Below are 72,089 nucleotides of genomic sequence, written 5' to 3' on the forward strand. Positions count from 1 at the left end.
TGGAGAAATGGAAGAAGATTTACATACCTTGGAACTTGGGGAGTTGATTGACTGTAAAAACTTGGGAAATGGCCCGTTGAATCGCCGGATGTTTGAGCAAAATTTCTTGTAGCGGCGGATATGGCGGTTCTGAGGAGAGAGAGAGAGAGAGAGAGAGAGAAGAGTAAAGTGGTTGTTAATTATTGGGGGTATTTATAGAGGGAGGTAATAGTGATGTATGATGCAACTGTCACACAATGACTAGGAACAATTCGAATTCCTGATAGTACTCGTACAACACAATGACGTGCCCAATAACGAGGACGCGTCCTGATGTCTAAAGAATAGTAAGCCAAAATTTATTAAACCTCCTAAGGATTAAAATTCCAACTTTATTTTCAATTGCCTATGCAATTTGGGGGGTAGTTTTTATAGCCAAAATTTGGCATCGGGTCATTTCGGGTCAAGGATGGGTCAATTGGAATCAAATTTATGCAAACAAGGAGGAAGAATCGGGTTTTAGGCTGCAATGCATGAAGAGAGGACACGCCCTCCATATATAGGACGCGTCCAAAGAAGAGTAGGCTGCGTAATTGGGATTGTTTGAGGTCAAGGTTATCACATCAAAGGAAGAAGAGGAAATCTCAAGAGTTGAGGATGCGTCCAATCCCCGGGGTCATCTTGCTTAAGGAAATTTAATAAGAGGGATTGTCTGTATGCTGGGATTGCAATACAAGGGAAATGTGTGCATTCTATAAGAGGAGGACGCGTCCTGTCCTTAGGAGGTGCATACTTTTGGATAGTTGGGCTTGTCCTCACCTAGGACTAGGCCACCAAAGATATTTTGAGAAAGAGGCAAACATGGAAAGAGTAATGGAGATTGTTTTACTAACATATTTATTGCAGGTACTCTTTGAAGGATTCCCTCCTTGAGACGGTCAAGAAATGGGATATTGGTGAAAAGCTTAAAGGCCTCCTGGGGTATTCCTGATGATTGAAGGCCTCCTCATGTATTTAACGGGTGTCCTCATTGGGGATGTGGGATTAACTTTGGTGTGTGCTTTGAGAATTTTGTTCTTGTATTTTACGGGTGTCCTCGTTGGAGAAATTTGGAGTCATCCTGCACTTTACACCCAAAAGCTTGGAATCACATGTCCTACTATCTGGTGGGTTGTCCTCATTCAAGGGACAGGGATGCGTCCGGCATTTGGGGTGAACCGTGGCTATACCTGCATTCGTAAATCAAGGGAGATAGTTGTAGCGGAGTGTTATCCTTGCGCAGGGAGATGCACTATCCGTGAAGTCTTACGATTTCCAGCGAGCCTTGGACCTTCATGGTTGGGCCTCATAGTTGGACATTCCTAAAGCTAGCAGAAGATGCATTCTGGAGGGAATTCTACCGGGCCTAGGAATGAGAAGTCTAAGCCCATTAGATTTCTTGTTCCCTAAGAACTACGTCAGGCTTGATCCCTATATAAGAGGTACGTAGGCACATTGAGAGGGGTAAGAAGTTGAGAGCTATAAAGGAGCCACCACTTACCCTAATAAATCTCTGCCACTAATCATCATACAACCACCAAACGCCGCTAGATTTTTCGGTAAAGAACCACCGTCACAGATCTTGATTCAGGCGTGAAACCCCAAACTTTGTTGTTTCCAGATTCCTCCGTCAACAGATAGGAAGAGTACCTCAGGTGGCTGTCAGTATTTTGGTGGTAGATTGGTTACATGACAAAGCAAGAATCAGAATTCAATATCTACATTTACAGCTGAAGCTGAATATATTGTAGCTGGCAGTTGCTGTTCTCAGATTCTTTGGATGAGAAATCAGCTTTTGGACTATGGATTGTCTTACTTAAAAATTTCTATCTATTGTGACAATCAAAGTGGAATTTCTATGACAGGTAATCCAGTGCAACACTCACTCACAAAACATATTAGTATCGGATATCATTTTATCAGGGAGCATGTCATAGAAGGAACAATTGAGCTTCACTTTGTTCCAACTGATTAACAAGAACCATTACCAGAAGCAACTTTTGGAAAGTTAATACATGAGCTTGTAATGATCAACTATGAGAAGAAATGATTTGTCAGATCCTGACTATATCAGTCAAATCCTGACACATCAAATCCTGACACACTAAGTCAATTTCTGACGAGGTATGTCCAATCCTGACATGTCGAATCCTGATGAGGTAATCAAATCCTGATAAAGTTAAAAACTGACTGTGATTATTTTATGATTTTGTTCAATTATTTTTCTTGATTAATACTTGATTTAATTATTAAGTATATTTGAGAGTGATTTTTGTGCATAATTATAGAGTTGTTTGTAATTTTGATTAATGTGGAAGGTTAATTGCTAGTTATTAGGCGCATTAACACATATATGCTCCTTGAAAATCATGCATCATTAACTAGAATTGCACATTATCAGTTACACTAATATTGCCATCCAATTAAAACATGCCATGTGTTTTATTGTCCTACTGTCTTTTACTAATACCATCAGTAACTGATAAACTATTAACATTCATATTACACACAATACACACAATTGCTCATCTTTTTCTCTCTCTGTGAAAATTTTCGAACTTAAGCTTTTTCACCATAAAACCCTAATTTTCAAATGGCCACCACTGATTTTGTCTCTACCTTCACTGCTACCAAATATGTGTTTAATCCCAAGACTTTTCCTACTATAAATTTCAAAGCCCCTTTGCATGAAAATGATATTCCTTATGATTTTAAGATGATTCAAGATTGTCTAGTTCAAAGTGAAATTAGATATGCTTTAACTTCTTCATCTAGAGTTTGTTTTAAGCAGGTTATGCAAATTTGGGATTATCTGCTGTTGATGCTGAAAGGGGAGTAATTTTGTTCACTTATAATAAAAAAGGAGTATGAGATAAATGCTACAGTGATTGAGGAAGCTTTGAATTTTCATGCATTGAATGGAAGAACTTCAATTATGACTCCTACCGCTACTTTATTCGAATGGGTTAGAGAAATTGGTCATAGCACTGAATTTACCAATGCCAGGGAGATTTTCAGGAAAAAGCTCAGGAAGGAGTGGAATTTCTATTTCGATTGCATTAGCAGGGCATTTCTCAATAAGGTATCTAATTTTAATGCTCTTCCATTAGCTTCACTGCATTTAGGATATTCAATGTTATATGGTCATGCTTTTGATTATGGTAATACTATACTCCAATTCCTGATAGCTAGGATTAGTGATAAGGATGGCGGTGTTGGTTATACAAGGTTTTTGTAATTGATTTTTAACTATCTTTTGCTTGATGTTACTTTTGACAATGATGAATTACTGATGATTTTTCAAATTAACTCTAAATTTTAGATTGACTTGGCTAAGAGAAAGGACAGTTTCAGAAGGAGCACTGTTTTACCAAAAGAAATATGGGTGTTTTTATCAAGCAAAATGTCACATAAATACAAATATACAAATCCTGACACTGTGGAACATAGCACATCCAATCCTGTTCCTGAACCAAGTGTTTTACTTTCAAAACCTAAATCTAAACAGTCTCTCATCTCTGATTTCTCTCAATGGGAATCAATTATAAAATCTAAACCACTAGCTGAGACTGATGTGTCTGAGAGACAATCAGGTCCAAGAGTTGGTTCACCATCATCAGTTGATGAAGATGATTCAGGAAGTGACAGTGATGGGCCAATTATTTTTAAAATACTTGCTAGACCATTGGAGGTTACTGGTGCTATTACAGAGGAAGACAGAGTTGAAACTGATGTTGTTAGTTCTTTTCCGAAGAAAAGAAGGTTGATGAAAGCAGCTGACAGGATTCAAGCTCAACAAAAGAAAGACAGGCTTGAAGTTCTAGCTCATATTGCTCTTGATCAGGAAACTGCAAATCTTGACAGCACTTCATCAGTTCCTGATAAATCTCAATCAATTCCTGATGAAGTCATCTCAACTCCTGATCAATCAGTTTCTGACTCACCTCCAACCAAATTCATTGAAGTCACCGCTTCTCCTGCAACAAAAACTTGGGTGCAGCTAAGAGGATGAGAGAGTTAGCAAGGGAAGTTGGACTTGATAAATCTGTAAAAAGACAAGCTGAATCCAAAGCAGTATTTATGAGGAAAAAGTCCAAGCCTCAGTCTCCATAGAAGGGGTATAGTTCACAAGAACCATCTTCTCAAAGTGAAGATGCAACTGTTAATGTCCCAGCTATACAAGAACCACCTACTTAAAGTGTGGGTGCAGGCACTGATAATCAACATATTATTCCTGACATTGCTCAAGGGGGTCATGTTTCTGTGGATACTGATATTCAAGTTACAATACAAAAAAAGGAAGCTCATCAGGAGCATATTGCTAAACTGGATACTGTCATCAATGATCCAATCTTTGAGGGAAGCCCGCAAGAACCTTCAATTCAAAGTATTGAAGAAGCTTCTAAACCTCTAGTCCCACAAGAACCAACAATTCAAAGTACTGTTGCAGACTTAGCATGACATGAGTTCAATTCCCGACAAGCAGTGTATTCCTAACACAAGGTCAATTCTTGATGAAGCTATTCCTGATTCTGCAATTCCTGATGCACTGGTAACTGCTAAAGACAATATTGAAGCCATCTTGGTCACTCTTTTGTCTGTTATACCTATGGAATCACATTATAGAGGTACATTACTTTCTTAATCTACTTTATCTGATAGCATGATTTTAATAGACCTATTTATAATGATATCTCTATTTATATGACTACAGACCACTCTTCTTTGCCCCCTCTTATTTATTGTATTGCTAGTGAGTTGAGCCCTTCTGGTGAGATTGTGAGAAAAGATCAAGAGAAAAACAGAGATATTGAGAGGCAGTCTCCTGTACTGGCAAAAGGAGAGGTAGATAAAAGTGATAAAAGTGAGCTAAATATTACTATTAACAGTAATATATGTGTGACAAGTGATGTGATCACTTTAAAAGAAAAGAGAGATTTAGGTATTCTTAGTTTTTTTATTTTAGGTTCATCACAGGATACCGGGCCTTTTAAATCTAATCCTGATTTGAAGCTTAAAGGCTTAGGTTCCTGACATACTTCCTGATGTTCTTGAAGTCAACAATAGTGATTCTGATGACAGTGATGATAATCCTGATGATGCTGCACTCAAAGCTGCACTGAAAGCATCTAAATTGTCTAGCTTTGGGTCTTCATCTGGTCATGCTCCTTTGGATGGTCTTAGATCACTTGAATGGAATTATACATGAAATTTGCCACATGAAAGTATTTCTTTTGAGGCTGCAAACTCATTTGATAACCATGTTGTTAACTTGGTCTCAAATCCTGACATCAAGAATTCTATTAAGGCCACTACTGTATTGATCAAGGGCATGAATTCTTCTATCCATTCACTAGAGGGATCAAATGCTGATCTGAAAGAGGAAGTTGCAGATCTTTCAGTCTCTATCAAAGGCACAAATGAGAGCAATAGTTTAGTCAAAAGGATGTTCAGCATAGAGTCTAAGCAGGAGTTTATGACAGAGAGATTGGATATCATTGAAGCACAACAACAAGCAATAAATCTCAAATTGGATGTTATTCTCTCTATTCTACAAAGTCTAGATGCCAAAAGGGGGAGATAATAGTACCCAAAACAAAATGTGCACCTGAATCAATTTTGAGGAAAAATGTCAATCCTGATAATGATGGTGATAAACAAGCAAAGAAGACCTCTGATGTTGTTGTAGTTTAGTCTAGAGCTGGTATTCAAACACAAACTCAAACTACCAGTCAACTCATGTCTCCAAGGATGGTGCTAAGATAGTGAAGACCAAAACAATTACTCATTCTCAAATCCTGATGGAAAAGAAATAGCCAGGATCTGCAATTCCTGACAGAGATGAGGTGATAATTGATAACCCTGAAGATGCACATAAATTTTACAAAATTTTTAGAACAAAGTCTGGTGCTAGCATTACTCTTTATCACAAAGATAGAAGAGTGGAAGAAATATTTGAAAGAAGAGCACTCACCCATCTAGCTGATGAATTTCCAGATATGTCACAGGAAGAGATGCTCAGACAACAAGAAGAAATTCTGAATCAGCTACAAGCATCTAATCAAGGATCTTCTAGAGAAAAAAGAAAGACTAAAGGTGGAAAGAGAGGTAGTAGAAAAGTTGCTAAGAAAGATGTTCAAACCATTTTTCCCTCTCAAAGAAGGACAAGGTCTAGTGGTATCAGGATTGAGGAAATTTTTGAGACTCGGGTTCCTAAACTTTTAATTGATCCCCAATTCTCAATCGTGAACCTAGATGGAATACTATCAAGTTGGTAAATGATGATGTTGATGCTGAAAGTGAAGATGCCGATATGCCTGTATTGAGGAGATCAAGACAGCTACAGACTGAAGTTGTTCATGTCAACCTAAATTCAAATCCTGACAACAAAGTATATGTCCCTGACATCAATCCTGACACTACTCATCATGACAGTGCAAATCCTGATCCTGACAGGGAGTCTATTCGTGATAGAGTTGTTAATGAAGAATCAGATATCTTGGATCATTTTGATATTCAAATTCTATCTGCATATATTGACTCCCACAATGTTGAGATTGATGAAGAAGATAGGGGGCAGAAGGAAAAATCAGGATAGTTGTTGATAGAGCTAATCGTGAATTTAAAAACATGCTTAGGAGATCTGGCAGAAATTGATGGAGGAATATTGATAGGAGGGAGTTGAAAAAAAGAGAAGAAAAAAGAGCTCAAATTTTTCCTAAGATCAAGAACAAGTATAAATGGGAGAAAGTTGTTGATCTTAAATGTAATGATGAGATGAATTTTGTTCCTGGAGGTATAAGGGAGGAAGGTTTACCTGATTCTCATAGTATGGGAGATAAAAAATCTTGGTTGGTGCAAGCATATCTCATAAACTGTCTGAACCTTATACAAGAGCAGGGATTGGGCATCATGAGACTCAATTGGTGAACTTAAAGCTGGTAAATTTCACTCTTGCTGATAGTCCTGGTCATGAAGTCACAGTTGATCACTTGGACAGACTTGAAGCAGTGAAAATTATACTTGACAAACATGATGGCTCAGAACCCAAATAAAAGATTCTACTTGTACTGCAAGGTGATCAAGTTAAGCAGTGAAAATTATACTTGACAAACATGATGGCTCAGAACCCAAACAAAAGATTATACTCTTACTACAAGGTGATCAAGTTCAAGTTCTTTCACTTGATGAACTGTTGATCATAATAACCAAGGAACTGAAATATATTCATTACTTGCTAAGAGTTGAAGATGAAGCTTCTAGAGAATGGTCTAACATGATTCTTGCTACTATCAGGAAAAGGATACTTGATAATGGTTCTCATTATTTTGGATCTTATGTTCCCACTTACATGAATTTCAGAATTCAAGAAGTCGACATGAATACAGGAGTAGCTATAATTGAGAACATCCTCACTCAGAGACATATAACCATGAATCCTGACGGTCCAAAATCTTTTTATGTATCACTGGATGAGCTGATGATTGAAAGAAATCCAATCAGAAACTTAAGAGTTGCTATATACCAATTATCTGAAGAAACTGAGTATGAGATGAACTTGAAGATCAGGCTAGAGCAGATATTGTTGAAGAAGATTGATGAGAGAGTAAAAGCCTTTGTTCAAAGGTATTGCAGAGTTTATCAAGAAATTTGACGATATGCTTGTGTAACTAAGTATGCTCTATAATTCCTGTACTCTACATTTTGTGTTTTTGATTTTTGGCACTAGATTATACTATTAGAATTTATGTTTATTCTGCAAAGCATAAATTGGGGGAGATTGTTGGAAATTATCTATGTCCGAAATCAGGATCTGCTTTGGAGTCAGGATTTGACAGAGTCGTCGGGATGAGAAGCTAGTCAGGATCTGTTTGACAGTCAGAATTTGTCAAGCGTCAGGATCTGATGCAGTCAGGATATGCATAAGGATATGATGACTGTCTAGATATGACCGGATAAGTCACAACTACAGGATAAATCAGAATCTACTGATTTATAGGATCATAGTTGTTGATTTAGATATGTATAGAAACTAGATAATTTATACGGTAACATATCTTGTAATTGATAGGGAATGATTGTGTACGTATGTGATATATAAACACATATTAGGATATCACTTTGTGGTGTGCTTAACTCGAGTATTATTCATAACCTAGCAGCTTTTAAAAATATTGTTCTTGAGAGAGTTTTGTTACAGTTTATTAATGATCAATATAAGTTGTTATCTGTTCATTTCTATCATTACTTTACTTCTATGATAAATCGATTTGTTAGTTAATTGTATCCAACCCCCCTAAATAACTAACTTTATCAGGCAACAATAACATAATACATGTGGCGTGTAATATTATTATTGTACGTATATATTTCTAAATTAAGAAAATAAAGAATTAAATTATTATTAAGTTAAACAATAACTATTGTCAACGTTATATTCGTCATGTCTATTTCTTATTAATATTTTTCATAGTGACTAACTAAAACAACATGCCTTTTTTTGTTAATTTTGAGCCATGTACATTCTATATGTCAATAACTAGGTCAAGATTTTGAAAAAAAAAAATTTGCAAAGAAAAAGATATTTTCATGATTAAATATTCTACACTCTCTTTGTAATTTCAAAAATACAAAAAAAACTATTAAATTAGAATAAAAAAATGTGTGTTCAAAACAAAATTTTATAAGATATATTAAACTGAAACATAAAGTTATAACAATTAATATGCTAAATGAAATACTAAATATGTGGACAACTCGGGGATATTTTTAAAAATTATGATGTATATTTTTTTCAATAATATTTTGATATATATGCGTGTGCATAAATATTATATTCAATTTAAAGATTATCACTTTATTAATTACATAATTAAATAAAATACACAAATTTCTAAAAGAATATCGAATGCAGTAAATTTGAGTTAAAATTTAGATCTTCAAAATTATATAATTCTTGAGTTAGTTACAAAATATTATTAGATCAATATACGATAAACCCAATATATATATATATATATATATATATAATTTTGTACTTGAGTTTAGCCTGGCCCAAGGTTATTACAGATAAACGAGTGTTAATTCATAAATTTGCAAAAAAAATAGTATTTATCAAATTGTAATAAAAAAGCATTGAAATATTTTTACATATTTAAAATTATTGAATGCATTTTATCATATAGATACTTATTCAAATTTTATTCTATATATTCTAATAAAACATTTGATTTATGAGAATCAAATGTGATGTTATGAAATTATTGTAAAAATATTAAAAAAAGTAAAAATAAATATTTTTTTAACATTTTCCAATTATAAATTATATATATATCTATACTATATTATAATAGATGAAATATTAAAAGTTTGTTATTCAGTCGGTTGGTACTTGCTGAAATTACTTAGTTACCCTTAATTAATTATTCCATGTCTAATTGGTCAGTCGATTGGTCAATTACAATTCTTGTTGAGACTAGAGTCAACTTCCTATATCAATTTAAATTCTATTTCATATCCAACTCTATATTATTATTGGTTGATATTTAAGTGAGTTTCTTCTACCAATTTTAAATTCTAATTCATATTTAGTTATATATTATTCTAATTGATATTTCGGACTATGTCTAATTGGTAAGTTAGTCGATTAGTCAATTTCAATTCTTATCCAGATTGGAGTCAATTTTTATATCAATTTAAATTCTATTTCATATTCAATTCTATATTATTATTAGTTGATATTAAAGTCAATCTTTTCTACCAATTTTAAATTCTAATTCATATTTAGTTATATATTATTCTATTTGACATTTCATACTAAAATAAATTTAAGAAAACTAAATATAATTAGTTGAATTTATTTGATATAATATGCATCGGGTTAAGAAAAAATAATAAATACTACTCATCTGTCTAAAAAATTATACTATTGAACTAGGATAACAAAATAATGCATATTAGTCATCCAAGATAATTAAAATATAATTCAACCAACTAAAATAAAATTATATATATTAATTATTATGGCTCAAACAAAATTATTTTATTAATCTAGACATAAAAAATTAAAATTAAAATAAATTTAATTAGTTGAATTTGGTCGTAGTAATGGACTTCAGGCTAAAATAAAATATAGTAAACCACTGATACGAAATAAATTAAATTAATATCATATTAAGCATAATTCGTATCTTATTAATATGAACCAAAAATTAGCTTTTAACTAAACATAATTATAATTATTTTTAAAACACACATAAAATGATCAATAAATTATATCATTCATCAGTACTATTGTATTTTTCAAATAACTCTTATAGTTTATCGATTAAGTAATAAACTCTTTAAAATAATATTTTTATTAAAGTTCCAACATAATAGAAATATTGTATTTTATTCTCAAAAAATTATAAAATCATTATAATATTTTTAAAGTTATATGAACATATACGTGTATTCATATAATTATCATGAAATCATATCATTTAAAAGGGTAGAAATAAAAAATTTAATGAACAAATTTAGAAAATTCAATTAAAAATATTTTATTTAAAAAATTATATAAGGAATTTTAAAAAAAATGTGCAGCCGTGCATCGCACGGGTTTTAAACTAGTAGAAAGAATGCCCAAAATACACTATTTTCCGGCTGCAACTGCCCACAATGCCTAATGACGGTACGTTCCACCCAAAATACCCACTGAATACGCATTCAGGACATGCGTATTCCATTTTTTTTAAAAAAAATAAAGGATAGACATTATGTACATGCGTATTCTTTTAAAAAAAATTAATCAATACGCATTCCAAGAATGCATTTCCACTAAAAGACAAAAGTGAATACGCATTCCCGTAATGCGTATCTTTTTTTTAAAAAAAAGTGAATACTCATATCTGATATGCGTGTTCTGTGGGCATTTTGGGCTGACACTCCCGCCTATTTGTATTTTGGGCAATTGTCCCCAAATAGTGGGTATTTTAGTTTTTCACCCATATATATATATATTCAAGAAATTATTTCATATATAAACAGAGTTATTCTAGAAGTCCCAAAAATAATTCCCAACAAAATTCAAAAAAAATGAGGTGTTAATTTGTGTTTGGTTGATTGCTCGTCAATATAATGGACCCCAAATGTATTAATATGAGTTCCACCAATTAATACATGCCAATGTGTATTTTGGGAGTTATTTTGGGGGTTATTTTTTAACTACATCAATACTCATATAAATAGGTCATGGCTAGCATGTGCTTTTACGTTAATTATAAACAGGTCATGGCTCGCATGTGCACGGTCCTGACAATATTTATATATTGTAAACTCTATTTTGTATGATTTTATTAAAATTTTATATAAATAATTAAATACTAAATAATGATTATATAATTATAATTTCATGTTAGGTTTAAATAATGTATATATTATATGATTGATGTCATGTTATTCATAAATAATAATGCAAATGTTTGTTCTTGGTGAGTGAGATTCGAATATGAAAACTCATATATCTTTATAAATAATATATATGTTTGTTGTTAACAGGATTCGAACTGAGAACTTACATGTATCCTCATAAATAATAATATAAATATTTATTATTGACGGGATTCGAACCTGAGAACTTACAAATATCTTTATAAATAATAATATAAATGTTTGTTGTTGACGAGATTCGAACCTAAGAACTTGTGGAGCATATTTTTTTAATATTTGAATCTAACGGCTGTGATTATCTGATGAAGAAGATCCGACGGTCTTGATGGAAAGGGATAACCAAAATAAAGGTTAATCAAACTACAAATTATAACCCATTCGAGTTATTATAGTATAGTATAGATAATTGGCATTACGTCATATTTAAAAAATTATTTAATACAACTATCATATAACATATAGTAATAATAACATTATTATCATTATTATTATTATTATTAAAAATAATAATATAATAATAATATTATTATTATTGTTAATGTTATTATTATTATTATTATTATTATTATTATTTAAGCCTTATATGCTGTATTGTTGTGCTTTAGAATCTACAGAACCAGTTGCACTTGAGCACAAAGAGAACAACACTGATTACAAACAGGAGAAAGTAGTCCTGTACTTTATTGTGTTGATAACTCACATAGTCCTCTTTAAAATTTTCTTGTCTACTGGTGCAGTCAAATTTATTCTACAGAAATTATCGAAAGAAAGAAAATGATTCTATCATCCATATATTGTAACTGCATAACTGAATGTTAGTACATTCAAGCAATGGCATCAGCATATGAAGCAAAGACCTTCTCCACATGGATGGTATCGCCCACTTTCAGTATCACCTCTCCAACTTCATGAAGGGAGTCCTTGCTGCACACCAAACCTTGTCCAAGGTAGACCTGAAAAATTCATTTTACAACTAGTTTCTGGAAAAAGAATCGATTCAAATAAAGGAAATGGGTTGGTTCTACACCTTTCCTTGATGTCTGGTATTTAGTTGCAAGATTTTATCAGAGCGAAACTTCATCAGTGTTTCATTAGGCTCTGTCCCTGGTATTCCATTCTCTTGGTTGACTAAGGGTACCTGAAAACTAAAATAAAGTCCACATTAGCTAAATGGAACTTTGCAGCAAGAATCTGTTATATGAGATGTTAGACATGTTACCAAACGTCGAAATAAAAATCTACCTTCAAACTTAATTTAGAAAAAGATGCTAAACTTAAAACTTGCATATGTTAATATTCTCTTGCCTATAGAAGGATACGTATGCTAATGAAAAATGTGCTTAAACAGCTTGTCCAATGGCCAGAGTCTTTAGGGTATATAGTTTAACCTTGCAGCGGGGGCATAACTGAATGCTTATGAAAGTTAGGTTGTTTATTTTGATCTCCTTCCACAAGTCCTCAGCAAATGGTTCACAGCCATCGATAAATAAACTGTAATATACAAGTGTGATTTATACTTTAGATTACAGCTTATATACGAGACATTAACCCAACCCCAAAATGATGAAACATCATTATTTTAAAAAAGGATTGAATAAGATGTGTACAACAAAGTTAAACCTTTGCCCCTGGGCAAAAAAAGTTAAAAATGACCTGGGTCGGAAACGATTTACGGATAATGGCTCCTCCAGCTGGTTATTAAGTGCATCTAAAGATCCCTGCATATGATACAAACCAACATCAAGCACAACTACATATTTTTTATACAAAGATGAACTAATTTTAATTGTTCAACGAACCTGGGAAAGCATCAGAAATTGATATTGGTCAGTAAACACAAGGTTGTATCCAGGAGTAGGCGCATAATCAGGCAGAGGCCTGGAGTCGGTCTCTGTATCAGCGAAAATTAATCAGTTCAGAAAATGAATGGATGGCGTATGGTTGCGTTTGGAATAATATTTAGTCTAGATGTCCGGTGTCGTTGTGTAGGTAATGAAGATTTTAATTCAGCTTGTATCTAATTATTTCACAACATATATTCCAATAAATTTTGAATTTGAGCTTTTAAACACTGTTATTGTCAAAGTTTGGGTAGCTATGTGAAGATGAAAAGACCAAAAACACTGTGACAAGACTCATTACAAGAGAAACTAGAGCTACTATACATACATACCACTTGTATTTCATTCATTAGGTTATAGTATGGGACTGGGGATCTAATTTCGAGCAGATAATATGTATTAAGCAAAGAAAACTTTGATCAATTGCTCCTCGGTACAGGACACAAAGAAATAGATAGTCAAACTTTTTGTGTGACAAATTTTTTTACTGAAACACACTAAAGATTGAATCAGTGCTACCTTTATTGAATCGAACTAGACGACTGGGCTTTCCAATAAAATTAGAAAACCAATTTGATGCCTCTGCTCCTTCATCCAAGACAGAACCTGTCCACTCCCACACTGTAACTCCATCAGATTTTTCACATGGTTTGCTTAATGATACCTTTAGCTCATCCATTCCAGGTGCCCTAATCACTATGGAGAAGATAAATCACCCTTTAGACAATAGCAAATTTCTAGTACTCAAACTACACATCAATTTCAGATGAACATTCAAGATTAAAGTTCAGATAACCAACTACTGTATAAAGTTATTAACTCTTAGGTCAGCACTCAGTGAATCCTGTTTTCTGCATAAGAATCAAGGCCAACAGGTAAAAAGATACGTAGTTATAGGCAGCTCCTGGTCTAGTAGCCATACAATTCAACCAGAAAGATCATGATAAAAGTTGAAAAAAAAACACAAACTGACTTTTTTCCAGAAAGTATCCTGGAATATAGTTTGCTTTGATTATGCTGAAAAGGTAGAAACAGAATTCAGGAACCAAGATTTAGCACTAATGTCTTATTTCTCCATACAATATATTTTTTCACTTCCATAAATTGGTAAAATGAAGAAGTTATAAAACATACAAAATAGAATAAACATCCAATAATGAAGAGAATGTAGTTTCCATTTGACATTATTACATCAACTTTACCCAGATAAGAGCTCTTGGTCGGCTTCCAACCAACGGAGAATGCCTCACTTGGCAGCTCCACTTCCACTAAAGCAAGCCTAGGTTCTACTCTTTGAGTACATGCCCTGCCCTTTGAATTGATAACCATCCAGTGCCTATCCCACAGAAATCCTGTACGAGCAAAAATAGCCATGATTTCTTGCACATACTCTTTCTTTTTGCGACAAACATCAACGTTGTTTATCCTCTATATCTTTATGAGTAAACAGTGTAAGTGAAGATACACAAAATTACTAGAACATAGAGACATAGAGCTACTGGACAGAAGGCTATATAAATCCAATTAAGTGATTAAACTCAAATTAGCGCAGATGAATACATTATTCTGTTATGCTAATCATCATATCACAGTATAGCAAATTCCACCAGGTTATGTATGCAGCTTTCCAATTTATATTTATTGAAAGGTTCAGTAGCATATTGGTGTAGATATCACAGGCTCCAAATTCTAAGGTGCACAATTAAAATGAATTTCATTGAACTATCTTGAATTCTTTGATTCAATCCCCAAAGGTCAGATTCATGAAAAATCTCGAAGCACAGAAAGAAAAATCCAAATTTTGTATTCTGATCATGCTCCCCAAACTAAACTTTATTTAATGTAATTCTAGTTATTTTTCACTTAAATTTATTAAAAGGAAAAGGAAAAACATCCCCAGCCATACATAAAATCAAGAAACTTTTACTGAATCAGTGATAGAAAAATTTTAGTCAACACCCAAACTTGTTAACTTGTATTCAATAATCAAATCAACAATAATAAAATTACTCAAAGAATTCTTCAAGAAAACAGGAAAAGAGGAGATTGGTACCAGTGGGGACAATGGGTGCTTGAGAAACAGAAATCCCACGGCAGGACTTGATGGGGTATATAAAGATTGACTCTATTCTTGCTGCTGCCATCTTTGTATCTGTAGCACTATATTAAGTTTCAGTTGAAGTACAAGATTTGTAAGAAAAAGAGAGTTCAGTTTTGTTTTAGTTCATGTGAGATGCTAAGTAAAGATGGACAAATGTACCAGCTCTGTTTTGTCATATTTGCATCAGGTTCAGTAAGCTCACACTATCTCACAAATGTTTTTTAGTAAGTTGTTAGGTACATAACGTGTTAGACATTCTCAACTTCATAAAATAAGATCGGGCCAGTGAAAAAAGATTTATTTTTCTAAATTTTTGTTCATTTTTTTTACTTGCTTTTTAAATTCCTTTACAAGTTGGTCCAGCTTCTTCTCGAATTTTATAGAACTCAGTAATATGTAATAAGCATAAAATATAAACTATATCAAATATGTATTTTTATTTATTAATGCTTACTGACTTGTAGAATATGTACATGTAAAATAAAATAGTTCTTCGGTCCCTCTCATTTGTTTACACTTGGGATGTGTTTTCCAATTATTTACATTTCAAAATTTTTCATAAATAATAAAGTTTATATATTTATTTTTTTAAAGAAACAGTTTTTATAATTTTTAAAATAACTATATCCACTATTTCTCTTTATACTATACTCACTTTATACATATAATATTAATCAGTTTCACTACTTTATTCACTTTTTTAACTTTTTCACATTATTTTATTATTTTTATTAAATTATTTGGTAACCCGTGCCAAGCATGGGCCCGAAATTAAAAATAATAGTATCACATTATTAATTGCATAAAACTAAAATTCATAATTCGTGCAAAATACAAATTTAAGTATAATATATAAAATGTTGTTAAAATATGTAGTTAAAATAGTCGAAGTTAAGTGTAACTCTAAAATTTTAACGTATATTTCTACTTATGCATGCACCTAATTATTTATTTATATAAAGCTGACATTTTAACTTACAAATACAATTATTTTAAAGTAAACCGATTCTTGGATGTTCAGTAACAAATAAAAATTTAAAGGGAAATAAAATTTACTCTCTAATTTTTGTCAGTTGAGATTTTATTACATAAAATTTTAAAAATAATTGTATAATTTTCTAATAAGTACCAAGATTTAGGATCTAAACATGATTTCCTTATTAATATAGATAGTTGATAACCGTGTGACACACGGACCCCGAGACACGAATATTTGTAGAGAATTATTCATAATCCGTGCAAAACACGAATTAAAATTAATATATTAATATCAATATTAAATTGGTACTTGCAAAAAATAGTATGTGGTTAAAAAGAATCGAATCAGTTATGAAATTTTCCACTATAATTCTAATTTTGCATTGTTTTACTTGATATTGAAATCTCACATATTAGTTTTATTTTTGTGAAACGAATTATATCTCTATCTTATGAACCAAATATATGTTCTTTAGATATTTTAATATTAATTAATATAATTTGATAATTATCTTATAATTAGCTTTTGCAATATAGTCTATTTAATATTACTTAATTATCGAAAAAAATTACGATTGGATGAACATTAACTAAAAAGAAAATAAAATTTACAAAGAATATAAGTCGATTTGTGTTAAAAACAAAATTTCTTGAGAATATAAGTCAACTTATATCATGTAAGTACCAAATTTGGTACTTTTGTACTTCGGTACTTTTAGCACCAAATTATACATTATTTCGTCCGAAATTAAAAATAATAGTATCACATTATTATTTGCATAAAACTGAAACTCATAATTTGTGCAAAATACAGATCTAAATATAATATATAAAATGCTTTTAAAATATGTAGTTAAAATAATCGAAGGTAAGTGTAACTCTAAAATTTCATCGTATAGTTCTAGTTATGCATGCGCCTAATTATTTATTTATTTAAATCTGACATATTAACTTACTAATACGATTGTTTTAAAGTAAACCGACGCTTGGATGTTTAGCAACAAATAAAAATTTAAGGAAAATAAAATTTACAGAGAGTAAAAGTTAATTTTTGTTAATTGAGATTTTATTACATAAAATTTTAAAAATAGTTGCATAATTTTCTACTGAGTACCAAGATTTGGGACCAAAATATGGTTTCGTTTATTAGTATAGATAGTTGATAACTCGTGCGAAACACTGGACCGAGACTAAAATTATCGGATTAATATTTGTAGAAAATTATTCATAATCCGTGTAAAACATGAATTAAAATTAATATATTAATATCAAATATTAAATTGGTACTTGTAAAAAATAGTTACGTAGTTAAAAAGAATCGAATCAGTTATGAAATTTTTCACTATAATTCTAGTTTTGCATTGTTTTACTTGATATACAAAATCTAACATATTAGTTTTATTTTTATGAAACGAATTGTATCTCTATCATATGAACCAAATATATAATATATGTTCTTTAGACAATTTAATATTAACTAATATAATTTTATAATTATCTTATAATTAGCCTTTTCAATATAATTTATTTAATATTACTTAATTATCGATAAAAATTAATTTACAAATTAAAAGTAAATAGATGTTATTAAACTTAATTTAATATTACTAAATATAATCTAAATACAGGCCACAAATTTGTTACTGTTAAAATATATTTTTTTTTTAATTTAAAGTATATAAACGTTGTGATGGACAATAACAAATACTATCATTAAATCAATAATTATTAGTTTATAAGTTAATAAATGTTACTAAAGTCATTTGCTATTACTAAATTATTTTTAAAATAATACTATAGAAAATAAAGTTTACGGATAATAGAAGTCAATTTGGGTTACTAGTTTACTTTGTAGTTAGTAGTTAGTTTTTTAAAATAAAAGCAAATATATGTTATTTTACTTAATTTAACGTAACTTAATAAATTTTTAATATAATTTATAAATAAATAAAGTTTATAGAGAATATAAGTCAATTCGTGTTAGTAATTTGTCGTTTTTCTAAAATTAAAAATAAATATAAGTTATTTTACTTAATTTAACGTAACTTAATAAATTTTTAATATAATTTACAAATCGTTTAAAAAATATTTTTATTTTATAAATTAAAAAGACGATTGGATAAACACTAACTAAAAAGAAAATAAAATTGACAAAGAATTAAAGTCGAGTTTTGTTTAAAACAAAGTTGATAAAGAATAGAAATCAACGGTAAGTACCAAAATTTGGTACTGTGCTACTTTGATATTTTTAGCATCAAATTATATATTATTTCGCTTATTAATAAAAAATGTATATATATTCAGTGTCTAACCCAAATTATATTACCATTTTTATTAAACTCGTTTACAACTCAAATATAAACATTTGGGAGGGGTGGAGGGGCCGAGAGTAAACTTGGAGATTTTGTAAATAACCTGCAAGATTCTGTACACAACCTGCACAAGCACTGTACACCGCTGAACATGCGAAATCTTCGATTAAAAACTTTAGTCACAATTTATTTAGAATTACATTATGCTCAGTAGACAGCAGTTACATAATAACGATCCTCTTTCATTTTTTTATAAATTGGCGCACTCAAATTATTCCACTGTTCACATATTTTAACGACTAATTTTTCGGGAAAAACTCGATTCACGGGAAAGAAATGAATCAGTCCTAGATGCTAGAGCCTAGAGCTAACCTGTCCCTGTTGTCTGGTATTCAGTTGCAAGATTTTATCAGATCGAAACTATCAAGGCTGTGTTCACTCCATTGGAATGGAATCATTTTGGGCCTGAATGGAAGCAGGAATGAAAAATCAATTGTTTACTTGGGCCCGGAGAATGGAATGAGTCATTCTGAACCCAATTCAATGTTCAACTAAACCTCCAGATCCATTCGTTTCAGTACATACGGGATACTTTCATTCCGATCAAAACCCGACTCTATTGTGTCTTCGGCGATTTCAAATTCTCGCATCTCACTTCGCGGATATCGTCTTAGCTCATCGTCTCCCCTCCATATCATCATCTCCATACCTTTTATCAAGTACGTTTTCAATTTCAAACCTTAGTTTCAATTGAATTTCAATTATTAGCTCGATTCTTTGTATTTTTTTAGATATGTAATATGTCTGTGTATATGTAGTATATATGTATGTATACATATATTTGTGTTAAATCTACTCTCTGCCTCTTGTTTATTTTTTTTTGTATGTATTCATATATATATATATAAACTGATTTTAGCTCTTTAATTGGTATAAGATCCAGGGTACTCAACAAATTACTGAAAGTTCAGCTTTGTTTATACAGATTTTGATGTGCTTCAACACTGGAAGTGTTATTATGTGTTACGTTTATGCAAAATTATGTATCATCTTGATATTTTCATATTTTTAATTAAATGCAACAGCGGATGGCGCGCCTTCCACTAAGTACAGTTCAATATCTTCGAAAGAAAAAGGTTATATTAATATACACAATGTGGATGTGAATGATTGTATCGGTTAATATGATTTTTCAACTAATATATTTAATGAAGAAGAAAACTTTGAGAGAACGATATACTATTTTGAAGTTGGAGAGAAGACAATATATTTATAGGTTAATTCATGAAGGTCCTTCTAGTTGTCTTGAAAACCTTCGAATGGATAAAAGGTCATTTTATAAGTTGTGTTCCATATTAGAGTCTAGAGGTTATGTAAAAGAAAGTAAGCATGTTGATATAGTCGAAAAAGTTGCAATGTTTTTATATATAATAGGAAACCACGCAAAAATGCGAGGTATTCACACTCATTTTCAAAGGTCCAAACAATCAATTAGTAGATTTTTTCATGAGGTATTAAATGGGGTTTTGAGATTGCAAGGAGATTATTTCAAGAAACCTGAACCGATTCAAAGCAATTCAACCGATCATAAGTGGAAGTATTTTAAGGTATACTTGAGTATAGTAATTTTGTATTATTTTCATTTGATGTATGTTGATGATTAATTCATTATTATAATTGGCTTAATAGAATTGTTTGGGAGCCTTGGATGGGACACATATTAAGATGACTATCCCTGTAGAAGAGAGACCAAAATACAGAAATAGGAGAGGTGAAATTACAACAAATGTTCTTGCAGCTTGTTCACCAAATTTACTATTTCAGTATGTGTTGACTGGTTGGGAAGGTTCAGCTGCAGATGGTAGAGTTCTTAGGGATGCCATACATAGACATGGATTGATTGTCCCAAGTGGTAATTAAATACATTTTTGTTATCTGCTTGAATGCATAAAAGACAATTTTAAATGACATAATTTTTGTATTAGTGTGAAGGTACATACTATCTAGTAAATGCCGGATATACTAATGGGAAGGTTTTTTGGCACCCTATAGAAGGCTTAGATATCATTAGAATGATTGGGATGACGAGAGTGAGCCCACCTCCGCTCGTGAATATTTTAATATGAGGTACTCGACAGCTAGGAATGTTATTGAGAGGTGCTTTGGTATATTAAAAAAGAGGTGGTCAATTCTCAGAAGTCCATCATTCTATCCCGTAAAGACACAAAATCGGATTGTCTTGGCATGTTGCATTCTTCACAATTACATAAGAACTGAGTTGTCTTTTGATCAAGCTGAGATTGAGTTTGATGAGGAAGGATATGAGGATGAAAATGAGCCACAAAAATGAACATGAGTTTGTCGGAGAACACATTACAACTATTGGTGCTTCAAATGAGTGGACGACATTTAGAGAGAATCTTGCTAATTCAATGTTTAATCAGTGGGAATTAAATAGTTATGTTTATTTGTGAAAATATTGCCCTATTCTTATATAAATATTAAATATTGCATCAGAAGTTTTGATTATTATTAATGAAAAGGAAAATAATATTAACATTAATATGCATTATTAGAGCTATCATTCATGCATAATATATAATATGCATATATATATTATTTTAGATATTGCAGTGGTAGTATATAATATTTTTGCAAGTGTATAAAAAAGAGAAATCATGTCAAGTTCAACAAATGATGTAATGATGAAAATAGAAGGACATATGCCACAGGGCAATGGAATGGTGATTGGAGGATTGAGTCCACTGAGTGAAACACTATGGAGAGAAAAAATAGATACAGAGTTTATTGGAGATGTGTCTGCGAGATTGGCTTGGAAAGATCTAACTGTTATGGTCACTCTTAGTAATGGTGAGACTCAGAATGTCTTAGATAGTCTTATTGGTTATGCAGAGCCTGGAACTTTTACAGCTCTTATGGGACCTTCTGGTTCTGGGAAATCTAGTCTTCTTGATTCTCTGGCTAGTCACCGTGCGGCTAATGCTTTTCTTTCTGGGAATATCTATCTTAATGGTAGAATACAAATGCTCTCCTATGGCACTGCTGTGAGTATTTTTGTTAAACATTTCTTTATTTTCCTCTCTCTTTTTCGTAGTTGCTGTATTGTTATGTTTTCATCTATATACAATCAACAAGTCAGAGTCTTATGCGTCATTTAACTTTTTTTTAATTGGAATTGAATTTGTTTAGGTTATGATCTTGAGAAAATAGTTGTTTTTGATGTGGTATAGATTATAATTTGTTGTGAGAAAGTTATCAAGAAGTAGGCATATTCTTAGATGAGATAAACATCTACATAGAATTAAGTGTTAGTACTATTTAGCACTTGCTGACTTGCCTGATGATGAGTCAATGATGCAGAATTCTGATGAGTCTAGATGTCGGAAAGGTTCTAAAAAAAGAAAAGTCGATGTTGATCCAATGATCGAAGCAATGTATAATGCTTCGAAACTGATAGCTGCTGAGTTTGTGAGTTCTACTAAAGTAATAGCAGCCGAGTTTGCGAGTTCGACAAGATTGCTTATTGCTGCAGAAAGTCTGAAGTTGGAAAAAAAATAAAAACTAATTGAGGAGTTGTCAAAGATTTCTGATATTGATGTTGTAAAAAAATTTAAGGCTGCAAAGAAAATAGCCGATAGCGAGAATTTGATGGTGTTATTTTTCGGAGCATCAGATGAAGAGAAGAAGAAACTTGTCGATGTTATTCTCTCTGGTGAAATATAATGATAAGTATGGTTGGTTTTAGACAGACTTGGCTCCTTGCTTCTTCTGAAATTACACTTGGTAAACCTGGTCTGTTGATGTTGTTTTAATTTTAAAACATGCAATTGTATGTTTTCACAATATTGCTCTATTTGTAGAATTGGTATTTTTATTTTACTTTTAGTTTGTTTCACTTTTTCTATCTTTTTGCAAAAGTTAGTGTAAAAATTATGAGTTTTTATTATTGGTGCACATTTTTTATTTTACCTTTTAAAATATATTTATTTCATTTTTCAAAAACAAAATAAGTGATTGGTTGAATTTTGTTTTCTTTAAAAAATTGATATATTAATTATAACAAACCTATGTTGATATTAACTCGATTGATATTGTAATGATGAAATTACTATAATTAGTATAAAATCAAAATTATATATAAAAAAATTATAAAAATATTTCATTGTTTAAATCAATGCGATTGGAACGAAAATAATTAAAAAAAAATTAAAATATTTCATCCCATTCCGCCCGAAAAATTTTGAACAAATAGACATAAGAATGGAATGGTCATTCTATTCCATCACTATTACATACCTGCCCCATTCCATTCCTTATTGCATTCCATTCCTACCTCATTTCATTCCTCCCAAGTGAACACAACCTAAGGGTATCTGAACAGTATAATGAAGTCCAGATAAACTAAATGAACCTCTGCAATCTATATTACAGGGAATGATACCAAACATGGGGGGATGAGATGTGAAGCTTAATTTTAGAATAGTATGGTAATGCTAAACCCTTTTTTTCGGCCAAGTAAAATGGATGATATATGCTAAATTCCCTAATACGAATTGAAAATAACTTGTCCAATTGGTAGAATGTTTAGGGTACAGTTTAACCTTGCAGCGGGGGCATAAACGGATGCTTATGAATGTCAGGTTGTTTATTTTGATCTCCTTCCACAAGTCCTCGGCATGGTTTACTGCCATCGATAAGTATGCTATAAAAATCAAGTATAAATTATAATTTATATAATGAGACAAATGACTCAAAACATGATACATAATTATTTAAAAATCGTAATGAATTATGAATAGGATCTACAAGAGAGCTTTGAAAAAAAAGTTAAGCGACCTGGGTCGGAAATGATTCATGGGCAAAGACTCGGCTAGATGGTTATTAAGTGCATCCAGAGATCCCTGCATAGATGCAATATATTTGAAGAATGCTGCATTTATATGTTCAGATTACGTAAACTATAACTGTTTAGCTTAACTAACCCGGGTAATCATTAAATATTGATACTGGTCTGTAACACGAGATTGTATGCAGGAGCAGAAGCATATTTATTGAGCAGAGGCCTGGAGTCGGACTCTGTAGGATCGACAATCAATCAGTTTAGACAACGATCAAATAGTACATTGTTGTATCATAGAATATTATCTAGTCTAAAAATACAGTGCTGCCTTGTAGCGAATGAAGATTCAGCATTTACCTATCCATTTCAAAGCATACATTCCAAGAATGTTGAACTTAAACATATCAGACATTGTTATGAAAGAATGGTTGCTACTTTGAAGAAGACAGGACCAAAAACACTGTGACAAGATTCATTTAGAAGAGAAAACTAGCGCTATGGGCTTTAATTTCAAGCAGAGAATACTTATCAAGCATAGAAAACCTCAGTCAACTATTCTTACAGATAGGAAACACTGAAACAGATACTCAAAGTGGTATATATTTGTACCGAAAGACACCAAAGACTGAGTGCTACCATCATTGAATCGCACTAGACGACTGGGTTTTCCAGTAAAATCAAAGAACCATTTTGATGCATCTGCTCTTTCATCCAAGACCGAACCTGTCCACTCCCGCAATGTAACTCCATCAGATTTTTCGCTTGGTTTGCTTAGTGACACCTTCAGCTCATCCATTCCAGGTGCCCTAATCACTATGGGGACAGATAAACTACATTTAGACAATAACAATTTATATACTTTTCAAACTACAACTAAATTTTTAGGGTTAACATTCAGGATTTCTATTTAGATAATCAACTGATAACTCCCGGTGGCGGGGCTGCTCCTTCGACGTCGTGCCTGAATCCCTCACCGTTGTAGAGGTGTAGCTGTGGTGGGGTTCCTACAAAACAACACCGGAATGAGGGTTTGGGTCCCGCGGCGCCTCCGGTGTGAGAGTAAGAACTCCCTTTTGGGGAAGATGAAGATAGATATGAGTAAAGGTGGTTGTGTGTGTATATTAGTGTGAGAGAGTGATTAACCCCAAAGCCATACCTTCTTAGGGTATTTATAGCCCAAGGATAGGGTTTTGGGGTTGGTACCTTTAAATCATAGCCCTTGGTTCTGGGAGCGGAGGACACCTGGCTGAAGTGGATGCTTTACACGTGTTAGTGTGGGACTGGCTGAGGAATGTTCTGAGGATCCTCTGACACGTGCCCTGATTATTCCCATGATTTATGTGTGGCAGTTGTCCCCATCATGTGCTTAGGCCGGTGTCTCACGTGCTGGGATTTATCAAGGTTGGGCTTGCGGGACTGCGCCAATCAGGACTGGTAGTGTTCAGGATTAGTCCTTCCAGGAGCTGTGTGGAGTTGGGAGTCCCGGACTAATCCTTCCAGGAGCTGTATGGAGTTAGGAGTCTAGGACTAGTCCTTCCAAGAGCTATATAGAGTTAGGAGTCCGGGGCAAGGCCCTGCAGGAGCTATATGTACTATCATCAACTATAAAGTTAAAGGCAGCATTCAGAGAATCATGTTTTCTGCATAAGACCAAAGGTAAAATTATACGTAAATATAGGCACAGTTCATGGTCTAGCCATACAATCCAACTGAAAAGATCATGATAAGAGTTTATGGAGTACTCTGGTTAGGCTACAGCATACCAACATCCAACAGTAAAATAAGTCCATGTTTTGTTTCTCTTGCATGGTGCAAAATACTTCTTTACTTCCAGAAATAGTGAATTGCAGAAGTTACAAAACTTGTTATATAGTATAAACATCAAACATTGTAGTTTTCTACCCAGATATAGTTTCGGATCAACATTATAACATTATCCTTACCTAGATAAGAGCTCTTTGTGGACTTCCAACCAACGGAGAATTCCTCAGTTGGAAGCTCCACTTTCACTAAAGCAAGCCTAGGTTCTACTCTTTCAGTACATGCCCTAACCTTCGAATTGATAACCATCCAATCTCTGTCCCACATAAATCTTGGACAAGCAAAAATAGTTATGACTGGTTGCAAACGTTGGATATAGCATATGATTACTGGTCAGAAGACTATATCAATCAAACTAAGTAATCAAAACTCAAATTTTAGTTCGAAGGTGAACTGAACTAGATTGTTTTACTTATAAAAATTACAAAAATATACAATTTTTGTAATTCTCTATTGCTAACATCCAAAGAACAAGCAACAACGATCAATGAAAGATGCTTTATGATAGGGTATAAGCGACTCGACTAGGATCCAACTTGGATCTAAAGGATATCAGGCTCAACCAATGGACCAAGACCCCCCTCTCCCAGAACAACCAAGTGGAGAGACCAGGCCCGGGCCAACCCATGACCCGGGTCATCTGCCAACCCGATTCTAACCCGGGACCTGGATCACCTGCCTACCAGGATCCAGCCCCTGACCTAGATCATCTGCCTACCTGGATCCGGATCAGGGCCAAGATCACCATGAGGGGGGTCCCTGCAAGCACATGCACATTCCACAACCCACCAAGGAAGGGTACGTGGGAACGTGACGATGACAGCTATCAACAACCAATATACCAGACAAACATGACGCGTATCAGAAGGCCAATAGGACACCCTGAAGGTGGTCCTCCCCTGGACACGTGTAAGCAATCCACCCAAGTCAGGCGTCCTCTGCCCCCAAGATCCAACGGCCCTGAGTCAGAGGTAACAACCCCTAAACTCTATCTTTGGTCTATATATAACCCCAAGGATGAAGGGTTTAGGGGTTAGAAAAATATTCATACTTTTACACAATCACTCTCTCACACTCATATACACACGCAGCAACCTTTCTATCACATACATACATCTTCATCTTCTTCAAAACCCTATTCTTATTCTTACACCGGAGGCGCCGTGGGAGCCAAACCCCCCTTCCGGTGTTGTTTTGCAAATACCCAACCAGCAGCTACACCTCATTTATACCCAGAAGGCCCAGGAACGACGTCGGACGGAGCCGCCCCGCTCACCGGAGTTATCATTTGGCGCTAGAAGGAGGGGGCTCCATCCTTGGGTCTCGGTGCCCCTGAATTCACCTTCATCAGTAAACTCTTAAGAGAGTCCACATCTTAAGCCTGTAAGAACACAAACAACCATACCCTCTCTTGAATATGAATGTTGTTCATTTTATCCACGTTTGTGTGAGCTCATTACTTTAGGCCATTTTTGTGTGAGCCCGCTCTCGTTTGTTAATTTTGATCGTTTAGGGTTTGATAATCTTGATAGTCTTAAAGCCTGGGGTTTGATAGTTTTGATAGTTTTAAAACCCAGATCTGCTTTAGTTTGCATATTGTCTTTGTGTTCTAGAGCCTGTTGTTCTTGTTAAGTAGTATTTCTAGCAAAACCCAGAAAGTTTGTTTCGTATTATTCTGGAATTTTTTTTAATCTTCAAAAAAGCAAACTTAGATCCATATTTTTAGCCTCAAATCTTGGCCAGTTGTTTGTACAATTGTGGTAATGGCAAGAGCAGGAAAAGGTACGGTTGGTAGACCCCCGCCAGTACCCAGGTCCAGGATCAGGACCACTCTTAGGCTCATGAACCTGGGAGAGACCAAGAGACCCTCCAGGAGCAACCATTGACGCAACACACCCCGGTCTTGGAAATGATAGTAACACCCCGGGATGCCAGAAATGTCATAAAGCTCAATCAGTATAAGTACATCAATGTTCCAGTTGCAGAGGTGCATATGGCCAACTTAACAAGCCACGAACTGGCTGAAGCAATCAGGCTCTACAGAGATGAACAAGCCCGGGCTCAGATGGAATATGAGCAAGATGATGAGCAAGAAGAGTCCGAAGATTCTCAGCAATCTAGGAGATCTGTCTTCGACCGAATCGGAACTAAGGCAAAAAAGAATAAAAAAGAACATAGTAAGAAGGAGACAGAAGCAACCAGTAAGAAAAAGTTGGAAGAGATGAGGGAATAGATAAGGAGAGAAGAAGAGGCAAAGCTTGAGCTAAAGATTCAGAAAAGAATGCAGCTGGAAGAGGAGAGGCTCCTGGCTAAAACAAAAGGCAAAAGAACCCGGAGGGACCCTACCCCGAGGTCATTTCTGACGACGAAGAGGAGGGGTAAAAGGACCTGAAAGACATGATTTATGAGCTCCAGAGAAAAATGGAAAAAGATTCTGGATTGGAAATTGGGGAGACCCTCACACCCTTCAGTCACTCCCTAGAAGCCATCCCCCGACAGAAAAATCTCAAATATTACAACTTTGACTCTTTTGACGGATTGGGGGATCCGGAAGAGCACCTCAATTACTTCGAACAGATAGCCCAGATATATTACTACAACGACCTAACCAAGTCCAGATTCTTCGCCTCGACCCTCAAAGGGGGGCTCAAAGGTGGTTCAGCAGGATCCCATCATGAAACATTCACTCCTGGAAAGAGTTCAGGGGGGCCTTCCTTAGAAGATTCAGAGCCAATAAGACACATGAAATGCACATGTGTCACCTGGAAACAATCCTCCAATATGATAACGAAGCACTTTAAACTTATATGTGGAGATTCCAGGAAGCCATCAACAAAGTCTCGAATCTTGATGAGAAAGAGGCTCTAAGAATATTCTGGAGGAACCTGGATCCAGAACACAATGAGAGGTACATTGTAGAGTTGATAAACAAAGAGCTACAAAGTCTGGCCGCTGCCTACTCCATGGCAGCCAGGTTCATAAAGGAAACAGACGTTCTCCGGGCGATGAGAATGACTCGGAATGGAGGATCCAGGAATAAAACTTTTGATGATCGACCGAAAGGGGGTACCATTTGGAGAAGAAGTTCAAACAAAGCCACCAAACCCAGCAGACCAATGTTGTGCAAAACACTCCAATATTTCAAAGACTGGGTCCTAAGATGGAATCTAAAAGGGATCCCGGTCCACCAAGGCAAGCCATAGAGCCTAGGCAAGAGCCAGACTGGACACCACTAAACAGGACCCGGGAAGAAATACTGAAGGAGATCAAGGGAAATCCATTCTATTACCCTCCGAAGCCCATGCAGACTCCCCTAGAGAGCAGGCCTTACAACAGGAAGTGCGACTATCATGAAACCCATGGGCACAAAACTGAAAATTGTCTCTCCCTCAAATACTTCATTGAAGATCAAGTTAAGAAGGGAAACCTAAATCAGTACATCTCCTGGGAGATAAATCAGAAAGAAGAAAGGCAAAGGAAAGGAAAAAATGTAGTAAATGTGGTCCTAGGAGGGTCACACTCTCCCCCTAGGAGCCCAGACTCAGGATATGAAGTATTCTCCATCCAATCCTACCCGGAGATGCTGATCTCATTCAGCAGCAAAGATTATGAAGGGGTCAACCCGAACCACAACGAAGCTCTGGTAGTAACACTTGACATATTTGATAATGAAGTAAGGAGGATGCTGATAGACAATGGATCTACAGTAAACATACTTTTCAAGCATACCGTGGACCGGATGAAGCTTGGGAGAGTACGCTCCAATGAATGCTGAGAAGACCCTCTATATGGGTTCGGGAACAACTTGGTCCCGATCCAGGGAACCTTATACTTGCCAGTGATATTTGGATCAGCCTCGAACCAAGTCATCCATGTGATAAAATTCTACGTGATAAACACTCCCTCATCCTACAACGGCATAATCGGACGATCAGCCCTGACCAGGATCCAAGCAATCACCTCCATATCACACTTGAAAATAAAATTCCCAACACCAACCGGGGTAGGAGAAATCAAGGGAGATTATGAGATCGCGGAAAGATGTTATAGCCAAGCTCTGGTAATGGCGGAAACTCATCAAGATAACAAGAGAAAGGCCGTTGTCCTTCGGAAACAACAAAGTATTAAGAAATATCGCCCCCACTCAAGGGATGATGGAAGAAAAGAAGTCCAGATCATAGAATCCCTCCCAGATCAAAAAGCAACCAAACCAAGCTCAAAAGAGCAAAAAAGAAACCAAGTCACAACAGAGTTTGAATTGAGCCCAGGCCTTGACCAGGTCAATCCTACTGTGCAAGCAACCAACCCTGAAATGAGTGAAGTAGGGGAAAGTAACCAAAAAGAGATGACAGCCCAGAGTCAGATCTATATGAAGAAGAATGCAGATGCCCGGATCCAGCAATTGGTGTCAAATATGGATCACGCAAAGATTGAGGCCGCTGTAGAAACGGAAACAATTCTGACCAGTGCGAGTGACCCTTCAAAGAAAGTAAAGATATGATCCAGACTCGAGACTACCTTCAAAGAAGAACTGGTATCATTACTCCGGGGGTACTATGATATATTTGCCTGGAGCCCGAGAGACATGCCCGGGTTGGATGAATCCATAGCAATGCATAGCTTGGACGTCAACCCCGAAAGGAAGCCAGTTAAGCAAAAGAGAAGAAATTTTGCCCCAGAAAGGCAGAAAGCAATAGATGGAGAAATTGAGAAACTACTAAAAGCTGGGATCATATGTGAAGTCAAGTACCCGGAATGGTTGGCAAATGTTGTGATGGTAAAAAAGGCAAAATGGGAAATGGAAAATGTGTATTGACTACACGAAATTAAACAGTGCATGCCCCAAAGATCCTTACCCCTTGCCAAATATTGATCAATTGATTGACACAACATCCGGGCACGTTATGCTGAGTTTCATGGACGCCTACTCGGGGTACAACCAGATCAAGATGAATCCCAATGATATCCTAAAGACATCCTTCATTACCCACAGGACAGTCTATGCCTATGTAATGTTGCCTTTTGGATTAACTAACACGGGAACGACCTACCAAAGGGCAATGAATAAAATCTTCAAAGACCAGATTGGAAGGAACCTGGAATCCTATATTGACGACATGATTGCAAAGTCCACAAGCATCCCCGGTCACATAGGAGAGCTAAGAGAATGCTTTGACAACTTGAAAAAATACCCACTCAGGCTCAATCCAGAAAAGTACACATTCGGAGTAGGGGCAGGAAAATTTCTTGGATTCATGATAAGCAACCGGGAAATTGAAGCCAACCCAAAAAAGATAAAGGCAATCCAGGAGATGAAACCTCCCAGAACACAAAAAGATGTGCAGAAGCTAGCAGGGTCATTGACAGCACTCAGAAGATTTATCTCAAAGCTAGCTGAGAGATGCCTACCATTCTTTGACCTTTTAAAAGGAGCAACCAACAAGAGAGAAGTTAATTGGAGCCCGGAATGCCAAAGCGCATTTGAAGAAATTAAAAGGTACCTCTCTCAACCCCCTGTGTTAACCAAAGCCCAACCCGGGGAGCCCCTATCCCTTTACCTATCAGCAGGGGCCCTAGCAGTTGGAACAGCCCTGATCAGGGAAGAGAATGGAAAATAACAACCAGTTTATTATGTGAGCCAAGTGCTAAAAGATGCAGAGATCCGATACCCAAGACTGGAAAAGTTTGCTTTTGCCTTGGTCACAGCATCCAGGAAGCTCAGGCACTACTTCCAGGGAAGGGAGATACGGGTGGTAACTAACCAACCCTTAAGGAAGATAATACACAAGCCAGATATCTCAGGAAGATTGGTAAATTGGGCGGTTGAGCTAAGTCAATTCAATTTGAGTTTCATTCCAAGAACAACAATCAAAGCCCAGGCTCTAGCTGATTTCATCATAGAATGCAACTTCCCGGAAGAAGAGCCTATGCCCATAAGCATTGACCCTAAGAGAAATACTGATCAAAATATAGGAGCCTGGGCTCTCAAAGTTGATGGTTCCTCAACAAATGAAAGATCAGGAGTCGGACTCATCCTAAATAGCCCAGAAGGATTCACAATCCAAGCAGAAATCTCCTTAGGCTTTTCAGCAACAAACAACCAAGCGGAATATGAGGCCCTGATAGCAGGATTGAAGCTAGCAAAAATCCTCAGGATCCAGGATCTCAAAATCTACAGCGACTCGCAGATCGTGGTAAAGCAAACAAACGGCGAGTACATAGCCAAGGACCCAGTTCTAGCCAAGTACCAGGCTCTGGTCCAAAGCTACCTCGCCTTGATACCAAAAATACAAGTCATTCAAATCTGCAAAGAGGAGAATTTAGAGGCTGATACACTATCTAAACTTGTTCAAAACTCATCAGACTTAGATTGCTCCATCTACTTCGAAGAGTTATAGAGGCCAAACATAGAATCTGAAGAGGTCATGGAAAAAGACAACAGCCCGAATTGAATGACTCCATTTATCAACTACTTGGAGAAGGGAGAGCTCCCGGAAGATAAAGGGAAGGCTCAAAGGTTAAAAGCTAAGGCAACAAATTTTTTTATTGAAGATGGGATACTCTATCGCCGGACCTTCTCATCTCCAATCCTAAAGTGCATTGGCCCAGGGGAGGCACAATACTGTCTGATGGAAGTTCACGAAGGAATATGCGGGGATCATATGTCCGCAAAGGCCCTAGCTCACAAGATCATAAGACAAGGGTACTACTGGCCAACTATTCACCAGGACGCAATAGATTTTGTGAAAAAATGCAAAGAATGCCAAATCTTCAGCAATGCCACCCGGATGAGCCCAGTCCTACCCTCTTCAGTCTTATCACCAATCCCCTTTGTTGTATGGGGCATTGATATCATGGGACCCTTCCTCAGGGCCAAAGGATACCTCAGGTACTTGCTAGTATCCATCGATTACATGACCAAATGGGTAGAGGTAAAGGCCATGAGAACAATAAACCAGCAAGACTGCATCAAATTCATGGACAACATTTTGATGAGGTTCGGGATCCTGAGAGTACTGGTCTCAGATAATGGGCCACAGTTCGTTGGATCAGAATTCGAATCCTACCTTCAAGAGCGGGGTATCCGACACAGGAAATCATCTGTAGCCTACCCTCAAGGGAATGGCCAAGTAGAAGTAACCAACCGGATCCTACTCTGGGGGATCGAGAAGAGGCTCAGGGAAAATAAAACCAGATGGCCAGAAGAATTTCCTAATGTCCTATGGGCCTATAAAACCAGCCCCCGGACAAGCACAGGAGAAACACCCTTCAAACTGGCCTACGGAACAGAAGTGATGCTACCAATTGAAGTAGGATCCTGATCCCATCAAGCAATAAACTTTAAGGAAATAGAAAATGAGGAGGGGCTCAGAACAAATATTGAGGTAATTGATGAAGTCGGAGACCAGGCTGTTGCAAGGATGGAGAAGTACAAAGAAAAAACTAAAGAGCATTTCAGCAAGAACTCCCGGGTCAAAAACTTCCAAGTTGGAGACTTGGTTCTTCGAGACACGGAAGCTTCAGATCCCACCAACACTGGGAAGCTAATGCCAAGGTGGGAAGGCCCATATAAAGTCAAGGAAGTTCTAAGGCCAGGCACATACAAGCTCATAAATATGGATGAATCTGAGATCCCAAACACTTGGCATGGACTCAGGCTTAGAAAATTTTACCAGTAGAAAAAGCAACCAAAAGCAACCAAAAACTTGTAGCCTATGGCAAGCAACCAATTTATGATCCTATATTTTGTATGAACAAAATTTCAAATCAATGAAAAGAATTTTCCTTTCCCAGAAAGTTATTACTTCTTTAAAATTACTAGTAAGGAAAGCAAAAAACAATCCGGATATAGTCTCACATCCAGATTGGAAGCAAAAAATAAAAGCAACCACTATTCACTTTGAAAATTTCTAAGTAAATAGAGCAATCATCAATCCGGGTATGGTGTCATACCCGGATTAAAAACAACATTACAAGCAAAAAACAACTCGGACATGCATCCAGATCCGGGTTAAAAATAACCATTATGTACTTAGATTGATTCCTAAGTACATAAAGCAAAATAAGCAATCATCAATCCGGATTGGTAGAATACCCGGATTGAAAGAAATATTATAAGCAAAAACAACCCGGATAAGATTCCAAATCCGGGTTGCCACAACCATTATGTACTCAGATTGATTTCTAAGTACATAAAGCAAATAAGCACTCATCAATCCGGAATGATAGCATACCCGGATTGAAAACCAATATAAAAACCAAAACAAACCCATTTGATAATCTAAATCTGGGTCAAAAGTAACCATTATGTACCAGGATTATTTCCTAAGTACAAAAAGCAGAAGCAACTATCAATTCAGTTATGGTACCAAACCTGGATTGATATACCATAAGAAAAGCAATGTCAACCCTGACAAGGCTTCATACCCAGAACCACCCGGCTATAAAGCCAATCCGGGTTGGGGGACATACCCAAAGCAAGCAGAAAATATTTTCTACAATGAAAGGAAAATACAAGGAAAAGAAAGTCAAATTTAAAGCATAATCCGGATCAATGCCTGACCCGGAACAAATCTAAATATTACAGTCAAGTTCAGAAAATCAAAGTATGATAATTGGAAATCCTAGAAAAAGGGAAATTACAGGGGTCGGGCCCGAGAAGCTTAGCGAAGCTGGTCCGGATCTAGAGGAAATTAGGGATGGGCCCGTTATATGGTTCCGGTTCACCCTTGCCCTCTTCGACAACAGATTTCGCAGCAAGGAACTCCTGAATGAAACTCTCTCAGTTGGCCAGAGGGTCGGATTTTATGTGCCTCTCTGCAACAAGCCAAGATCTACGGACCTCAGGGACTCCTGCCTGAGCCACCTCGAAGTCATAAACGTCACTAGCCTTGAACTCAACGATTATGGCTTCCTTGTTCAAATCTTCCTTAGCAGCAAGCTCGGCCTTCAGCCTCTCCACCTCTTTAGTAAGACCCTCATCCGGGTCCTGCTCCTCCTTCAGGTTCTCGTTCAATCCTGATTCAACCGTCCGGAAGCTCTCCCGGGCCTCTTCCAACTCACCGTTTAAACCATCAGCCCGTAACTTCTCGATGTTAGTCTGGTTGTTGGCCTACCGGATCTCCGTAAAAGCAACATTTGAGCAGATGGATATGGCGCTCCCAAGCTGGAAAAAGACAAGGTAGAAACTGAGTATAGAAACAAAGTTAGGGGGCACAATCCGGGACTAAAAATATAGCAATTCAGTAATTACCTGCCCCCATTGCCCGTTTATCCTCTTCAAGGCAGTAGCCATGTTGTACCTCTCAACCTCCTTCCAATCATCCTCGGAGGGGATGCTGGACATAAACCCGGCAAGGTCGATCAGATACTTGGTGCCTACCTTCACAGCATTCCCGTCTGGACCTTTTCCCTCCGAGTCGCAGATGACCCGGTTGGAGACCACAGCTTTGCCCCGGGGAGGCTTGGTTGGGACGGACTTCCTTTTCTTCCTTGGAGGATCGTCACCACCCGAGATCTCCTGGACCTCAGGCTCAGACTCATGGCCCGGATCCGGGATGTTCTGGGGAACAGAAGATTCAGCTCCCCCCTCAATATCGGCAGACCCTGATCCGGGGCCCGGGGCCCCCTTACTTGTCTTAAAGGCCAATCCGAGGGTATTGAATGCCGCAGCATAAGCAAAAGAAGACATGATTCTGAGGAAGTTACGGTTGAAGTGAGGCAAACATGCAGAAGTAAAATAAAAGGAGGTCAAATCCTGGAACAAGGGATCCGGATTAAAGGCAAATATCTTATATAAACAGATTACGAGTAAAAAAGCAAACGGGACCTTGATCCGGATCATCAAGCGAAGCAAGAGACCCGGATCAAAAGCCAACATCCTATCTAAATGAGTCATAAGTAAAAAGCAAACAGAACCTTTATCCGGATCAGCAAACGGAGCAAGGGATCCGGATCAAGGGCCAGCATAGGTTGAAGAAAAACTTACAGCCAAGATTAAAAAGCAACTTATGGTTCATAAACGTGTCCCGAGTCGGCTGGAACTCAAGGGAGTTGCAGAAACACCTAATCTGGGACAAATCCCGGCCTTCAAGCACAGCCGGGCTGAACTTAGTCTGAACGCCCTCAATTGTAAAATAGGGGAGATAAGCCAAGTAATATCCCTTCAACAAAATAATCTCCCCGTTCCAGAATTTCAAAGAGGACTGGTGCATGATATGATTGGCTCTACCTGGGCCATAACCACACTCCGCGGCCCGGAACCTAATCTCGTAAAAAGGCTTCTGACTGGATTTAGAAAGATAGAAAATCTGGTGGAAGAGCTTCAGAGTAGGCAAGAACCCGGACTTGTTGCAGCAAGCGATAAACCAGGTCTTCGACTTTATCCCATTCGATGTGATCTGCATCGAGGATATCTTGTACACATGCTTGCAGAGGTGTTTGATGAACATATGGCACCGGGGGCTCCACCCGGATCTAAGATGTTCCATCCAGACCGGAACAAAGTCGTCTTACAGGCGGTGAAAGATCCTTTCATGAGGTTCCGGCCACCTCCACTCGATATCAGGGGTCAACTGGAAAGCAGCCCGGACCGCTTCATCCATCTCAGCCGGATCCGCCTCAGAGAACGAATCTTTCAGCTGGTAATAATCCCGGCTTATGGGAAACTCGGCAAACATCCTCTCGAGAGCTTCCTGGTTATACACCCCGGGGTGACCGTTAGGCTGTCAATCATACCTCACCCTGCTATAATATACTTCATTTTCAATCTCTGCGGGCTTCTCAATAAAATGGTATTTTACGTCTATCCAGTAACCTTCTGGAGTGAAGGGAACCGAATTCCCCGAAATCTTCTTATACCTAAACTTCGAAATTAGTTCAGTAGAAGGGGAGGCTTTCTTGCCCATCTCTACCCGGATATGTGTCTTCTCGGCCAAATCAGAATCACTCTCCTCACCACTAAAACCAGGGTAACAGTTTAAAGCTCTCCTGGAAAGCCTCTTGATCCGGACCATATACCTATTAAAATGAAGGTGCGTAAGTCTGGAATCCTACCATTTTTTAAGTTTCTGCTAAGCGGTCCGGATCAAGGACGTTATGTTAACTTTACCATAACCTAACGATCCGGACCGCTAATGCAACTCCAACACGGAAAAATATCAACGATCCGGATCATGTTAACTACAAGCCAAAAAACTTAACAGCAATAGACCTGGATCTTGATAACAAACACCCGGATCCGGATCCAAAGCAGCCATACACTTTGAAAACCACATACAATTCTAACCAAACAGGTGCCTCGGATCCGAGTCCTACACGCCCTACCCGGGTCCAAAATAAAACCCCAACCCACAAACAGTTACATCAAGAATCAAAAACTAAAAAATGAAATTTTTGACTATACATACATACTTAACCAAGAACAAGCCCAAAAACCTAGAAAAATCGAACCCAAAAACACGATTTCTTTTGCAAAAACATAGCCAAAAACAAGCAAAAATACACAGATTGATAACTCCGGTGAGCGGGACGGCTCCGTCCGATACCGTTCCTGGACCTTCTGGGTATAAATGAGGTGTAGCTGCGGGCTGCGTATCTGCAAAACAACACCGGAAGGGGGGTTTGGCTCCCACGGCGCCTCCGGTGTAAGAATAAGAATAGGGTTTTGGAGAAGATGAAGATGTATGTTTGTGATAGAAAGGTTGTTGCGTGTGTATATGAGTGTGAGAGGGTGATTGTGTAAAAGTGTGAATGTTTTTCTAACCCCTAAACCCTTCATCCTTGGGGGTATATATAGCCCAAATGTAGGGTTTAGGGGTTATTACCTCTGACTCAGGGCCGTTGGATCTTGGGGGCAGAGGACGCCTGGCTTGGGTGGATTGCTTACACGTGTCCAGGGGAAGACCACCTTCAGGGTGTCTTAACGGCCTTCTGACACGCTCCGTGTTTGTCTGGTATGTTGGTTGTTGATAGTTGTCATCGTCACGTGCCCATGTACCCTTCCTTGGCGGGTTGTGCAATGTGCATGTGCTTGCAGGGACCCCCCTCATAGTGATCTTGGACCTGATCCAGATCCAGGTAGGCAGATGATCCAGGTCATGGGCTGGATCCTGGTAGGCAGGTGATCCAGGTCCCGGGTTAGAACCTGGTTGGCAGATGACCCGGGTCATGCAAATGGCCCGGGCCTGGTCTCTCCACTTGGTTGTTCTGGGAGAGGGGGGTCTTGGTCCATCGGTTGAGCCTGATACCCTTTAGATCCAGGTTAGATCCTAGCTAGGTCGCTTATACCCTATCACAGATCTACACACAAACAGTCATACCAACCACAAAAAAGACTAAAACATTAATTTGTACTATGGATTCGAAGATAGAGACACAAAATTGAAGCATGCAAAATTGACAAAATTGGGAACAACTCGAAGATAAAGCACAAGGAATCGAAGAAGGAAAGAGTAAACTTACAAATTGCAAGCAAACAAGGAGAGACGGCGGCGCAGCGACGGAAATCCCTAACCACCGATGCAGCGCTTCGAGAAACCTTGAGAAAAAGAAAAAGAGAGAAAAACTGTTGGTTTTCTTTGATGTGAATAAAAAAATGTACAAGGAGCCGGCTTTTATAGGAGATGGGGGGGGAGAACCACCCTTGCTACGTGGCAATGCCTTACTGGGCCTAGCAGCAGTTACAAAATATATATATATATATATATATGTAAATATATATGTGTGTTTACACACATATAAATGCACATTTAAACCCCATAATCATTATGGGGCGGTTTTCCAGGAGGGTAACTGTCAAAAATTCAAAAACATTGGGGGAAAGATGAAAAACGGTACATATTCCGCAATCTACGAAGAACCTGAGCTCTACCACCCGGATCATGGACACCTACCCGGACACGAGGAAACCGGGTCTTGAAGAAATTAAAGGAGCGGAATTTTAACCACCTTAATCCGGATTGGTATCTACTATACCAGATCCGGATTGGGGGACAACCAGGGAACATAAATTTTTCCTAAAACGTCAAATTTCTTCTACCTTAATCTGGATTGCTATCTACGACACCAGATCCAGATTGGGGGGCAACCAGAGAGCAGAAATTTTTCCTAAAGCGACAAATTTCTTCTACCTTAATCCGGATTGCTATCTACGACACCCGATCCGGATTGGGGGGCAACCAGGGAGAATTTTTTTTTCTAAATCATCGACTCTTCTACCTTAATCCGGATTAGTATCTACTACACCAGATCCGGATTAGGGGACAACCATGACGCAAAAAATTTTCTCCTAAAGCAACAACTACGTGACAATACTCTACTCTCTCATCCAGAAAATCTACATAAGAAAGTGGGGGGCAAATGCGGCACTACAAGAAAAGTGAAATTTAGCTACCGATAATTTATCTACTAATATATATTGGTTGGTAAAAATTAGTTTTAACTACTAATACATAAATATTAAAGCTATGTGCAGGAAAAATTAAAATTTGTTTGAATCATGATTCATTAGCGAATTATAATTTCATAGATTGTAACAAGCGAGTTGACTTTCTATGATCCAAAATTGTCTGAATTTGTTATGACATTTGTTTGTTGAATAAAAAGTTATTTATAAATCAAAAATGATCACATCCGTCAAATTAAATATATGTACAATACTGAAAAGCAATTCTTTTATTTTATACAAACAGGGAAGTTTTTTAGCAGCATTTTTTTCTTTAAAGGTGACGTGGCAAGTTATTCCTTACCAAACTATGTCCTCTCCCTTGACTTTTATCCTTCTCCTGTGTAAGCGCCTCAACTTCGATCAGCGAAAATTTTGAAAATGTATATTTATTTTATTAGGAGTACCAATTTAAGTTACAAGAGGACAAATCGATCCAACCCTATTTGAATTATTAATTATTACAGTGAGAACTATACCCGATAATTTTTCAGAAACCACCAACACGACAAGAAAATTTAGTATTTGTATTTTTATTTTGAGTATACGACATGAAAAATATACGAACACGAAATATAAGACCAAGATGTAATTTTGTATTTATCTTTTGGGTACACGACACAACACAAGTTACACAAAATAAATATATTTATAATTATTAATATTTATTATATATATGTATAGTTATAATAAATAATTTATATATATGTAAATTATTACCCAAAAAAAAAATTTATCAGTGATTGAAAGAAATAGTTTTATTACTATTTATAGGTTAATTTATAAAAGATAATTATGTTTTAATTAAAAGGTAAATTTTATCTCACAACGGTAATATACACATTATTTTTAGTTTGGTATATGGATCAGATCCAACTAATTATATTCATATTTATTTTATATCAATTTGTTCAATCTCCGATCAATTGTAAAAAAAATTGTATCAATGGTAAAAAAATGTTGTTAACCAGCATAAAAGTACATATTATTTTATTTTAGATGGTTTAATTATTTTCTTATTTTAATTTTATTTTTTCATCAATCAATTGTATAATTTTTTAGTGTGGATGAATAACATATATTGATTGATTTTAGTCAGAAATATCAGTTACAATAATATAGAATTAAATATGAATTAGAATTTAAAATTGGTTCAAGACGTTAACATTGATATCAATAATAATGATATAAAATTTGATATGAAATATAATATAAATTGATAGAGCAAGTTGATTTCGTTATCAATTAGAATTAGAATTGACCGATTAACCAATTAGAATTAAAATAATTAACTAAATGTCTAAGGATAATTAAATAATTTTAGCAAGTGCCGACCGACCGACTATTAAACTTTTAATGTTTCGTCTATTATAATATAATATAGATAATAAATCTATAATATACAAGAATATAAGAACCGCAATGAGATATAATTTGGTATTAATATTTTTGGTTGTTTTGGTTATCCTCATTTATGACTGTTAGATTCAAATATTAAAAGAATATACGATACTGAAACTCCCATGTTCGAATCTCGCCAACATCAAATATTTACATTATTATTTATACACTAACCAAGATTTAAATTCGAACTCTGCCAAAAATAAATATTTATATTATTATTTATACACTATATAAGATACAAGTTCGATTTCTACCAACAACAAATATATATATTATTATTTATAAATATAATAATAATATAGTGATCAAAAAGAAATTTATTATAATTTAAAATAATATAAAATATTAATAAAGACTTGTGAATGACACGAGTTATAAAGTTAGTACTCCCTCCGTCCCTAAAAACGTTTTCTCTTTGTGATGGACACGTTTGCCAATGCACACTTTTGATTGTTAATATCTTTAATACCGTATTAGTATTAAATATAAAAATTTTATTATATTAAAATACTCATAAATACGAATCCAACAAAATCACTCATGACTATATTTGATATTATAGATTAGACGTATATTAGTAGTCAATCGCTTATCATGAATAGTAGCGAAAGTCAAAATGGGAAAAATAATATGGGACAGAGGGAGTATAATATAATAGTTCAACATAAACTTGTTTTAATAAGAATTGCGGACGGAAACTCTTGAGTCTTGATACATAAATATCGCAATTCCCAAGGTAATTAGAACGGAGGCAAAAACTTTTTGGGGAGAATTTCTTTTTTGGAGATCACATATTTTTATAGAAAACTGCTACAATCACGTTATCTGACGACTCCTACTCCTACTCCTACTTGTCATTATCAATTTGTTCAAGTAAATAACATGTCACTATTCTATTCTTTCCTAAAAATTTTCTGTTCATCTTCATACACAAAATAGTACTCCGTCCTATGGCTTGCTCAACATAATTGGAGGAGGTAATTTACTTATTTTCCTGTTTTGTCAAATGTTTAATTGATCTTTTACATGTATTAAATGCTTTAGTGTATTATATATGAAAATGCCTACCAAGTGTTTGGTTCAAGTACTCATCCAAAAATTATGTTCAATCTGTTTAACCCATGCAGATAGAACACATTAACAACAGTATCTGGATAGGTAAGTAATCTCAACAATCATAAATACATGATATGCATAATCTTTTTATGTCTAGTTATATGGGCATTGGTCTCTATTTTATTTTTATGATTGAAGTTAACGTTATATACCTCAATTTTATTGTTGTTATTAAACATACGTAACTTATAAATGTTGGTACTTTTATCTTTAAAGATGTTAACTTGATTTACATGTTTGTTTTGTAGTTAAGGAGGAATGATGCCATTTTGTCTTCTAAATCACTTGTTGGTAGCTTGTTATCTTTCTCCATGAATGCTATGCTATGCTATTGGCCTGTATAATAATTTGATATGGAGAATAGATGTACGCAAATTCCCAGAAAGATGAAGGTTGGAAGACTTATGCAGACAGTGAAGAACAATATTTTCCTTCGGCGAACTCAACAAACTCTCACCTGTATTAAATAGATTGATATTTTTTTATAGAATTTTATGATCAATTTATAATTTATACTACTGTACAGATTTGTAAGAGCCTTGTGTAAGTAAACCAGGACCAGCTTTGGTTCCTTTGTATGACATTTTAATTATAGTAATAATTATATATTTTACATTTAATTTATTCAATCAATAAACTATGCAGTGCGTGACTGTACGTCCAAAAAACTATCGATACAATGCCATCCATTTACGAGTATACCCACTACAATTGCCACGTGGGCCCATGTAAAGTTGCTAAGTGGACCAATCACAGTATATCAAGTGTACCAATTATTGATTTCCATGTGGATAGTTGATGAGGTGCCATGTGGACCTCTTATGAGGCTACACATGGACCAATTGTAAGGTGCCACATGGATTGCTAACTAGGTGCCATGTGGATTGCTTATTTGATGTCACGTAGGATAGCAAGCCACGTGGAATATCGACACGTCATTCGATGACTCAGTTTTAATTAATTGATAAATGGGGCCCACATGATCCTTTACTTACCAATATACCATTTGATAGATTAATACTCTTTCTCCACCAATTTTTACCTACCAATCGCTACCAATTTTGTATTTATGGGTAAATTGTCTTTATCTACCAATAAAGTACTTTTAGCTACCATTAAAATTGGTAGATAACTGTCAAATTTCTTGTAGTCGATCCAACCTGGATCTAAAAGGTATCAGGCTCAACCGATAGATCAAGACTCCCCCTCCCAGAACAACCAAGTGGAGAGACCAGGCCCGGGTCATCTGGCAACCCGGTTCTGATCAGGGACCTAGATCACCTGCCTACTAGGATCCAGCCCATAACCTGGATCATCTGCCTATCTGGATCCTGATCAGGGCCAAGATCACCATGAGAGGGTTTCTGCAAGCACATGCACATTCCACAACCTGCCAAGGAAGGGTACGTGAGCACGTGACGATGACAGCTATCAACAACCAACATACTAGACAAACACGTATGACGCGTGTCAGAAGGCCGTTAGGACACCCTGAAGGTGGTCCTCCCCTGGACACGTGTAAGCAATCCACCCAAGCCAGGAGTCCTCTGCCCCCAAGATCCAACGACCCTGAGTCAGAGGTAACAACTCTTAAACCCTATCTTTGGGCTATATATATACCCAAGGATGAAGAATTTAGGGGTTAGAAAAACATTCACACTTTTACACAATCACTCTCTTACACTCATATACACACGCAGCAACCTTTCTATCACATACATACATCTTCATCTTCTCCAAAACCCTATTCTTATTTTTACACTGGAGGCGTCGTGAGAGCCAAACCCCTCTTCCGGTGTTGTTTTGCAGATACCCAACCAGCAGTTACACCTCATTTATACCCAGAAGGTTCAGGAACGACGTCGGACGGAGTCGCCCCGCTCACCGGAATTATCAGTTTATAATAAGTAGAACTACAAAAATTTGTGATACATAAGTAGCCTGTTTTCCGACTTGTGTTGTAAAGCAGGAGTGGCCCCTCTTCAAACAAAAAAACACGTGTTACTCTTCTTCATGGATAATAAACGTGGACAGGTATACTGCAACGATGGAAAGAACCCTTTACATATAAATATATAATGGGAGCAGAAAAAGATTGGACTGTGAAAAGGATGATACCAGTACTGGTGACAATGGGTGCTTGAGAAATAGAAATCCCACGGCATGATTTGATGGGGTATATAAAGATTGATTCTATTCTTGCTGCTGCTGCTATTTTTGTATCTGTAGCACAAAATTAATCTCCAGTTGATGTACAAGATTTAGAGAGGAAGAGAGTAGAGAGCTATGTTTTGTTTTAGCTAATAATATGATGTTTTAAAGTTGGAAAATTTATCAACTCATCCGTGTCATTGTTGTCCAAGTTTAGTAAGTTTAGAGCAACTAGGGCAGTAGGTATCTCGGCATATTGTTTTTGAAAATATGATAAGTTTTATCTCCGTCTTTTACAAGATTTAACTTTGGCTAAAAAATCATATCAGGATAAAATATGATATCGGATACCAGCATTTATATAGCCATTCAGATTATATCTCATATTTTTTCTCTAAAGTGATCCTACCCGAATATGATCCGCGGTCCCTATTTGGTTTAAAATCAGACATGAATTATAATTTTAACTCATTACATTTCTAATTAAATATCAATTTTATAATTTCTTAATACCTTATGTACATGTAATTTATTATAAAATATGATTAATCTATCCTTAAAATGAAAAAATTATAATCGTATACAGGTAATACATCACATATTTAAGTTTTCAATTTGTTATTATTTGATATATTTATAACATTATATCTATTTTAGAATAAATAATTATTATATAATATAAATTAAAAATATTTTGTATTATTAATGGATCATATTTGACTCAGATCCGAAGGATCACAAACTATCCGGTTAAACTCATATCCGGTTTGAATCCAGACATTTATAAATACCCGGGATCGTCTTGTATCCGAATAAAATGATACCGAACCCAAATTTGGAAACTATGAAAATAAAATGATCCGAAACTTGAGTAAAGGGGTACCCGGTATTATTTACACCCCTAAGAGTAACTCTAATAGGATCCTTGTGTGTTTCTTAAAAATAATATAAGTTAATAATATCCTCGCTATTTAAGATATTATAAGGTAGTATAACTCCAACAACAATCTTTATTTTAGTTCCTTACTATTATTATAATAATAAATTTAAAACATATTCATATTTTTTAAAGAATAGAGAGAAAAATGAGTGCGAAAATGAGTGTGAAAAAAAAGGTAAATGAATATTTAATTAATAAAAGTAAGATATGGAATGATTAAATATCCCTTATTTTTAAGTAAATAAAGGAGGATCTTAATTTTTTAGGAAATTATTAGGATATTGTTGGAGTTGTTCTAATTTTAATTAAATCCTTATAATTTTATATAATGATCCTTAGCTGTTGGAGTTATTTTAAGCATTGCACAAGAAAATAGATCATAGATGACTCATGCTGCAATGCATTGTCTATCTTCATTATTCATTGCATATGAATCATGACTAGTGATGTGCAAAAAGATTCGTGCTATATTGCAAACCTCAACTCACAATCTATATAATGAGTAAACTGAGATAGTCTTCTTTATAAATGGGTCAAATCTTTTAAATAATGAGAGAAATTTAATTAATCTGTAAAATGTAAATTACTGAAATATAAAATTAGTAATAATCAGAGATAAATAATGCAGAACACTGAAATTTTTTCATTTGATTCGACCCCGGCTTATATTCAAATCCCCATGCCAACTTACATATAATTGTATTATATCAAATTCAATAAAAAAGTTACATTTTTTTTTAATTTCAAGCACATAATTACGAAAAAACCCTTTTTCTCTATCACACTACTACTGCCGGCTAACCGGCTAACCGAATAGCTACCTTTCGCTAATCTTTTAATAATCAAAATCTTACTACAATCCAACACAAGTTGATAAATACACGCAATGTATGATAACAAAAATTTACAACTCTTGTTTGACCGGATATTTAAGATATAGAAACAAAAGATGTTTTCGGAAAGAATAGTTGTGTAAGCATTAGTCTTGAATCTGAAAATAAAAGTTATATTTATAAGCACAAGTCTAACGAATTTGATTTTCAAAACAAAGATAAGATAAGATTTGTTAAATTGTTTGTTTGAAATCGTTTGAATAATTCTTTCTAAAATAATTCATTACAGTTAAACCTCGATTAAGTAATATCCGATAAAGTAATAAACTCGCTTAAGTAATAATTTTCATCGGTCCCAACTTGGGCCAATGTTGTAAAGTAATATTCTCGCTAAAAGCATAAGATAATAAAAAATTCGAAAGTCATTAAGGGCCCAAGTAATATGTAAAGTAATAATTCCATAATTATATATATATATATATATACTGTATAATGTATATGATTACAAAATTTAATTCTTATTAAAATATGAATCTATTGTAGCTTGTTTCTTCTTTCCACCAAAGCCAAAATTAATCTCGTCCTTGACTTTATGTAAAGCAAAAATAACTCCTGGTATGTTTTGCTCGTGTTGTAACAAGTAATTGTTCAAAGTGGTGAGTGCTTGAAATGCTTCCTTTGATGACACGCTTGGGATGACATTGCTATCGTCGGGTTCAGGATCAGTCCCTTCATCAGTGCTCATTACCGACTCAATGATTTCTTCATCCGTAGGTGATTCCATAACCGCATCATTCTCGTTTGGATAGTTTAAGAGATGCTCGACATCCATCACATTCCTATATCGTAAATTAGAGATAACTTCATTTAATCTTTCGACACCTTCATTTATTTCTCCAAGTTCTTGTTCATCATTTTCTTCTGAACGAATCTTGCAATGCCGAAAACAATTTGCAATTGTGGTTGTTTTCACATCAATATTCCAAGCCATGTTAGCAAAACTAATAGCATTCAAGATATTAACTTTTTGGATATAAGTAATCATAATAAAAGTAATTTTAGATCAAATACATTGCATGTGATTAATTCTAGTTTTTATACGTACATTATATATTATACTGTACCACGTAAACATAAAAATTCGGTAAAGTAATAAAATATTACTTTATCGATAAAGTAATAAAATATTATTATATCGATAAAGTAATAAATTCGGTAAAGTAATATTTTTTCCCGGTCCCAAGGGTATTACTTTAAAGAGGTTTAACTATAGTTAGTTGTAAAAGATAAACCTTAAAAGAGAAGATTTGAATAATTTAAGATAAGTTTATTGAGATATAGTTTGTTTAGGAAAAAACTTGTTTACCCGTCAAATAAAATTAAGATAATATTTTTTCGAATATAATTTTTTGGGTACTTCAGTTTAATTTATGAGTTTATCGGTGTAATTAGCAAAAATAATTTAAAATTTCAATCACCAAAATAAAAATCGGAATTAAACAATTTTTTTATCGAAAATTAATAAAATAGTTTTAATGAATTCTATATTAGAATCAAATTTATTCAAAATAATTGTGCAATAAAATCAAAGTCGAGATCAATTTATTTTTTAAAGTAGTAAATGTTAATTTTTTTTATAAAATTTGTATACTGTTAAAATTCTACACCTGGAAATTAAATCAAATCTTATATTTGTGAAACAAAAATTTAAAATATTTATGAGATTAGGGTAGTATCTTTTTTGATAGAAAACTAATTCTTTTCGGTAGTTTATATAATATAAGATGGTTTTTCCGAGAACAATAAATAAAGGGAATTTAAAAAAAATATCCAAGTCTATCCGGAGATAATAAACAAAGTACCGTATTTTTTAATGGAGATGACTCTCACTCACCCCCACTAGATACCAGATACCGAGTTTGATGCAGCGTATCGACTTTTTAAAATTTTTGGGCTATTGTACTGTTTCGAGTAGCATATCATATGGTCTAATAATGGCTATGTCTAATACGTGACTTAGAGATGCGTATGAGGCCTAATACGGTAGATGAAATTGCACATCATCCTGATATTATAAGCGTAACTATGTTTGGTATTTCAGGCCAAAATTTAGAAAATGGTAGGGAGAGTCGTGAAAATTGAAAATGTAGTGACAAGCGCGTCTCTCTGCCTCTTACGGGCAAAATTATCCATATTCTGTAAAAATCGGAAATCGGACAAGATTAACATAGTCACTGATTTAGGTTTAATTAAAAATCAGGGATTAATCGAAATAAAAATTAGATGTATTATAATATTAAATTATTTTATTATGATTATATTATTTATTTATTAAAAATATATATTTATTATATCATAATTTATATAATTATTCATATTAAAATGAATGTAGTATATTTAATTTTAATAAATAATAATATATACAACGATAAAGAAAAATTTGTAAGAATTATTTGGATTTCAATAATCGAATCGGGAGGTACTTTAGAGGAAATAATCGAGAATTAATTAATAAAAGCGGAGATTTTTAGAATAATGCCCACACTTATTTATTTTAAGTAAAACAAAAGAACACGATTGTATAACTAAAACGGTTAAGAGTTTATGATATGTCATTCCATCCCCATACACCCCAAAATTTATGGGAAAAGATACTTTTTAGCCGTATTTGTCAAAAAGAATTATTTTAAATAAAAATTACTTTTAAAATATTTTCATATAAGTAGACCCGCTTCGGCGATTCCTATATATTTCAATTTTCAACCCGTATATGTATTGAACGAACAAGGGAAGCAATTCTGTCATCTCTCTCGCCAAATTAACTGGTACATAATTTCTCTCTCTCTCTCGATTCACGCATGCACACAATGCGTTGTGATTTTATAAAATTCTCAGATTAACCAACACTCGTCGATTCAATTTCCAAACCCTAGAATGTATTAAATCCCCCTTTTAATTTCGGTAAGATTTTTATTAATTTGATCCGTATTATATTTTCTTATTAATGATTGGATATCAATGCTGCAGTATTATCATTGTGTAGTGATAGTTTGTTTGTATATTGAGATGAGTTTTGCAATGCTTAGGTTCTGAAAAAATGAGTTAAATTCGAGATAAGCTTTTATCAAGCTCGATATTAAGTTCGAACAAGCTGCTAATGAGATAAATTCACCGGTAATGAGACGTGTTTTCGTGTTTTGCTCGTGACTTTTAAGGAATGATAGAAATATAGGATTTTGTTAATTTGGGACTTTTAAGGAATGATAGAAATATAGGATTTTGTTAATTTGGGGAAAATTACAACTACAAATTTAAATAATCGTGTACATTGAGCTTTGATTTGACCCCTTATATGTTTATGAGCTACATGAACATACAATAATTTAACAATTGATTCTTGATGTGATGATTAAAAAGAGTAAGTTGGTTTACTGCAATTGAATTTGGGAAAAAAAATATATCAAGAAGTGTGTAATTGGTATTGGTGTAAATTGTAATATAATTTGAATGTGACGGTACTAATTGTACAAGAATGAGATAACAACTTTAAGATTGATTTTATAGAGTCTGAACTTGATTTTATGAACAATAAGTGAATTTAAAAAGAAAAAAGTTTATCATGGAGTGTATTGTTTTAATATAAGCTGAATATTCTGTTTTACCTGTATATTCGTATGCCAGGAATTGTTATTGATGTATGTACATTTACTGTTCGTTGGAATATTGTGATCCGGGTACCTGAATATTTTGCTAAAATTATAGTGTGCTCTTTTCAAAGGTTCTCTTTTGATTTGGAAGTGAAGACGGGTGTGTTGATTTTATTGTAGGTTCTAAGTTTTGTATTTAACATTTACTTCTGAGTTCTATATGTTGCTTAATTGAACCAAAAATTTCTGTTTAATTTAAATTTGTTGCCTTCATTTCAAGTTACTTGATAATGACGACTGCTGATATTGTTCTAAAGTAGATGGCCGAATCAGCATTAAGAAAAATAAGTTCCTACAGTTCCATGATCTTAAGTTTAGGTGAATTTTCATGTAAAGCTTTGCCATGAAAGATGATCAAAATTGATGTTCACACGCTTGTAGTCATTTAGATTACATAGGATCACCTGATATAACCTTTTTTTTTGACCCTTCCGTTTTTTTCTAGTTCATTTGCATATTATATTTTTTTCCGCTTTCCATCAATATCTTGCAAAATATTCAACCTTCTTTTATGTTTGCGGTAAAAATGTACCTTGTATATATTATTTATTTACTTCAATGAAAATACACTCTGCTGGGTATATATTTTTTTATTATCCAATTTATACCATTGTAAGGTGGAATTTGACCTGTTCTTAACATGTCCTTGATTATTTTTATATGTAGTGAAGGCTACTGGCGTAGATAGCGGATACTACATTTCATCGTAAATAATTCGGCCTTTAAATCTTGCACACAATGTCTGTAACTGCCGGTGTTAGTGATACTGTGATTGCTATTAGAGATAAGCTTAGAGGGAGAATTGGACAAACAAAAGTCAAAAGATATTGGCCTGGTAAAGCTCCTGAATGGGCAGATGATCCTGATGAAGATGAGGATATGCGAATGACCAGGGCTGTTGCCTTGGAGAAGGCTTTTCCTAGTCATGAAGATGCTGATATTGCAAAGAGAGATGACCCCAGGCTTCGCCGTTTGGCAGAGAGCAAGATAGATAATCGTGAAGAAGTAAGAGCTGATCACAGGCGTATCAGACAAGCTGAAATTATTTCGACCATAGAAGAGGAGAATAGAAGGCAAGAAGGGTTGGATTTAGAGGAAGAGGATGAGGATGCTTTAGAGGAAAGAAGGAAAAGGATCAGGGAGAAGTTACTTCAGAGGCAGCAAGAAGAAGCAGCGCTTCTTCCGGAAGAGGAGGAGGATGAAATAGATGAAGAGGAGGAAGAAGAATCTGAATATGAGACTGATTCAGATGAAGAACAACCAGGTATTGCGATGGTGAAGCCTGTCTTTGTTCCAAAGTCGGAGAGGGATACCATAGCTGAACGTGAGAGGCTTGAAGCAGAAGATCGCGCACTTGAAGATTTATTGAAAAAGAGATTGGAAGAGAGAAAGATTGAGACCAAGCAATTAGTTGTTGAGGAGATACGGAAGGATGAACAAATTCAGAAGAATATGGAACTGGATGCCGATATTGCAGATGTTGACACTGATGATGACCTGAATGAGGCAGAGGAATATGAAGCATGGAAGGCCCGTGAGATTGCTAGGATCAAGAGGGATAGAGATGACCGAGAAGCAATGTTGAAAGAGAAGGAAGAAATTGAGAGGGTGAGAAATATGACAGAAGAAGAAAGAAGGGATTGGGAGAGGAAAAATCCAAAGCCTGCTGCCCCATCTAAGCAGAAATGGAGGTTTATGCAGAAATACTACCATAAGGGTGCCTTCTACCAGACAGATTCTGATGATCGTTCATCAACTGCTGGCTCAGATAATTTATTTTATCGTGATTTCTCTGCTCCCACCGGAGAGGATAAGATGGACAAGACGATATTACCTAAAGTTATGCAGGTTAAGCATTTTGGGCGTAGTGGAAGGACGAAATGGACTCATCTTGTCAACGAGGACACCACTGATTGGAATAACCCGTATGTTCATCACTATTATCTTAAACTTCTGTTTCAGTCATCCCGCCTAGACATATAGCCTTTGCACTTTGCTGTTTAAGATTGGTCCGAGTCCTTCAATTGATGTCTAATTATTACAGTGCTGCCTGCTTTTTTGCCTTTAAGTAATGTATTTTTTGTTAGTTAATCTTTATATGCCTATATTTGCTTTTGTATAAGGATGTCAGACTAGTTGAGGCCTTTTGTTGAGATATGAATGCATTTGATAAGTATTCATATCATAATTTTATAACTTGTTGACAGTTTAGTGTTTATGACTTCTTCCCATTTCTACCCGAACCTTTGTCTAGTACTATATTACAAGATAAAAGGCAATGGGTCTGCTATTTTGGTGTGGAAGTGGTAATTGTTTCTAGTCATTTAGCATAATAGTAAGAATAAGATATTGTTGCGAGTCTAAAACTTGCACTAGATAGAAAGATCGAAGACTGTTCTTTGTTTAGTAAAGACGAAACTTCTGATTTCAGTACGGAAAATGCACTAATGCTGTTCACTGGTTCTTCGTGAATAAATGTTCCGATGGTTGCTTAAATAAGACAAGAAATTTGTTTTCAGGATCATACCCAGAGTCTTGAGTAGATAATGATTTTGAATGCACATTACATCTTTAAATTCTTAAAATTATTCTTATTGCGTTTGTGTCTAGATACTAATTATGGTAGTACTACAGGTGGACTTATAATGATCCTCTTAGAGCCAAATATAATGCAAAAATGGCTGGAATGGATGCTCCAATTGCTAAACCTAAAGGCAGCAGGAAGATAAAGGATTGGGAGTCACGATGAGCTCTTTTCCTCGTCATACAAGGATGCTGATCAACACAGTAGAAGAAGGATTTTAATGCTTTTAAATTGCAATAGACATGGTACTAGTGCTTTAGTAGATTTATGTTCACTTTCGTGTTTGTACTCGGCAACTGTTACCTTCATGATGCTCCTGCAATAACATGTAATGTTTTATCACGAGTACTAGAAAGTATTGATGAATTTTATTTACCACGACAGAGCGAGTAAAAGAGATGCGATGTTTCAAGAGCAATTCAATGCTACAGGATGGATTCATAACAGGGGTAAATAAGTCAAACCGTTCATGAGATACTCGAGCTCGATTTGTAAAATATTTGAATCGGCTCGGCAATAATTGAGTCGTGCTCGAACTCTAGCTTTTTGAATTTTTTACCGAGCCGAACTCAAGTTTCAAATTACTCCGTTCATAAAATTTGCAAGCATTATCAAGCCTCTCTTAATTTTATTTTTCTTTAGAAATATATTTTTATATAAATATTCAGTATTTTATTTATATTTTATATATTAAATTGAATCGAACTCGGACCGAACTGAACATATATTGAGTTTTTATAAATATTTGGTTAAATTGGGTTAGGCTTTCAAGCCGAACTCGAGCCTATCGAATTTTTTACGAGTCAAATTTCGAATTTGAAATTAAAGAGGGTCAAGCTCGAGTTCGAGATTAAACTTTTTTAATCGAGTTCGAGCTTAGTCTGACGGTGTTCGACTCAGTCGGCTCGACTAAGCACGAGAACATGTGATAGGTTTGATGAAGAAAATTTGGGCAAAACTAACAAAGCTTAATGTTCCTTTACGGTGGTCATTTGTTAAACTTATATTAAATGTTATCTGTATGTCTCATTGTATGTTTAATAGTGGAGATGAAGGTTATGGTATTGAAGAATGTCTAACAAAAAAAATATAGATTGTTTTTACTGTGTGTGATATAAGAGGATTTAAGTAAAATATTTTAATAGTCTTTTGGCGCCAGTTTAGTCAAAATAGTCAAACCTAATTTTAGCGCCAAAATATGTTACACGTCCTGTGTGTATTTCAATTCTGTTGAATCTGTTCAAGCTATTATAAAGCTTGATGAATCTATGTAAAAGACTATCTTGAACATTAATATCAGTTACTCTTTACTTCTCTATGTAATCTCTCTCTCTCTCCATCTCTCTATTTTTCTTTCTCTTAGTTATGTCTCTCTTTAAATCTCCGGAGATTCTGTTGATTCATATACTACAATTTATTTGTTGAAGACATTGTGGTGATATCAACAAAGATGTATCAATGGTATCATAGCTGTTTCGATATCTAATTCGTTACGCTGTATTCAATCACGGCGGTATCAGTTGCTAATCTGACTTTACAAACCAGAAAATCTTATGGTGTAGCGCTAACAATGGAAGATCAGGTGAAGGAACATTTCAAAGTGATTGATAAACGTTTCGAAGAACATTCTAAATGACATGATAACAAATTTGATGAGCTTATTCGGATGATTCGTGAAATAAAGGATGCGAACGCTACCTGTTCGACAGAAGTTCTGAAAGGAGAAATTACAGAAAATGGAGGTAATATTTTTCCTAAACCTTTAGGTTTTACTCCTAAACTTGAATTTCCTAAATTTGATGGTATTGGTGCAAGAACTTTTGTAAAGAAATGTGTAGCATACTTTAATCTCTGCAAGATTCCTGAAAATCAGAAGGTTGACTTAGCTTCATTGTATATGAATGATAAGGCTAAAGTTTGGGTCTCGAATTATTTTCCTATGCCAAGGAATGTTGAGTGGAGTGAATTTGTGATAGATCTAAGTGCTCGGTTTAAAGATGAAAACTCATAACGTTGTAGAACAATTCAATATGTTACAACAATTCGGATCAACTTAAAGTTACATCGATGAATTTGATAATCTGAGATCCCTCATGGAACAAAATAATCATATATTTTCTATTGATTATTTTCTAGAGAGTTTTATTGGTGGTTTGAAATCTGCTGTGAAACCATTTGTCAATGCTTTTAAACCAACAGCTGTAACCGAAGCCATAAGGTATGCTAGATTACATGAAGAATCTATTGTGGCTACTCAGAAGTATAGTAAATTCTCCGGGGTTGGTACTAATTCTGGAACTTATCCTTCTAAAACAATTTCATCAACCGTGTTTGCTTCCATTGCCAATAAACCACCTCTTCCACCTACTCTACAAACCAAACATGCATCAGCTGGATACAAAAAACAGGTGATAAAACCTTTCTAGTTTATTCCAGCTGAAGTTAGGGCCTAGAAATTGGTCAAGGGTTTGTGCTATTATCGTGATCAATAGTATGAGAGGGGTCACAAGTGTAAATTTAGAGAACCTTAGTTATTCACTGTTGAAATACCTAGTGCTGAAGTTGAGGAAAATTGGGATATTGAAGAAGAGAGTGAAGAAGAAGTGGAGGAGTGTCTGATAAAAGACAGTGATCCTTGCATATCTGTCAGTGCTTTGAAAGGGAGTCAGACTTTTTCTAAAATGAGGGTGATGGCTCTAGTACTGAATAAACTTTTTCATATATTGGTCGATTATGGAAGCACTCATAATTTTCTTGATATTTCCATGAATAAGAAACTGAAATGTAAAATTTCTGCTATAAATTCACAAGAAATAACTGTTGCTAATGGAAATTCTATAACCTATCAACATGTAATTAAAGGTTTTGCTCGGAGGATGGGAGGTTATAACTTTACTTCTGAAGTTATGCTCATTGATTTAGGGAGTTGTAATATGGGACTGGGGGTTTAGTGGTTGAGTACTTAGGGAACAGATTAAGTGGGACTTTAAGAAATTATTGATGGAATTTAACTTGAATAACCAGTTAATCAAATTGAAGGGTGTTGCACCTCGGAGATTGAAGGTTGTGTTAGGAGAACCCCCTAAGAGATTGCTCAAGAATGTTGCTTAGCTGTGCTTTATGCAGATTCAGTAGTTTTCGAAAGCAATCTTAAGTGAGCCTGTAATACAACCACCATCTCCTCAACATGATTTATCTGTAGACAGAATTGGATACCTTGAAAGATTAGCACAATGACGTTTTTATGAATCCCAAAGAGTTACCTCCTTCAAGAGGTGTATTTGATCACATGATTCATCTGTTAGAAGGTTCAAATCCTATTAATATAAGACCATATGGTATCCCTTAAAATAAAGGGATGTGATTGAGCATATTAGAGATGAGAAGTTAGAAAAATGGATTATTCAGAATAGTGCAAGTTATTTTGCATCTCCAGTGGTCTTGGTTGGGAAAAAAGATGGTCCATAGAAGTTTTGTATAGACTATAGGGAACCTAACAAGAAAATAATTAAGGATAAGTTACCTATACCAATAGTGGATGGGCTAATTGATGAACTTTCAGGGTCAACTATTTTCAGCAAGCTTGATTTAAGGGCTGGTTATAACCAACTGAGAATGTGTGAACATGATGTGTTCAAAACAGCTTTCAAGACACATTCTGGACACTAGAAATTCTTGGTAATGCCTTTTGGCCTTACCGATGCTCCTGCTTCATTTTAAGGATGGATGAATGTAATCTTTAAACCACTACTGAGAAGCTGTGTTCCTGTTATTTTGATGATATTCTGATTTATAGTAAGACTATTTCTGATCATTGGATTCATCTTAAGTAAATGTTTGATTTAATGAGAGTACTCTCATTATTTGAGAAGGACGGCAAGTGTAGTTTCATGATGGAAAAAGTGAAATATTTAGGGCATTTCATTTCTGCCAAGGGTGTTGAAACTGATGCTAACAGAATTAGTGTATTACTAGTTGGCCAATTCCTAAGAATGTGAAGGAACTTAGAAGCTTTTTGGGCTTTGCTGGTTACTTTAGAAAATTTATTAAGAACTTTGCTTGGATTTCTAGAAAGCTAACTGTCCAACTCAGGAAATGGGCTTTTTATTGGAATGACAAGTCACATGGGGCCATTTGATTGATTAAAAGCAGCCTTGATATCAGTACCCGTGCTTGCTTTACAAGATTTTAACAAACTATTTATGGTAGAGACTGATGCATCCAAGACAGGAGTATGGGCTGTTTTAATGCAAGATAATCACCCTTTAGCATTCATAAGCAAGTGTTTGGGTCCCAGATGCAAGCTTTGTCTGTTTATGAAAAAGAACTCCTTGATATTTTATATGTTGTCCAAAAGTGGGAACAATATTTGATAGGGAACCACTTCATCATTAAGACAGATCAGAAAAGCCCGAAGTGGCTATTGAAATAGAGAATTTCTACACTTTTCTAACAATTCTGGTTATCAAAACTCATGGGATTTGATTATGAAATTCAGTATAAAGGAGGGTAAGGAGAATGTGGTGGAAGATGCATTATCAAGACTGCAAGGTTCTAAAATTTTATATATGGCCATTTCTGTACCTAATTCAGATTTGGAGGGTTCTTTTAAGGACAAATATAGGTCTGATAATAAGCTTCAGGACATTGTATCACAACTATAGAAGGGACAGGTTCATAATAAATTCACCTTGTAGAATGGTTTTCTCAGAAAGAAAGGAAAAATTTGTGGAGGATAAGATGTGAACAATTTGTGGAGGATCAGATGTGTAGAAGTTCTCCTAAGGACTGGCCATCTTGGTTGACTCTAGCAGAGTGGTGGTTTAATATACATTTTTCCACCTCTGCTAATATTACTCCATATGAAATTGTATATAACCAGGAACCACCATTGCACTTGCCCTATTTGGCTATAGAATGTTTCATTTAATTCTGTTGATAAGAGTATGCAAATAAGAGAAGCTATAATTACAGAGCTCAGGCGTCAGCTATTGAAAGCTCAACATAGAGTGAAGCATTTAGCTGATAAGCACAGATTGTCAAAGGGGAATGGGTATGGCTCAAGTTACAACCTTACAGGCGATTTTATGTTCAAAATAGAAGCAATCAGAAGCTGGATAATAGGTATTTTGGTCCATTCAAGATACTTGAGTGCACTGGAGCTGTTGCCTATAAGCTACAATTACCTACAGGGTCCAAGGTTTATAATAATTTTCATATTTCTCAATTAAAGCCTATTCTGGACCTGTTCCTTTGTTGTCTACTATACCTGAGTGGATGTGTAATATTCTGCCATAAATCTTCTTCAACCTGTAGCTATTCTAGACAAAAGAATGGTGAAATTTCAAGATGCTTCTCAGGTTCAATATTTGGTCCAATGGGAGGAAACTCCACCTCATGAAAGTACTTGGGAAGGTGGCCTCTAATTTTGTTAACAGGTTTTCAGATTTTAAATTGCTACATCATACTTAAGGATAAATCTGTGAAAATGGGGGACCATATGATATAGGAGGATTTAAATAACATATTTTAATAGTCTTTTGGCGCCACTTCAGTCAAAATGGTTAGTCTTAGTTTTAGCGCCAACAATCTGTTACAAGTCATGTGTGTGTATTTCAATTCTGTTGAATCTATTCAAGCTATTATAAAGCTTTATGGATCTTTGTAAAACACTGTCTTGAACATTAAAATCAATTACTCTCTGCTTCTCTCTCTCTCTAATATCTCTCTTTCTCTCCCTCTCTTGATCTCCGTCTCCATCTCTTTATCTCTCTTTCTCTTACTTCTGCCTCTCTCTATATCTCTGTAAATTCTCTTGATTCATATATTATAATTTATTTCAGGGAGACATTCTGGTGATATCAACAAAGCTGTATCAGTTTGGGCCCATCCTTTTTCTGCGGAAAAGTACTGTTATTAATGGAGGGAATATACGGTAATTCATGGCACAAACACTACACCAAAAACAGCCTTTTGTAACAAAAAAACAGTTACAATAGGGCTCCTCAAACGTTACCTTAGGCCAAAAACAGCCTAAGGAAACATAAAATTTATGTTAGTTTTTTCACCAATACCTTAGGGTACCTAAGCAAACATAAAATCCTTCTACTGTAACATGGGTTTTTTCTGCTACCCTAGACCCCTAAGGTAACATAAATCAATCCTAATGTAACCAAAAATATATGTTACCTTAGAGTGGCACAAAATTTTTAAAAATATGGGCCTCACTCTATGGTTACGTGGCATGATGATGTGGCATGATGACGTGGCATGGGGTCCATCAGTGGTGACTTAGCATGTGGGACCCACAAGGGTGACGTGGCATGTGGTTCCCACAGTGGTGACGTGGCATGTGGGTCCCACAGACGTGGCATGTGGGACCCATTTTACTGGTATTTTTTAGTAGCTATTGTAACACTTTAGTACCTAATGTAACATTTGTATTTAAGCTACTGAAACATTTACATTGCCTATGGTAACATTTTATGAAGCTAATGTAATACTTTGACAAATAAAAAATTGAAAATGTGCTGTTGGTATTTAAGCAATCCCAAATTCAATAAAACATCCATAAAAACCAAGCCATCCAACAACCAGCTACCAAAATATCCAGCCATCTAACAACCATCCTACCAAAACATCCACCATCGAACATCCAACAAAAGTTAATCTACTTAAACTACTAGAACGACAACCATAATATTGTCAAGTCAAATTAGAATACGACTTAATAGATAGCGTTATACGCTTATAAACTTGAAAAAAACTGGTACTAGAAGCTACTGCGGCCAGTTATTGGTGTACCATCATCATTGTCACTTGCAGCAATCACGCAAAAGTCCTGGATATCAATTTTGATGTCTAGGTTGGCTTCCGCAAGTCTTTTAAGAACAACATGCCATGTTTTGCTATACCTTTTGCTCGATACTTTCTTCGACATTCTTTACTTTCTCCTGGAATTCAGACTCAACTTTTTTTACTTTCTCCTAAAATTCAGAAGCAAGGCCTTCCTTTATCTTTGCGGTCAACTCTTTGACATACGTTCCTGTTTGCACCTTATTTGACTTAACGCATCTCCTTTTGAGCCAATTCGGCCAGTATCTTGCACCAAGTTCATCACAAGCAACATCTTCGATACCGAGTTTTTTGTTAATATTTTCCTATAAAACAAATATATAAAAGAAAACTGGTCATCAAAAACTAGATAACAAAACATACAATAAATCTGCAGTAAACTATGAAATAAAATACATACAATTTTTTTTTGATTATTTCTGGATTGGTCTTGTACACACGTCCTTGAACTCGCTCCCGAGTTTTAATAAAAACCTCTGCATCACAAGGTTCACACTCAGCTGCCGCCTTCTTTTTCTAGAAAAAAAGAATGAACAAGACAAAATGAGCAACATTGTTGTACTACTTAGGACATATACAGTAAAATACTAAAATTGAGCAATAAGAAACCTCTGCATCACATGGTTCACAGTCAGGCTCATCTACCACCTTGTTTTTCTACCAAAAAGAATGAACAAGATAAAATTAGCAAAATTATGGCACTATTTAGACACATATAGTGAAATCGAACAAGACAATCAAGTAAATAGAGAAATAATATAAATTACTCACATATCATCTTATTTCGATGTTGTGCAAAACTTTTCGGACCAAGAGTATGAGTCTTAACACACGCCTTACGGCTTGCTGCATTTTTCTTTGCTCTTTCCCACAAAAATATTGAAAAATTATATTATCACGATACCGAGACAGCCGAAATGCTTAAAACCACACAAGTATACCTGAACACTCTCATCATTCCAATATTTCAGGAGCATTTTAAAAGTCTCCAGTAGAATGTCACCTGGTCTATTTGCACACCTTAATTCATCATTTTTAAAGGGTGTAAAATGACCCGCCTCAATTCGACTCTTGTACGTCTTCCAACATGAATGAATTGTCTCGATCACCCAATTTTCCAACTCATCAAGAATTATATATCGGGCCTATGAGAATAAATTAATAAAATAGCTAGTCCTCACTAATTAGTTTTTTAAAAATTATCCTCATAATTATAAATGATAATTAATAAGATGTCTCTAATTATGTTCTTCGAAGATAGATGATGTATATGCTTCTTCTTTCATCTGTCTTTAGCATTCAATAAAGGTGATACAAGCCAATTACCCGACATACTTGAATTTTACCATTTCAGTTCAAAATTAACAAATCAATTAACTAAAAGGCAGTTTGCAGTAGTTGTTTGCTAATATCAATTAACATTCTTTCTTTGAGCATTATCATAACCGCAATGTTACTTCGAGTATGCGAGTGTGTTCAATAAAGAAAAGTACAGAGGCACCTGCGATACTAAGGATTGTATCATTGTAGACCAAACAGACATGATAGAAAATTAATAGAAAATTTAACATGACTACTAAGAGAACATTTAACATTTAACAAGGTACGTTAACAACCAAGTAAAGATAAACAATAATATATGGTCATAAATACCTTGACGTAATTCCACAAAGTCTGCCTCAACTGTATCGGGACATGATGCCAAGTAACATAAGTTAGCGACGCGCATCACTTAGCAAGCATTTCAATGAAGCTACTTAATTCTAATAATACTTTATTATTTTCTGCAATGGGTCAGTAATCTTCATTCATCTCGATGACAATTCTCTGCTCCAAGCTTCTCGTATGAACTATGTCCTTCCTAGTTTTTCCTCTCATCCTTTGAGGAATTACAACTGCATTTTTTAAAATTTGGTTATAATAACAGGAAGGCAGGACAAAATTTAAAATTTAAAATGAAAAGAAAGAAAATAGGCTAACCTTGCTCATCGCCTTCCTCAAATTCAATATCAAGCATTATATTCCCCTCGACAACATTCTTACTTGCACTTACAACTACTTTTTCCTTTTCAACTATTTCTTGTTGAGCTTTTTCCTTTTCAGCCTATTCCTTTTGGCGTTTCCGCATAGCCCAAAAAGTAGCCATTGAACCTTTGCTGTCATCTGCTTGCGGTAAGTCAACTATAGGAGCTGGAGATGTTACAGGTATAGATCGACATGTGTCCTCCTTCTCGCTTGCGTCCTGAGTTGTAGGCTTGGCTGCTGAATTGGCTCGGGAACGTGTTGTTGGTCCACGTCCCATTAGCATCTTTTTCTTGTTTATCTTCTTTTTACCCTACAAAATATAAGTTATTAGGTACCACTAATCTTGATTAAAAAATTAAAAAGGGTCGCAACTGCCTGCATGACCAAAATCCTAAAAGAAGGGTCAAACTACTAACTTGACAAATCAAATGCTATGTACATTTTGGTTTTTTAAAATATTAGTATTTGAATATTGTGTTCTTCTTACTATCATTTTAGGTTTTTTGTTAAATGATATCACATTTAAATTTTATTTTTAAATAAGATTTTAGATTTTAACAGACCTAACAGAAACTCAAAAAATAAAGAACTATGGCTACGACAAACCTTCGATGGAGTCACTGATGCATCACCTTCACTAACATCTTGTCCTGCATCCTTTCTTGGATCATAATCCTCACTTCCCTCTCGGGATTTCTCATTTCCCTTGCATTTTAATCCCGCTGATAGTGTAGGCAACTTGAGAGCATATAGAACCTAATTATTCATCTTCACTCTTACTGCCCTCACTCTGCATAGAAAAATTAAAAAGCCTGTCACACATATTTATTTGGAGAAGTATTATTTTATATGTCATTGAGAATTTACTATAGGAACATATCTAACCTGAACCTCATTTTCCCCATTATTTCTTGTACATGTGGTTTCCGTAAATCCAATTTCCTTTTGGTAGCTAGGCTTACAAGTCACAGGTCTCTCATTGCATTCTCCCAATTTATTAAGTCGTGGTGACTTCCGAATAGCTTCTAGTGGCCATTTTTGATCTAAAACCAACTTCTTCACTTTTTTGTTATGCTGCTATTGTAGCTGTAGTTGATGACTCGTCGTGAATTGGCGGTTTGGCGGTTTTTTAGCTACAAAAAATGAGGTAGTTACACAAGAGTTTAAAGTAAAAGTGCATATAATGTAAACTACTGTATAATGTACAGTGTAGACAAGGTTATATAGTTACAAAAAAGACACTACACCAAAAACTGAATCAGACAACACCTGTTACACAATGGTGGCCAAAAAAACTGTTGTCCCAAAAAATCAGACAACGGTTAATTGGTAGTTGACCGAAAAGCCTTGTATCATTCTGTTTCACACAATGGTGATTCAACTTATTCGTAATTATTGTCTAAATGGTGCCCCTGTGCTCCAATGAGATAATGGTTGTATTCATCCTCATTGTGTGACATCTATTGGTACAAGTGTTGTTTAGGTCACAATAAACCGGTGTGCTTTATATGGTTTTACACAATGGGTTTTAAGGACTGTTGTGCAACTTAGACAACGGTTTTCTGGTACCAATGTGTTATTTATTTGAGACAATGGTGCAGAAAAACCAATGTTAGAAACAAAGCATAACAGACAATAGTTTATCACCTCTGTTGAGTAAAAGAGTTTCAGACAATGGTGTCTTACTCGTTGTCTGAATCACCTGCATTAGAAAATATGTTACAACAACTTTCATGAAAAACCGTTGTCTAATTTTCAAAGGGTTTTAAAAAAATTGCCTAAAACATAAAACAATCTTTAGACAAAAAGCAAACCAAAAGCTTTAAGAAAATTGTCAAAGAAATGCTTCCAAAAAGTTGTCAAACCAGATGTACAAAAAACTTCTCAACCTAACTGAAAGGTACAAATTACATATAACAATTCTTGGATAAAAATCAAACCAAATTCTTCAAGAACAATGCCAAAGCAAATCTTACAATAAATTGTCCAACCAAATTTGATTAAGTATAAATTATAAGCAAAGGGTATAACATAGGCACTTATAGGCAACATCTGATCAGTTGATATAATTATGAAAGCTAAATCATCTCTTCTTCCTCCCACATGTAACTGCTATTTTCTTCCTCGACTTCATCAACAGTTGGGAACATGGTGACATCTACCTCATTCTCAAGTTCAATTTCTACGGATCCCTCATTTTCATCGTCACTTTGATCATCGAACTTGTCTGGTAATTTTAATACAATTGACCAGAATTTTTCAAGAGGGTCGTCAATGTAACAAACTTGCTTGACATGTTTACCTAACACAAAAGGGTCGTTCAGAAAACCTAACTTGTGTAAATTAACAACTGTATATCCTAAATCATCTATCTTAACCCCTTTGTTCATATCTACCCAATTGCACCGAAAGATATGGACTCAAAAATGGTTATAGTCCAACTCCCAAATACTTGTGATTACTCCATAAAATGTATGTGAAATATGCTCAATGTTCTTATCCTTACCCTGCACGAACATTATATCAGCATGAAGACAAACACCACTGCATTGAACTTTTCGCGTCTCATCACGATCTTTTATGTTGTACGTAACACCATTGATTTTGTAGCCACTGAATGTAGGGACATACTTGTTAGGCCCTTCTGCAAGCCACATTACCTCCTTAGATACCATACTTTTTACATCAAGCAATTCTGACGAAATCTGTTCAAAAAATAAAAATACTAAAGCAATTAGACATTTACTTGATTTCTTTATATTAGAAAAAAATAATTGTCTAGCTATTACCTTCTTTTGAAACCAATTAGGGAATGTTTCATTTTGCTTGTTCTTTAGCCATTCTTCATCATTTTCATGTAATGGATATCTTGCCACCAAGAAGGCCATATGTTCACTATGAGTAAATCAATGTCAGCTTTTGTTGAAAAAAATTATAAAATCATGGAACAAAAAACATATGTATTTATTACTGAAAAATAAGAAATCTAAATCAAAAAAATTACTTGAAATATGGGGTCAATTTATTACTGTTTTGAAGAAGACACAAATGTGCTTGGTGCAAATCCTTGATGCTCGGCTTTATCATTGTTGCACCAGATAAGTGTCTGTATTTCTCCTTGTTCTTATCCCTACCTGGTAACCCAACTGTTGGTTCTTCAAAATTAACTAACCACTGAACCGCCTCTTCTGCAATATAGGCCTCAGCGATGCAGCCTTCCGGATGAGCCCTGTTTCGAACATATCCCTTGAACGGCTTCATATATCTCTCAAAAGGATACATCCAACGTAGGAAGATAGGACCACAAAGCTCAACTTCTCTTACAAGATGAACTGAGAGATAGATCATTACATCAAACAAGGAAGGGGGGAAGTGCTTTTCTAGCTGACATAAGGTCTCCACCAATTGAGACTGCATTTTTTCTATTTTATCGACCTCAATGACTTTACTACAAATTGCCTTGAAAAAAAGGCAAAACCTGATAATAGTGCACCTGGCCTGTTTTTGAAGTATTGACCGAAGTGCGATGAGGAGCAAGTGATGCAACATTGTATGACAGTCGTGGGATTTCATTCCAACAAGTCGCAGAGTGTCCATTGATACTATACCCTTAAGGTTCAAACAAAAACCACCAGGTAACTTCATGCCAATCAAGTACGAGCAAACAATCTTTTTTTCTTTATGTAATAAGTTCCAAGATGCCATCGGTAACTTCTCTTTTTTTCCAGGATTTTTTGGTCTCAACTCCATTCTTATTCCCATTTCAGCCATATCAATACGAACATATTCTCTATCTTTTGTCTTCCTGGGAATATTTAGGAATGTACCGGTTAAAGCCTCGCATATATTTTTTTCTATATGCATCACATCGAGGGTATGACGAACTGGCAAAAACTTCCAGTACTCAAGCTGAAAAAATATAGACATCTTTTTCCAAATTGGTCGAGGTTCCCCTTTTTTCCATCGAGGTTGGTTTTGTGTCTTACCATAAATATGGTCCGCTAGTGGTAGTACCCTTTCTAACACCTCCTCTCCAGTTAAAGGAATAGGAGCTGACAACTTCTCCACGGTGTTATCAAAGGCTGATTTTTGCCTTCGATATGGATGATTTCTGGGTAGCCATCTACGATGTCTCATAACGTCCGTCTTTTTGTAAGTAGCCAACCTGGTAGATTTTGTTTTATCAACACACACGACACAAACATTATATCCTTTAATGATGTTACCCGACAAGTTTCCCAAGGCCGGATAATCACTAATTGTCCATAACAAAATTCCTCTTAGTATGAAAGACTCTTTCTTATATGTATCATAAACTTGTTTCCCATGCCACAATTTCTGCAAATCTTCTATAAGTGGTTGAAGGTATACATCAATATCATTTCAGGGCTAATTTGGTCCGGATATCAATAGACTTAGCATAATGTACTTTCTCTTCATACAGAGCCAAAGTGGGAGGTTGTAAATTAAAAGCAACACAAGCCATGTTGAGTGATCACTTCCTGGTCCATGGAAAGGATTAAATCCATCAGAGGATAAAGCTAACCGAAGGTTCCTAGCCTCTGCAGCAAACTCAGGCCACCTTTGATCGACATCCTTCCATGTCTTTGAGTCAGCCGGATGTCTAATTTTACCATCATTTTGTCGCTCGGTTTTATGCCAAGTCATGTCCTTTGCAATCTGAGTTGTATTGAACAATTTCTCAACCTTGGTATTAATGGAAAGTACCATAGAACCTTAGCAGGGATCCCTTCTACTTCTTCTCCTTTCTTGTTTAACTTCCATCTAGATGCCCCACATATTCGGAAAATCATCTCATCTTCGTCCCTCTCACTGTGGTATAAGAGACAATCATTCGGACACGCATGTATTTTTTCATAATCCATGCCTAAAGTACATAAAGTTTTCTTGGCTTCACCAAAAGATGAAGGCATACCGTTGCCTTTCGGAAGCATTGATGCAAGCAAAAGAAGGACATCGGAAAAGCATTTATCCGAAATACCATGTTTTGCTTTTAAATTATACAACTTGACTAAATCTCTCATTTTTGTAAAACTCTCGCATCCAGGATAAAGTGGTTCATTTTCACCCTGAACATGATTCATAAAATCAGAAGAATCTAATGAAATATCCTCATCATCGACAATATTCTGCCCCATTCTCATGTTTGTAGGATCAACAGATGATTCTGAAGTGTCATGTTCAGAAACTACATGACTCTGTACATAATTTGACTCTCCATGACATATCCAACACATATAGGTTTGATTAATACCATATTGATAAAGATGATCCTTAACAGTCCGAGCATTCCAAGATTTACTATGAGCGCATCTTAAGCATGGACAACTAATTTTATTTTCTTTAAACCCATTCGAAAATGCAAAATTTAACAATTCATCCACTCCAAGTTTAAATTCTTGTGTTCTTCTATCTGCTTTCAACCAAGATCTATCCATTTTTACTCAACCAAGTTTAAACCCATTCTTTTGCTCAAATTCCACAAATATATATTCCATAAAACTCGATATGAACCCTAATTAAAATTCCCCAAATAGATATGAACCCTAATTTCATGTTCTCCAAATTGATATAAACACCAAATCCCCAAATTGATATGAGTTCAGTAGAAACTTACCTGAGTTCAGCAAAGTGAAGTTCCCCTGGATTACTTCAGACATCAAAGAACTGAGACAAATATATGGTTAAGAAATGGTGTATGAAGGAGACAAAAAAAGAGGCGTAATAAAACATAGATACTTCAGACAGACAATGATCACGTATAATAATGCTAGTCAAAGTACTTTATTTCTAGTCAAAAAACTAAAAATGAACATCCTAGTACAACGGTTTTGATTAATAAAGGGTGTATGCATTTCAGCACACAATAAAATTCTTAAAAACCGTTGTCTTAAACTTTGTATTCGCTTAAATTATTTGCTTTATCAAAATTATTTACACTTTCCCCCTCTTTCACCAGTGTTCCCAGTTATATTTGTTTTGAAAAAAGTTGAAATTTTCTTAAAGTAAAAGAATTTGGTTTCTTGGTTTATTTAAAATTCAGGACAATGGTTTCAACAATATTGCATTGTAAGAAAACGTAAACACAATGGTTTGTAGAATAGTTTATTTAAAATCTTGGACAACGGTTTCAATAATTTACCATTGTAGTAACACCTACAAATAAGTGCTTTTTCAATAAACCATTGTCGTATTATATCAACTTTTTGATAAACACAAGGACTATAAATGATTTTGTAGGCTTAGAAGACATGTAACAAGAGGAACAATTGACATGTTAAAACTTACATTATTAAATATATATTTAAATATCACTAATTGTTTATGAAATAAATTACAAGTGTCTTCTTTTATTTTGTTACATTGTAATCATATACTATATGTGCATTCAATGGTTACTTTCGAACTATATAGTCGATAACTCCATATAAAAGATTTGGGATTTGTTAAGTTTTTAAATAGACACTATATCCGTTACAAAAGAGAAACGAGTCATTTTAATGTCGATAAATTCGAATATTTCGCCTTCAACCTTAATTCTTGTTTGATCTAGGGTTATAGGGTTTAAGGTTTGGTGGCATAATTTTTTCTTACATAAGACAACGGTTTTTGCAATTTCCCATTGTAAGAACATGTAAAAACAAGCCTTTTATACATAAATCAGTGTCTCATTACATCCATAATTGTTAGATTATTGTGTCATCCTTATCATGTCGTGTACTCAAAATCCAAACACAAATACTAAATTTTTGTGTTGTGTTAAAAATTGTCGGGTGTAGCTTATATAAACAGCTTTTTAGATACACTTAATTTATACATGACCTCATTTACTTACTAATTTATTGCCTTTTTCTAATTTTTGGAAAATTACTAGGGAATATTTCATAACATACCAGGAATCTTGAGTATCATGCCCAAAGGTAATTTTCCAAAAATTAGAAAAAGGTAATGTATTAGTAAGTAAACGAGGTCATGTATAAATTAAGTGTATCTAAAAAGCTATTTATATAAGCTACACCCGACATTTTTTAACACAACACGAAAATTTAGTATTTGTGTTTGGATTTTGAGTACACGACATGATAAGGGCGACATAATAAGGAACACGACATGAGATACACAACTGAGAAAATTCAAAATTCAAAATTATGAATTAATTAATAACGAAATTATTTATAAAAAAATTCAAAATGTTATTTCAAAATTTTCCGAATCGTAGATTAAGGATAGATTTAATAGTAACCGTTGTTTAAAAAATATTTAATATTCTCTTCATTTCAATTAATTTCTAAAAATTATGAATAATTCATTCATCAATCAATTAAAATACACCGTTGGATTGGTAAAACACTAATAATCCAAGCCGTTGGTTTATTCCCTAAAATTATTTCACTTCCCCCTCTTTTCATTTTCATTCCCCCCCTTTGTTCCCCCCTTTGTGATTTCTCTTTTCTTACCCGATAACACTTTATTCCCCTCTTTTATTTCTCTTCCATTTTCTTTTCTCAATTTCTAATTGAAGCAAATCTAAGAAAGGTACTTGCATGTTTTAATCTGTTCAGTTCTTGCTTGTTGTTGGATGTTACTTGATTAAGCTTGTTCTCTTCAGTTCTTGTTTGCTCTTGCTTGTTCTTGATTGGTTATGTTCAGTTCTTGCTTGTTCTTGATTTGTAATGTTTTTACTTGTTTGTTTTGATTCTTATGCTCTTCTGCTATGATTCTTTTATATTTTGGTGTAATTCTTGTGAAACCCTCGTATGTTATGTAGTTCTTGTTGGATTTTTATAAAACTCTCATATGACTTATTTCTTTAGTATTTTTTTAATTGTTGTTACTTGCTACTGATTTAAATGGTTCACTTTGATGATGTCTTGGTTAGTTATTGGATTTTGTTTCTCATAAAACCCACATTATTAGCGATTTTTTGGTGGTTAGATTTTGTTTCTCATGAAACCCATATTATTGGGGATTTTTTGGTGGTTGGATTTTATTTCTCATAAAACCCATATAATTTCTTAGCTTGGCAAATACTTCCTTATAATGGTTTGTGGTACACAGATTATGGCTCCTCCAAAAGAAGAAGACACAAGCTTCTCATAAAAAAACAAAGTCTTCTCCAAACAGAACAGCGATGAGAGTTGTGAAGGCTATAAGAAAAACACAATCATTGAAAAGAGTTAACCCCTCTTGTTCTTCTCCCATATCTGTCAAGAAGAATCCGATATCTGAAAATTTAAAGAAGAAGTTGTCAAAGAAGAAAAAGCAAGTGGATTCTAAGAAAAATCCAGAAATATCGGAAGGACTAAACTATTGAAACGTGGTTGTGTCACGATGCACAGAATTCTGAGATGAAAGATAATGAATCAGAAGCTTACTATGACCTTCAATGTAAAAGGGGAGCCGTATGGTGATGAAGCTGGAGAGATGTAGTCGTACATTGGAGTTTTGGCAAGGACCAAAGTCCCCATTTGGCATGATAGTTGGAAGCAAGTTCCTGAGCAGACAAAGAATAAAATTTGGGACTGTGTACAGGTATAGTAAATTGTCTACACACACATGCCTATATTTCTCTTTGATATTGGTTTTTTTCTTTTCTTTCTATAGATTTTGTTCATTCGTTAACTTGCATATATGAATTTTTTTGTTTCTTATGTACGTAGATGGCCTTTATTGTACCTCCGACAGCAAGGAAACTGGTATGGGAATCCGCTTGTCAAAAGTGGAGAGAGTTCAAATCCCGGCTCACTACAGAGTACATCCTTCCACACCAGAATCAACCAGAAAAGCTCACTTTTCCTCCGACTGACTACACGTTCATAGAAAAGTCACACTGGGAGATGTTTGTTGCTGATCGTCTCAGAGATGATTTTAAGTTAAACTTTTTATTATTTTTATTTATTTATCAATTTCAATAATTGGATAGGTATTTAGCGTGATGTTTTAACCTTGTTGGTGATTTTTTCTACAGAAAATTCATGAAGAACAGGTGAAAAGAAGCCGGATGAATGAGTATCATCATCTAATGTCTCAAAAAGGTTATGCCAACCTAGAAATGGAATGGGTTAGTGATGACAACCAAAATCTACTTAGTCTTTTTATATACTTTGTGTGGTCAATATGAATTTGTATCTTTGAATCATTAATAAAACATGTCATACATGCAGTTGAAAAAACATCCAGAAGAACCGATAGATCGATCGGATGCCTGGGTCCTTGCAAGGAAAGACAAAGATGGCAATTTTAAAAATGAGAATGTTAAAGAAAAAGCTGAGAACATAGTAAGTTATTCATTTATATTTCAACTGAGAATATTCATCATAGTTCCAATTTGATTTATAACTTCTTCTATACTGTGGTCTTTTTAGGAGTTGCTCAAGAAGAAGGTTAAAGAAGGGGAATTGGTAGAAGAAGGTAGAAATGATGTGTTAACCATGGCGCTCAGTAAGCCTGAGCATGGAGGCAGAGTACGTGGGCAGGGGAGGCACGTGAAACAGTCTATCTATATTGATCTGCCGAGACAGAAAAAATCAAGGACTATTGATGAGAGGATACGTGAGGGGGTTAAAAACTTTATGGCTGAGGAGACTCCGAAAATTATAAAACAGAGAGATGCATTCTGGACTGCTGAAATTGATTCCCAACAAGGAAGCTGCTCAGATTTAAAGGGCGTGCCTCAGTTCGTAACGAGAATGATAGGAATGATATTGTGAGGAAAAAGCTGAACATGGAATCTGGGGATGAAGGTTCAGATCATGGTGATGAGGAGAATGTAGAATTTTTTTCTAAGGACAATGTTGGATATGAAAATATTGAAGAGGAGAATGAGCATAATGTTTTTTTCAAAGGTGAGGAGGCCTTTATGGTTGACGCTGATAATGAGTTTGTTGAAATTAAGAATCATCCTAAAGGGTTGAAGTTGGATGGTTATCCGGTGTTTGTCAACTGGCAATAGGATCAGTAAGCAACATCGTAGCATATGGCCGGGTTGATGAAATCTCTCTTGCTGAAGGATGTGAGCCGACTCTTCACAGAATGTGTCTTTCGAAGGAAAATGCAAGAGTGTCCATTTCTTATGCAATTCAAGAGGATGCTAAGATCCCATTCCCCGTAGGAGATGAAATTGTAACAGTGAAACAAACAATAGTTTCTTTTATTGCATGGCCAAGCATCTCGTGGTGGGGAACACAAGCAATACCCAAGTTTTGTCTACTCCAAAGGTAAGATTGATGATAGTGTGTGTGTAATGATATATTTTGTTATGTTTTTACTGTGTTGACGTGCATGTTTTTATTTACCGAATGTCAAAAGTGTGGTGGCGAAGAAAGTTGGTTCCAAGAAAACAAAGAAGCATGTAGTGATAGGAAACTGATGATGTGGAGGATGAGCTTCATGTAGAGATGGGTGTAAATTATCCATCATCTTTAAAACGGTTGTGGATGTGGGCAATTGATGCTTTAAGCTATGGCAGAACCGTAAGTTTTCAGTTAAATGAACAAGCATTTGCTGTCACAAAGAAGTAGGCGATCTTTCTGCAAGATATACATTCCCTATGTGGTAGAGGTGAAATATCCGGATCGATCATTACCATATTCATTCAGTAAGTTTCCACGTACATTAGCTTTTTCAATTTGTTGTTAATTATCTTGAATTAAAAATGAGTGCATTCTTATTTAATGTTCTCTAAATAAAATGAAATTAGATTCCAACTATTGTTTAATTTGTTTACAGCTTCTTGTATGAGTTTTTGAGAAAGAATAAAATGACGAATATGATTGCATTTGTGGATCCGGGTATGGTTGGAGCCATTGGTTGTGGCAATGCAGGGGAGAGGTCACGTGCGCTTGCCAACCGCTTTATGAATGCTAAGGAAGGACAATGCTTTCTTATTCCTTTAATGACGTGTAAGCATTTCTCACTTTATAAGTACACTTCATATTTTATGATCTCATTAAGATGTTTAAGTACTTGTAATTTAATTTTCATTTTTTTTATATTTCTAGTGAATTTTAGAAATTTGTAGAATATATTTGTATGGCTGGAACTTTAAATTTGGTAACTTGTAAATTAATTTGGTAACTTGTAAATTGTTAAATATATAATAATTTCTTCAAGTTACCTTTGGTTATTTTTGAGGTAACATCTAACTGCATAATTGAATTCTCAATGACACATCTTCTCGTGCTTTGGTAGAGATCACTGGTCATTGACCGTTGTGTTCCAACGACGGAGGTAGTATACCACATGGATCCTCTTAAGCGTCGTATTGAAGCGATGAATGGATAGAAGTGTTGACAAGTGAGTCAATATTTTAATTGCTTTAGGTAATTTACGCAAAATGTTTTTGTTGACTTGTACTACTTTCGAACAGTTCGAATAAAGATGTACAAAGAGAGGCTGAATAAGGTTGCCAGGAAGAAAATTTGTTGGGAGAATATGGCGGTAATAATATTTTTTTTATAATTTATCATATATGCAAGTAAAATATGTGATTAATTTTATTTTCTATTTTTTTCAGGGAGTTCCTTTGCAGACAGGGGTTCGGGACTGTGGCCTTTTTGTCATGGATATATGAAAGAATTTGTTATGACAAAGAGCTTCAATTTGTAACTAAGGTATGATTTTTATTGTTTTTAATTTTAAATTA

General features: G+C 35.0%; 4 protein-coding genes, 1 long non-coding RNA gene and 1 pseudogene across 8 annotated transcripts; 3 read left to right on the top strand and 3 right to left on the bottom strand.

Annotated features, from left to right (window-relative positions):
• Positions 1-12,099: 12,099 nt before the first annotated feature.
• On the bottom strand, positions 12,100-15,606 carry LOC141673115 (uncharacterized). The gene is made up of 8 exons (XM_074479849.1): positions 15,346-15,606; positions 14,495-14,644; positions 13,812-13,988; positions 13,251-13,342; positions 13,105-13,169; positions 12,840-12,942; positions 12,479-12,589; positions 12,100-12,404 (listed from the first exon to the last, which is right to left on the bottom strand). The coding sequence occupies exons 1-8, from the start codon at positions 15,434-15,436 to the stop codon at positions 12,276-12,278; spliced, it is 918 nt and encodes a 305-aa protein (XP_074335950.1). The 5' UTR covers positions 15,437-15,606; the 3' UTR covers positions 12,100-12,275.
• Positions 15,607-21,405: 5,799 nt separating this feature from the next.
• LOC141670982 (ABC transporter G family member 11-like) lies at positions 21,406-22,419 on the top strand. The gene is made up of 2 exons (XM_074477047.1): positions 21,406-21,748; positions 22,065-22,419. The coding sequence occupies exons 1-2, from the start codon at positions 21,407-21,409 to the stop codon at positions 22,260-22,262; spliced, it is 540 nt and encodes a 179-aa protein (XP_074333148.1). The 5' UTR covers position 21,406; the 3' UTR covers positions 22,263-22,419.
• Positions 22,420-23,067: 648 nt separating this feature from the next.
• LOC141673393 (uncharacterized) lies at positions 23,068-46,244 on the bottom strand (annotated as a pseudogene).
• Positions 40,914-41,949, top strand: LOC141672506 (uncharacterized). Its single transcript, XR_012555571.1, has 2 exons — positions 40,914-41,190; positions 41,578-41,949. It is a non-coding gene; the product is annotated as an uncharacterized LOC141672506 (long non-coding RNA).
• Positions 46,245-47,969: 1,725 nt separating the features above from the next.
• On the top strand, positions 47,970-51,927 carry LOC141672486 (uncharacterized). 4 transcript variants are annotated; one of them, XM_074479100.1, is made up of 3 exons: positions 47,970-48,078; positions 49,632-50,885; positions 51,595-51,927. In XM_074479100.1, the coding sequence occupies exons 2-3, from the start codon at positions 49,699-49,701 to the stop codon at positions 51,707-51,709; spliced, it is 1,302 nt and encodes a 433-aa protein (XP_074335201.1). In that variant the 5' UTR covers positions 47,970-48,078; positions 49,632-49,698; the 3' UTR covers positions 51,710-51,927. The 4 variants fall into 4 exon arrangements, with proteins under 4 accessions (XP_074335201.1, XP_074335200.1, XP_074335202.1 ...); XM_074479099.1 differs by having other exon boundaries at positions 47,990-48,078; positions 49,627-50,885; XM_074479101.1 differs by having other exon boundaries at positions 48,074-48,214; positions 49,627-50,885.
• An 8,576-nt stretch (positions 51,928-60,503) lies between these two features.
• LOC141673394 (uncharacterized) lies at positions 60,504-65,883 on the bottom strand. Its single transcript, XM_074480138.1, has 8 exons — positions 65,153-65,883; positions 63,429-64,589; positions 63,214-63,319; positions 62,931-63,129; positions 62,587-62,816; positions 62,072-62,126; positions 61,031-61,146; positions 60,504-60,734 (listed from the first exon to the last, which is right to left on the bottom strand). The coding sequence occupies exons 1-8, from the start codon at positions 65,881-65,883 to the stop codon at positions 60,504-60,506; spliced, it is 2,829 nt and encodes a 942-aa protein (XP_074336239.1).
• Positions 65,884-72,089: the final 6,206 nt, after the last annotated feature.

This window comes from Apium graveolens, chromosome 7 (genome assembly GCF_009905375.1).
Source record: "Apium graveolens cultivar Ventura chromosome 7, ASM990537v1, whole genome shotgun sequence".
NCBI lineage: Eukaryota > Viridiplantae > Streptophyta > Magnoliopsida > Apiales > Apiaceae > Apium > Apium graveolens.

What these genes read in the sequence shown, in the direction of transcription:
- LOC141673115 (XM_074479849.1), bottom strand. Translation starts at nt 15,436, where the DNA reads ATGGCAGCAGCAAGAATAGAGTCAATCTTTATATACCCCATCAAGTCC. An exon ending in GACCAAGAGCTCTTATCTGG is followed by an intron (nt 13,989 to 14,494) that starts GTAAAGTTGATG and finishes TCTTCTCCATAG; the next exon opens with TGATTAGGGCACCTGGAATG. An exon ending in TCTAGTTCGATTCAATAAAG is followed by an intron (nt 13,343 to 13,811) that starts GTAGCACTGATT and finishes TCGCTGATACAG; the next exon opens with AGACCGACTCCAGGCCTCTG.
- LOC141670982 (XM_074477047.1), top strand. Translation starts at nt 21,407, where the DNA reads ATGCCACAGGGCAATGGAATGGTGATTGGAGGATTGAGTCCACTGAGT. An exon ending in TGCTCTCCTATGGCACTGCT is followed by an intron (nt 21,749 to 22,064) that starts GTGAGTATTTTT and finishes TCAATGATGCAG; the next exon opens with AATTCTGATGAGTCTAGATG.
- LOC141672486 (XM_074479100.1), top strand. Translation starts at nt 49,699, where the DNA reads ATGTCTGTAACTGCCGGTGTTAGTGATACTGTGATTGCTATTAGAGAT. An exon ending in ACCACTGATTGGAATAACCC is followed by an intron (nt 50,886 to 51,594) that starts GTATGTTCATCA and finishes GTAGTACTACAG; the next exon opens with GTGGACTTATAATGATCCTC.
- LOC141673394 (XM_074480138.1), bottom strand. Translation starts at nt 65,883, where the DNA reads ATGGATAGATCTTGGTTGAAAGCAGATAGAAGAACACAAGAATTTAAA. An exon ending in TGATATAATGTTCGTGCAGG is followed by an intron (nt 62,817 to 62,930) that starts GTAAGGATAAGA and finishes GCAATTGGGTAG; the next exon opens with ATATGAACAAAGGGGTTAAG. An exon ending in CATCAGTGACTCCATCGAAG is followed by an intron (nt 60,735 to 61,030) that starts GTTTGTCGTAGC and finishes TATATTTTGTAG; the next exon opens with GGTAAAAAGAAGATAAACAA.